Raw genomic sequence first — 72,089 nt, forward strand, 5'->3', positions numbered from 1 at the left:
ACAGACCATTTATTTTACATGTGCAACCGTCTTCCACCATCCATTCAACTGTCTTTCATAAATATTCCAGCTAACTCCTACTACAGTGTAAATGGCATTTAATGTGTATTTCTCTATAAATATAATAAACTGGCCTGTGATCTTCAGAGCCCATTTTTTGGGTTTCTCCATGGCTTCTCCTCTCAATGCTTTTTTCTCTTGTTTGCTTAATTCTAATTTTCTACATCTTTGAGTGCAAGATGAATTCAAGTTCAAGTTGTGAGAGATTGTTATATGCAAATGCCACTGTAAGTATTGGAGTCTGGACCCCTTTATCTTTCGGTGAACCTTTTCTATTCTATTCTTGTTCTAATTTTTGTAAGCCCTTCAAATCAAATTGATTAATGAAAGTGATAATCAAGATTGGTACGTTATTTCTTTCAGCTTGACATTGTATACACTGTGGCTAACTTATCTTAAAGATGATGTAAGTGACAGTTAGCTTTGTTGATATAAGGGGAACAATTTTAAGCACCAGAAATGCTATTTTTTTATATGTAGGTTTTCATATGCATATTTCAAAAAGGGACAGAGCCAACCACTGAGGGAAATACAATTCTTTTTGTGAGGTTGTGGGTAAAATTTACCATTTTCTTATCTTAGCAAGCGGTTATTAGCTCATTGTTGAAATTGTTTCATGTAAATTACTAGTACAGTTTTTCCAAGCACTTGCCAGTCAAAATGGTTAAGGGGATTGGTGTAAACATTCCCTACAAGAAATTTTTGTTTTCAACCTCATTGCTTTAGGTTCCTTCAGGAGAGCAATAGACTAAGAGAGATAACACACATGCTAAAGAGAATATCTAAAGCTGCAGAAGCATTACAACTGCATGTCAGCTATAATACATAGAGTTTTTAATTGTTAATGCCTTTCAGAAGATTGTCATAGATCCCTATGAATGAATTTCCAGAATTTAAATTTACCAGATTTGCAAAGCGGTAAATGAAGTACATATTGTAGAGTATTTGCAAGGGCTTACTTCTTATTCCATTTCATCTCAAAATTTTAATCTAAAACCTACTTTCTGGAAAAAGAGGGGTAAAAATTTATTATATGTTGTGGAACAGTGTTGTTTGCGGGGATGGTGCAAGATTATTTGTAACTCTTAACTCCCAAGTGGTGGTGAATTTGCTTTCCTCGTAGGAGCTTGAGGATGTTAGTGGGCAGATGGCCATTGTTGTTAATCAAACTCTTCTCTTTTGTACCTCTCTTGAGTTCATTAGGTTTACTTACATTCCTCGTGAATGGAATAGAGCTGCTGATTATTTGGCCAAATGGGCTTTTGGTCATGCTCCGAGCTGGAATATTATGGATAGGGGGCATCTTCCTTTTGAGCTGGTGCAAGAATTTGATGAACTTGTTGCTCAGGATAGAGCTCCTTGTTGAGCTCTCCTTGTTGTAATCCTTTATGTCTTAATTTGAAATTTGCTTTAATTAGCAAGTGACATGCTTGATATCTTACTTAAGCTTTTAGCCTCCAGCAAAGTTGCTCAGCCCAGGAGATTTCATGTCCTATCATTTTTCGTATTTACTATTTACAATGCAAGAAATGTTGTAGAGAAAGCAACACAAAACTATGGATTCCACCAGCCATGCTAGTATTCCCAAAAGCCATTAAGCTGGAGCAACAGGGAAAGCCTGAAAAGCAACAAGAATGGGAAGACACAAATATAGGGTACCTATTCGAGGTGTACACAGTTTAAAACCTAATAATCTTTGAGGGCAGTTTTCAACTGGTAGTTCGAGAGGAATTTATCATTTAACTGTTGTAGTTAAAACTAAAGGCCAAAAGTTAATGAGACATTAGTTAAACCTGTTACAAACATAAATGGCAGAATACTTGACTGATTAATCAAAGATCAAATGATCTATATATACAAAGAGGAGAGTATTAGAAACATTCTAATATTTATAGAGATACAATAAGATACAATAGTGAGCATTAAAAAGAAACATAAATATTATTCTAATACCCCCCCTTAATGCTTAATCTATTTACTACACCAATAGATCCATTGAATTTAACAAACTTGTTTGGACCAAGGGGTTTTGTGAAAATATCTACTAGTTGTTGTAAGGTAGGGACATAGAGTAACTGAATAGATCCATCTTCTACTAACTATCGAATGTAATAGCAATGAAGCTCTATGTGCTTGGTTCATTCATGAAACACTGGGTTCTTAGCAAGTTTGAGTACTCCTTGATTGTCTGAAAATAAAGAAGTCGAACCTACTTGAGGAATATGCATATCTACAAGCATCTGACAGAGCCAAACTGCTTCACAAGCTGCCTTGACAACTCCTCTATATTCTGCTTCTCTAGAGGAGAGTGCCCATGCCTATTGCTTCTTATTGTTCCAAGTAACTGCTGCAGATTTGATACCAAACACATAGCCAGAAGTAGATTTCCTATCATCAACTGAGCCAACCCAATCGAAATCGATGAATCCACTAAGCTGAGGAGTAGCACTCCTTATTGAAAGAAGACCATAATCTGAAGTACCATGTACATACTGCAACACACGTTTTGCTACAATCCAATGATCAATCTTGGGGTTCGTCATGAATCGTGAGATGTAGTTGACTGCAAAACTGAGATCAGGTCTAGTAGTAGTAAGGTAGATGAAACTACCTACTACTTGCTTGAAGAGTGTTTTATCTACAAGAGGAGAATTAGATTGTACAAACAATTTCAAACCAGTCTCCATAGGAGTGGAGGCAGGTTTGCAATCCTAAATTCAAAACCTATCAAGCAAATTTCTGGCATACTTGGACTAAGACAAAAAAATATTATTTTTAATCTGCCAAACCTCAATACCTAAACAATAATGAAGCAATCTGAGATCTGTCATATCAAAATTTCTGCGCATATCTTGTTTAATTTATGAAATCAAATGTTCTAAACTCCTAGTAATGATCAAATCATCCACATAGACAACAAGGAAAAGAATATGATTACCAAAGTGTTTAATATACAGGTTACTATCTGACGGGTTATGCTAAAATCCCTAAGCAACCAAGTACTAATCAATCTTTATGTACCAAGCCCGAGGGACCTGTTTAAGACCATAGAGGGCCTTCTGGAGTCTACATACTTTTGGTTTTGAGCTGGCAACCTTGAAACCTAGGGGTTGTGTTATGTAGACTTCTTTCTGTAATTCACTATTGAGAAAAGCACTCTTCACATCCATCTGATGAACTTTCCAACCATACTGAGCTGCAATGGCAAGAAGAAGGTGAATAGTGCTCATCTTGGCTATTGGGGCAAAGGTCTCCTCATAGTTAATGCCTTCACGTTGGGTGAATCCTCGAGCAACAAGTCCAGCTTTGTATTTGTCCAAGGTACCATCTGCATGGTACTTGACCTTATAAACCCATTTACCACTAATGGGTTTCTTCCCAGGAGGGAGATCTAAAAGAACCTAGGTGTGGTTCTTTTGAAGACTCTTAAGCTTAGCATCCGTTGCTTGTTCCCATTTTGGAATTCCTTTTGCCTTTACATATGATTGGGGCTCAGGGATATTGTGGATGCTGACTATAAGAGCAACATTAACTATGTTGTGTTGAATGCTCTTATTTCTAGAGGTTCTACCCTCAATGAGTTCATTAGGATGAAGATCACTAATCATTTGAGCCCACCATTTTGGCCAAAGAGTAGAGGAGCCAATATCAGATGTTGTCGAAATAGCTAGAGCAGGAGTAGGAGCTGTATTATCTAGAGGTGGTGTGTCAGTAGTATCAAATGAGTCATATAAAATAGAAGGACCCAAGTTAGAGATTATTGAAGACTAAACCTCAAAATGAGGCGGGGAGGCAGAGAGTTGAAATGGTTTGAGTTCCTCATCAAACACAACATTACGACTGAAGATTAAACAATTAGTGTTTACATCAATCAATTTGTAGGCCTCATGTGTGTGACTATATCCTATAAACATGAGTTTATAGCTTTTGGAATCCAACTTAGTGCGTTTGGCATTAGGAATCCATACATATGCTAGAGCCAAAAACTTTCAAATGGTCGATCCTAGGTTTGCGACTAGACTAGGCTTCCTCAGGAGTCTTATATTTAACTGCAAGGGTGGGTGATCGATTAAGAAGGTAGATAACAATGGATACTACTTCAGCCCAATATATTTTGGGAACATTTATATGTTCTAGCATAGCCTTAGCCATTTTTGTGATGGTACGATTTTGATGCTCTACAACACCGTTTGGCTAAGGGGTGTGAGGTGTGGTGAGCTAACGTCTAATGCAATGAGTAGTACAGAAGGTAGAGAAAGTAGAAAAACAAAATTCCCCCGCCCCCCATTAGTGCTCCTAAAAGTATAGATGGGGGAACTCGACTCTTTTTCTACTAGGGCTTTAAATTGCTGAAATACACGAAAAGCATCTGATTTTTGCTTAAGAAAATATACCCAAATTTTGCGACTAAAATCATCCACAAAGAGTAAAAAGTACCTGTTTCCAATAACATAAGGAGAATTCATAGGACCACATACATCAACGTGGACTAGCTAGAGTACTTTAGATGCTCACCATGATTCACCATCCTTAAATGGTGTCCTATGTTGCTTCCTTTCTTGGCAAGCTCTGCAAATGTGACGGTTCTGGGTCTGGATATCAGGTAGGCCATGGACTAAATCATCCTGAGCAAGTTGTGCTAGATATTGAATGTTCAAGTGACCATATCGCTGATGCTAGAGGTTGCTGAGAGCGGATGATTTGGCAATGAAGGCATGCTCAAGGGAATTGCCTGAATCTACAAGCCTATAAATACCATGATCCTCAAGACCGACAACAAGTGTAGTGCGAGAAGCATGATCAATAATTGAACACTTATTTCCACTAAAAATGACATCCAACTGAGGGGAGTGCTTTATAATTTGACTAATAGACAGAAGATTATCTTTCATGCTAGGAACATAACATACATTAAGGAACATGAGTCTTCTTCCCCCGGACTGAATCTAAACATTGCCCTTGCCGACAATATTGTATGCCTCACTGTCTCCAAAGATTACTAAGTCAGAATAGGGAGTGAATTCAACAAACTAATCATGCATGTGAGTGAAATGTTGGGAGGCATTGGAATCTATGTACTAGGCAGAAGATTTCACATGACCTACATGTATGCTAGCCATAAAGGCATGGTAGATAGATTCTTTCTGTTCTGAGTGTTGGGCAACATTGGCTTGCTTTTTAATTGAGTCTGACTTCTGATGCTGCCGGTATAGATGCTCATAATATGTGAATATCTCAAATGACATAAACTTCGAGGTGAGAAAATGAAAGACCTAGAAAAATCAGAGAAGTACACAGAAGAGAGCTCGAAAAACTTAGAAATAATATGTTGTCAGAATCTGGATCTATTGGCTCAAAAATTGAGGCACCTAGAAAAATTTGACGACAACCCATTTGAGATCTTAAAAAACCACCAAGAATTTGTAATCAGAAAAAAATTTGAGCCCAAAAATTAGGGTTTCAAAAAAAAAAACCCTGGCTGAAAAAAGCTTGAAAAGAGCTTAGATTTCTTGATAATAATGGCAGATTTTTTAAACAAAATGCTATTGGCTTCCACCAATGAAGTCATTTTTGGATTGTGAAGTAAAAAATGACATTGCTTGTGCAAGAAAGACAACATAAACTACACTTAGAAAAGACTATGCCCAGATTTTTAAATTTTTTTGAAAGAAAACAGACCCAAAGAATTTCAAAAAATTTAGTGACAAAATTATAAGGGTTTTCAAAAAATTCCTTATAATGGCTCTGATACCATCTTACAAACGTAAATGGCAGAATACTTGACTGATTAATCAGAGATCAAATGATCTATATATACAAAGAGGAGAGTCGAATAGAATAGAAACATTCTAATATTTACAGAGATACAATAAGATACAATAGTGAGCATTAAAAAGAAACATAAATATTATTCTAATAAAACCTACAGCCTTTTCCCTTTTATAAACTATCAGGAAAAAAATCCTTGGCCTGGGAGACAACTTGTTGAAAGCTCATCATTCACAAGTAATAATACAAGTTTGATCCAAAGAGTGCAGTTTCAAATTATGCTTCCAATTTGAAATACTTTAGTTGTCCTATGAGTTATAAATTGACTCTACTTAAATGTTTCAACCAACAAAGGCTATGAGTGTTCTTAGGGACTCTTGTTTAGCAACATTCTTCTTAGCATGTGTTTTCTTGGAATGCTTCACTTGAAAAATAATCACAAATAAACAGTTCTACTCATGCATTAAGAAAAGATTTATCATTTTTTTGTTGAAAATGAAAAGAATAATAAATATTTGAACATGTGTGTTGATTGCAAAGTGAGCATTTATGTACACATGTTCATGTTAGTTTTCTCCAACTTATAGGAGAAAAGAAAGGAAAAATATCATTTCCTAGCTGTAAGAATTTTGATTCAAATTTTATTTCTGACTCTATAGATAAAAATCATTTACTATTGAAGTTAAGAAGATTACACAATGAGAATAAGTTATCTCATGAAAACCTATTCTACTTGTAATGAGAATAAGTTATTCTCATGAAAACCTAACAAACTAACCATAATATTATTCCCATTGTAGACTCTTAAAGTATTTTAGTCATAATTATGGTTTGTAACTATTTCTAATTTGATTTAGATATTTGAAAGATGGGTAAGTGCACCAAGTTGTGGTGTCAAAAGGGGGGTATAAGTGGACACCTTCTTTCTGAAATTAGCAATTTCTAAACTTCAACAAGAATTTGAAAATAGTTACGCTCAAAATTTTAAGATATGACAAAAACAAAAGTAGTAGTCCTTTGAATCTAGTTTCTAAACTATTAAAAAAATTTCAAAATAGTTTAATTTTAGGTCCTCAAAAAGGAGGCCATAGAAAGTGGTACTGTTTATTCAAAAAAACATACCACAGTACAAAGTGTGCCCCCCCTAAAATTTTAACTTTTTTTTTGAAATTCTTTAATTGATCTAGTAAAAAGTTACCTAACACTGTGTAGTTTATCCCATATTTTTCGGGTAATTTTATAATGTGTATCTCTTTTATGAATTTTTTAATTGGACACATCCCAAAAATGTGAAATATCTGTGTGCTCCCCCTAGAAATGATTGAAAATTAATCTAAAATCAAAACTTCTTTTTTTCGAAGTGTTTAGAATGGAGTCTAGTTTCTAAAAAACTAAGTTGTTGCAAAATTCGATGAACGAGCTAAAATCTACAACCCAATTAGTACATGTTGGTTTTTTGACAAAAAATGGACATACATTCAAAAGAAATTATAGTTGAAAGGCTTGAAATAGTTCAAATAAAAAATAAATTATATGGTTATATAGCTAACATAGAGACCTACGATGTCATGTAACCTAATTTTATCGATGCTCAACCATGAGGAAACTTGAAGGGTAGCAAACAAGAAAAATCAATCATTTTTTGTATATTTGTAGCAAAACATGTCTTAGACCAGTTTAGAGACTCCAAACCTTTGGGTTGGATCTCCAAAGCAAAACCAAGCCTTAGGCTTGGTAGAATGCAAAGCTTTGAATAGTGTGTGCATGCTATTTAAAGGTTTTTTAAATTTTGGTCTTAATAGCATGTATGCGCTTTAGTGCATATGTGCTTTAGTGCACACGCACTACTAAGACCTAAATGGAGAGAGAGAGAGAGAGAGAGAGAGAGAGAGAGAGAGAGAGAGTAGGGGATGGGAGAGGGGAGAGAGAGAGTAGGAGATAGGAGAGAAAGGAAGTGTGGGAGAGAGAGTAGGAGGCGGCAAAGAGAGAGTAGGGGATGGGAGAGAGAGAGAGAGAAAAGGGGATGGTAGAGAGGGAGAGAGTGAGAGTGAGAGAGAAAATCAATGGAATATTTGTGTGCTCCTCAAAAACATGAAATTTCTATGTGCTCCCCCTAGAAATGATTGAAAACTAATCTCAAAACTTCTTTTTTTCAAAGTGTGTAGAATGGAGTCTAGTTTCTAAAAAACTAAGTTGTTGCAAAATTCGATGAATGAGCTAAAATCTACAACCCAATTAGTACATGTTGATTTTTGACAAAAAATGGACATACATTCAAAATAAATTATAGTTGAAAGGCTTGAAATAGTTCAAATAAAAAATAAATTATATGGTTATATAGCTAACACAAAGACCTACAATGTCATGTAACCTGATTTTATCAATGCTCAACCACGAGGAAACTTGAAGGGGAGAACACAAGAAAAATCAATCATTTTTTGTATGTTTGCAGCAAAACACGTCTTAGACCAATTTAGAGACTCCAAACCTTTGGGTTGAATCCCGAAGGCAAAACCAAGCCTTAGGCTTGGTAGAATGTAAAGCTTTGAATAGCACATGCACACTATTTAAAGGTTTTTAAAATTTTGGTATTAATAGCACATACGTGCTTTAGTGTGCATGCACTACTAAGACCTAAATGGCAGAGCAAGAGTGAGAGAGAGAGAGAGAGAGAGAGGAGAGGGGGGATGGGAGTGTGTTGTTTGTGTGTGTGTGTGTGTGTGTGTGTGTGTGTGTGTGTGTGAGAGAGAGAGAGAGAGAGAGAGAGGGAGAGTAGGGGATGGGAAAGGGGAGAGAGTAGGGGATAGGAGAGAGAAGAATTGTGAGAGAGAGAGATGGGGGTGGCAAAGAGAGAGAGAGAGTAGGGGATGGGAAAGAGAGAGTGAGAGTAGGGGATGGTAGAGAGGGAGAGAGAGAGAGAGAGAGTAGGCGGTGGGAGAGAGAGAGAGAGAGAGAGAGAGAGAGAGAGAGAGAGAGAGCACGGGGGGATGGAAGTGTGTGAGAGAGAGAGAGAGAGTAGGGGATGGAGAGAGAGAGAGAGAGAGAGAGAGAGAGAGAGAGAGAGAGAGAGAGAGAGAGAGAGAGAGAGAGAGAGAGAGAGAGCACCAGGGGATGGAAGTGTGTGCAAGAGAGAGAGAGAGAGGAGGGGATGGGAGAGGAGAGAGAGGGAGGATGGGAGTGAGTGTGTGAAAGAGAGAGAGAGAGTAGGGAAGAGAGAGAGAGAGAGTAGGGGATGGGAGAGAGAGTGAGAGAGAGAGAGATTAGGCAATGGAAGAGGGAGTGGGAAAGGGAGAGAGAGAGGGGGGGGATGGGAGTGCATGTAAAAGAGAGATTAGGGGATGGGAGAGAGTGGGAGAGTGTGTGTGTGAGAGAGAGTAAGGGGTGGCAGAGAGAGTACAGGATGGGAGAGAGAGATTGAGAGTAGGGGATGGGAGAGAGAGGAGGAGGATGGGAGTGAGAGAAAGAGAGGGGGCGGAGAGAGAGGGGGGGGATGCGAGTGTGTGTGTGTGTGTGTGAAAGAGAGAGTAGGGGATGGGAGAGGGGAGAGAGAGAGTATCCTGAGAGAGAGAGAGAGAGAGAGAGAGAGAGAGAGAGAGAGAGAGAGTAGGGGATGGGAGAGAGAGAGTAGGCAGTGAGAGAGAGAGGGAGAGGGAGAGAGAGAGAGAGGGGGGATGGGAGTGTGTGTAAGAGAGAGTAGGGAATGAGAGAGAGTGTGAGAGAGAGTAGGGGTGGTAGAGAGAGTATGGGATGGGAGAGAGAGTGAGAGTAGGGGATGGAAGAGAGAGTAGGTGGTGGGAGAGGGAGAGAGAGGGGGGATGGAGTGTGTGTGAGAGATCTAGAGAGTAGGGGATGGGAGAGGAGATAGAGGGGGATGGGAGTGTCTATTTGTGAAAGAGAGAGCAGGGGATGGGAGAGGGGGGAGAGAGAGAGTAGGTGGTGGGAGAGGGCATGGGAGGGGGAGAAAGACAGAGAGGGGGATGGGAGTGTGTGTGAGAGAGATCTAGAGAGTAGGGGATTGGAGAGGAGAGAGAGGGGGGATGGGAGTGTGTGTTTGTGAAAGAGAGAGTAGGGGATGGGAGAGGGGAGAGAGAGAGTAGCCCGAGAGAGAGAGAGAGAGATGAGGGGATGGGAGAGAGAGAGTAGGTGGTGGGAGAGGGAGTGGGAGAGTGAGAGAGAGAGGGGGATGGGAGTGTGTGTAAGAGAGAGAATAGGGGACGAGAGAGAGTGAGACTGTGAGAGAGAGTAGGGGGTGGCAGAGAGAGAGTGAGAGAGAGAGTAGGCAGTGGGAGAGGGAGTGGGAGAGGGAGAGTGACAAAGAGAGAGGAGGATGAGAGTGTGTGTGAGACAGAGAGATTAGGGGATGGGAAAGAGAGAGTGAGAGAGAGAGTAGGTGGTGGGAGAGGGAGAGAGGGGGGATGCGAGTGTGTGTAAGAGAGAGAATAGGGGATGGGAGAGAGTGTGAGACTATGTGAGAGAGAGAGAGAGTAGGGGGTGGTAGAGAGAGAGTACGAGATGAGAGAGAGAGAGTAGGCGGTGGGAGAGGGAGTGGGAGAGGGAGAGTGAGAGAAAGAGAGAGAAGGATGAGAGTGTGTGAGTGGGAGAGAGTAGAGGATGGGAGATATGAGAGAGGGGGGATGAGAGTGTATGTGTGTGTGAAAGAGAGAGAGTAGGCGGTGGGAGAGGGAGTGGGAGAGGGAGAGAGAGAGAGGGGGGATGGGAGTGTGTGTATGAGAGAGACTAGGGGATGGGAGAGAGTGTGAGAGTGTGAGAGAGAGTAGGGGGTGGCAGAGAGAGAGAGTACAAGATGGGAGAGAGAGAGAGAGTGAGAGTAGGTGATGGAAGAGAGAGAGTGAGAGTGATAGAGAGGGTGAGAGAGAGAGTAGGGGATGAGAGAGAGAGAGAGAGTAGGTAGTGGGAGAGGGAGAGAAAGTGAGAGAGAGTACGCAGTGAGAGAGGGATTGGGAGAGGGAGAGCGAGAGAGAGATTAGGGGATGGGAGAGAGAGTGAGAGAGAGTAGGGATGGGAGAGGGAGAGAAAGCTAGAGAGAGAGTAGGGGATGGGAGAGAGAGTGGAAGAGGGAGATAGATAGAGAGAGAGTAGTGGTGGGAGAGGGAGAGCAAGAGAGAGAGGAGGGGGATGGGAGTGTCTGTAAGAGAGAGAGAGAGTAGGAGATGGGAGAGAGAGATATTGAGAGAGAGTAGGCAATGGGAGAGGGAGTGGGAGAGGGAGAGCGAGAGAGAGAGGGGGGAATGGGAGTGTGTGTAAGAGAGAGAGAGAGAGTAGGGGATGGGAGAGAGAGAGTGAGAGAGAGTAGGGGATGGGAAAGAGAGTGAGAGAGTGAGTAGGCAATGGGAGAGGGAGTGGGAGAGGGAGGAAGAGAGAGAGTAGGTGATGGAAGAGGGAGTGGGATAGAGAGAGAGAGTAGCGACGGGAGAGGGAGTGTGAGAGGGAGATTGAGAGAGAGAGGGGGGCGATGGGAGTGTGTGTAAGAGAGAGAGTAGGGGATGGGAGAGAAAGAGAGCGAGAGTGAGAGAATAGGGGATGGGAGAGAGTAGGCGATGGGAGAGGGAGTGGGATAGAGAGAGAGAGAGAGTAGGCAGTGCGAGAGGGAGTGGGAGAAGGAGAGCAAGTGAGAAAGAGAGTAGGCAGTGAGAAAGGGTGTGGGAGAGGCAGAGAGAGAGAGAGTAGGGGATGGGAGAGAGAGAGAGAGTAGGCAGTGGGAGAGGGAGAGCAAGAGAGAGAGGGGGGATGGGAGTGTGTGTAAGAGAGAGAGAGTAGGGGATGGGAGAGAGAGAGAGAGTAGGTGGTGGGAAAGGGAGTGGGAGAGGGAGAGAGAGAGAGTAAGGGATGTGAGAGAGTAGGTGATGGGAGAGGGAGTGTGATAGAGAGAGAGACTAGCGTTGGGAGAGGGAGTGTGAGAGGGAGAGCGAGAGAGAGGGGGGATGGGAGTGTGGGTGTGTGTGTGTGTGAGAGAGAGAGTGTGTGTGAGAGAGAGAGAGTAGGGGATGGGAGAGGAGAGAGAGAGTGAGAGGGCATAGGGGATGGGAAAGAGAGAGTGAGAGAGAGAGAGTAGGTAGTGGGAGAGAGAGTGAGAGAGAGAGTAGGGGATTGGAGAGAGAGTAGGTGATGTGAGAGGGAGTAGGAGAGGGAGATAGATAGAGAGTAGCGGTGGGAGAGGGAGTGTGAGAGGGAGAGTGAGAGAGAGAGGGGAGATGGGAGTGTGTGTAAGAGAGAGAGAGAGAGAGAGAGAGAGAGAGAGAGAGTAGGGGATGGGAGAGAGCAAGAGAGAGAGTAGGGGATGGGGAGAGAGATTGAGAGAGAGAGAGTAGGTGGTGGGAGATGGAATGGGAGAAGGATATATATATATAGAGAGAGAGAGTAGGGGATGGGAGAGGAGAGAGAGCGAGAGATAGTAGGGGATGTGAGAGGAGAGAGAGTGAGAGAGAGAGAAGGCAGTGGGAGAGGGAGATAGATAGAGAGAGAGTAGGGGATGGGAGAGGAGAAAGAGAGCAAGAGAGTAGGGGATGGGAGAGGGGAGAGAGAGAGAGAGAGAGAGAGTAGGGGATGGGAGAGGAGACAGAGTGAGAGAGAGTAGGGGATGGGGGATGGTGGGATAGGGAGAGATTATTCTTCACATAGTGCGTATGCACTTTATAGGGCGTACATGCTATAGTGCATACACACTATATGAGAACACCAAAAAATGGTCATAACACAAGTTTGGGTCCCTTTTGATCTATATTCTACTTTTTGTCTATTGTGCATTCTGTAGTTCTGACATAAAACATGGGTTTCAAGTTGTTGGAAGTTAGAAAACACTATTTGAAGGCTTTTTGAATATTCTTTCTATAGAAAAGGTTAGTGCAGTCCTTTTTAAATATTCCTTGTTATATAGGGATAAATTTGATTATAATTTAACATGTTGTTTAATATATAGTGAATTCATTGAAATTTGTATGTTTGAATGAATTGTTATTTGGAAATGGTTAGAAATTTGACAAGTTGTTTATAATATATTGTGTATTCATTGAAATAATTGTAATTTGTATATGTATTTGGATGATTTGTAATTTACAAATTGTAAGTAATTCATATGTTTGAATAATTTGACATATAGAAATCATCATCATGCCAAGGAAGAAACCAAAAACTCAAACAATGGAAGAGAGGGAGAGAGATTTGGCAATTAAAAGAGATAAAAGAAACTACTAGGTGAACAAAGAAAATTGCAAAGCAATAATGAAGAATTGACTTTAAAAAAGGAACAAGAACCACTGATACAAAGAAACAAAGATGAAGAATTGGAAAGACAAAAAGAACGAATGAGAGTGTTATGCTCAAGAAGACAATTGAATTTTGAAGTTATACCATCTTCCAATGTTGGAGTCATATCATCATCTCATGTTGAAGAGACACTAATTTGTAGATCCGATGATGTACACACTCCATCATGTTATGTTGAAGGCACACCATCAACATATCAAGTAGGTGATATTCCATTTTTTGCATCTTATTGCCAAGGCACATCATCTTCGGTTCAAGGTATGCAAAGCACTCAACCTTATGTTGATATTCAAAATGTTGAGGGAATGGAAGAGATTATAACACCTTCTAGAATTTATTTTAGAACACCAAAATATTTGATTGATATTAATACTAACATTTTGAAATCAATGCCCGACAAGATTAGCAAGTGTACTTGTCAAAGAAAAGTTAATCGTATGTGAAGATTATTCTTTGAAGAATTAAATATTATAGGTCAATGCTAATTATTTGTTGAAATGATGAAGAATTTGAAATTTAGGCCTGTCATGAAGATTCTTGGGCTAAGAACGATGGATGATTCAAATGAAAAAAGCATTGTAAAAGATCTAATGAATGCTTATGACAAAGTGGGTTCTAAATCACATACCAAAGATAGTAATATCACAAGACGAGTACTTACATCAAAGATAGTAAGTACCCAAATGAAGAAAGCTTGACTCATGAGAAAGACAAGAAAAACATTGAAAATTGGTAGAGGTACTCTAAGGAGAGCCATGCAGAGGTGTGAGAGATTGGAAGATCCAATGAAAAAATGAGTTATGGACATTTAGCGGTAGACTACCGTGAAAGGATAAAGAAATTAGTGAAGCTTTGAAATCAGTGATCGAAGATTTTTGGACAAATAACACACATATTTCCCCTAATCAAAGAGATGTTGTAAGAAGGAGGATTGGTAGCCAAAATTGTGACCCACATGCGAAACATTTTTTAGACTCAACTCAAACACAATTTTTTACAAAATTTATTGGTATGTATCATCAAATTTAAATAAGTCAAAGATTTTTTGAGATGGGTAAACCTTTTTATGTGAAGATAAATAACACATGCACAACTTGTTGTTGTAGGATACACATTGAATTTTTAAACCATTTTTATATTTTTAGACATATATGTGTGTTTTTGCATTCTAAGTTTGTTTTGTAAGATTGTGACATGAATGAACCACCTAGATCTTCAAGGGAATTCATACCCAACATTTTATGTGAAATAGGGGATGACTAACAATTTTACAAGACATCATGCTTGGATGGTACATGCTTATTTTGTGCTTCTTTACAACTTTTATCAACTTTTGAACATATGTATAGTACACATGCAATTGGAAATGAAATAGTAGATTGTAGAAAATATAAGATAGTGACATATGCTCTAAAAGATGGAAAACATTGTAAAAGATGTAATTTAGTCATTGAAAAGATTCCAGTGTATGAGTTCATGAAGATTTTTCATGAAAAAATTATTTACAAGTATGCAAGGCATACACATAGAGCTTGATGGATGGATTTGCAATCGAAGTTGTGCAAGGATACGTTTCCACTGGATACTATTGTTTTGGTTGTAGACTTCGTAGAGAACTACAAAATACAACCACAAAATGAGGTGCAAAGAAAGTATTATACTTCTCAATAGGTTTCCATATTTTTTCACATAACATTCATGCATTCATCTACAAGTACAGAGGATGATAGGAAGATTTTGAGGGAGTACCATTTTTACATCAGCGATGATCAACCACATTCTATGGAGTTTTTACATGATTGTTTTCAACTATTTTATGGAGATTTGGCTAACAGGGGCATACCATATCTTCAACACATTATTTGATCAAACAATTGCACATCTCAATTCAAGAATGCACGGATGTTCTATTGGTTGAGCAGGATACACAGGTTGTCTAAAATTCAATATATGTGGAATTTCATAGAGGTTGGTCATGGAAAGGGAGATCATGATGGTGTAGGTGCATGCATCAAAAGAGCCTTAGCTCGTGAAGAACTAAAGTACAAAGGTGTAGCAATATTGACAGATGCAAAATCCATCGTCCAGTGGTGTAACACTACAATGGGTCTAGGTAAGGAAGGTGAGTCTATGGTTCATATATTTTTTAGGTTGATAGATAATACTAACATTGCACCATATGAGGATTGTTGCATGCTAACAAGATCAAGTGAGTTGCACTCTTTTAGAAGCTCTGATGTAGGTTCATGAAGTATCCACACACAAAAAATGGCATGCTATTGTCCATCATGTGTAGAGAAAAATTGGTATGATTATGAGTTGACTGAATGGGTGGACAAATGGTATATACGGGTTTTGGACCCAATTGACATCTATCGTCCCCCATAAGCACTAGAAATGGTAGAGATGGATTTGTCTATTGACTTTGACCGCTTGTCTGATTTAGTGCAACCTGGTAATATATATTTATATATCGTTGTAATTTCAATATGTACCTTTATAACTTTTACTTAAGTATTTTCTGAATTAATGACCGCATTTTGTACATTTATCACTATAGGCCATGTTTTTGTTGTTATTGCACCTAAAGAAAATGAAGAAGGGACGTATTATTATTTGATTCGTTGTGTCCAAGCCAAAATTTTTTTGGATCACTCGGTTATAGATGGTGAAGGTTTAGAGTACCATATCAGTGTGGTGGTTGTAACTGGCACATGGTTTAGATGATATTCTATGAAGAACCCTAACTTGTGGTTATTCGAGGATTGGCGAATAGAGAGGAAGATTCTTCATTATTCAAACCTTGTTGTCGCATCAAATGTCCACTTGATAAAATATGGTGGAAAACCACATAATAAGACTCTTTGGAAAGTTCACGAGTCAGACCACGAGGCAATACTTGAGACATTAAAATCTAGAGAAAATCTAGTTGGTTCATTAGATTGAATAGGCAGAGAGAGAAAGAGTGATGCAAGGTCAACTTGAATCATAGGGCCCTCACCTTTTCATTTTTGTTGTGTTATGCTCCAAGTAATCCTTGTAAGTAGAATAAGCATCATTGGACCTAGGTGTGGTAGTTAAGGTATTGGATGTCATTTAATGTTCTTAGAAGAGTCACAATTTTGGCCTAAAAATCAAGCCATACATTTCCATAGGGCAATGAGTAAACTAAGGGATGAGTCATTAGCTTAGGGAAGGGTGCCTAGCATGTAATTGCTAAGGGATAGCCTAAATAACAAGTTAGAAGTGTTAAGACTTGAGCAAGCAAGAAAATTCCAAATGTTGCTATATTGCAATTTTGCAAGAAATTGTGCAAACCATAAGGATGAAGGGGAAAGACCTAGGAGGAGATATAAAGATTTTCCAAACCCTAAAATGAGAGAAGTTAATATCATTGTGTATGGTCAGCATGCTGAACTAGTACTGGTTCTGGTACCCTATTTTTATGCATAAAAATTGACCTAGTAACAAAGGGCCTACATGATAGATTCCACTTGACACTTCCTACTCTTAAAAAATGTTTTCTTATACCATCAAATGGTTGATTCCAAAAGGAATTAGTGCCAAGAGTTCTGCAACTCCCGATCCCTAATTCTTGACTCCAAACCCTGTCACTAGGGCTTCCTTAAATGTTCACTCTCCATCTGATCATGCATCCAATTGGTGATGAAATCACCCTTACTTTATTCTATTGAAACATCCCCAAACACAAACTCCACTCCTTGCTCGATTAGATTACTCATTACTGCACACGACATTCAACTCCATGATACCTTCACACTGATACTTAAAACTTGTCTTAATCTATGTATGCTCGATTAACACTTAATAATACAAGTGGAAATGAAATAGTAGATTACAGAAAATATAAGATATTGACATATGCTTTTAGTACATCTTATATAAAAACTAGAAGATTTTAGTACATCTTATATAAAAACCAAGTACTATTGAAAGTCCTCTAGTTTTTATGATGGACTCATTATGAAGGAATAAGATCATTTTTTCTCCAAATTATTGCCCTCACTTGTCTCTTCTTTTAATGATCGCATTCAACCATGTTAAGTTCATAACTCATAATTCTGTTATATTCTTACTAATAAATGCATGAAGTTGCATGTTCTAAAATTGAAATCTGAGCATTATCGATGGCATGTGAATGTTGCATTCACAAATGTTTGTGCAGTCATTCATATTTAAGTTTGAATTTTGATGGAGATTCATTTTACAAGGTCATGGTAGGGACTTCTCTCATTTGGTGAGTTTAAATCTTTCATTTATGTTGTCTTCTTTATTGATGTCTCTTGTTCTTTTATGTAAGTGAAGGAACTACAATATATTGACCTATTGTTCTATGGAAGATCGAAAATGCTGAAGTCATTTGCCTTTTGGCTGAGTAATGGTGTAGGAGTTGATGAAATCCAACTCCATAGCTCATCAAGATCACCTGCATGCAAATAACCTATCGAAGGGAAACCAAGAAGGAAGAGGTGGAGCCTAGAAAAACCCTAAACATACATGAGAGAGAACATATTGTAAAACAATGAAAATGTATTTACAATGAAAATGAGTTGAGAAAATACAATGAGAGAGCTTGAATATAAAGGCCTCATGGAAGCTTGTAGAACAAATTGGAAAGTGGTAGAAGATAAGGTTGACAACTAAGCATCCACAAAAATGTGGAACATGCTAGAAGGGAACACACTCCCATGTTGTCAACAACTGATCACTACAACTATTAAATGAGTGTATTAACCTAAGTAAGCTTAAGTAATAGAATAAATAATTAATAAATAATTATTTACTCTAACACCCCCCCTTAAGTGCAAGTTAAGGAAATGTCTTAAGCTCACAAAAACTAAGATGTAATGCAGAATGGGTCCCAGCAACAAGGCCATGTTAGGTACTCATGTACAACGCAAAGAGATGCAACCTCTAAAAATAGGGAAAGAGAGAAAACCACGTGGGAAAAACCCTCCCCCAAAAAGAGGTAAACCTAGTGAAGAACTGAAGAAGCCTCCAACTAGGGGAATGTCCCCTAAAATAGGAACAAAGATTGATCATGAAGAGCATCACTGAAGCATGAAGAAGCAACAAAATCTGCCATCAAAAAGAAGGCACAAAATGAGCATGTCTATATGGTAGATGATCCATCTCACCGAAATGCATAGGTAGCCAACCACTACAATCGCCTCGTATATAGGATCAACCACTGAATACATAGCTCACACTATCGAACCATTGAACCAAGGATGCATTAGAACAATAGCATAACCCCCCCTTAATGCAGATGGGGTGAGATGACAGGAAATTGAGAAGGTGGGCCAAAATCCTTTGCAGGCAGATCCAAAAATGACGAGAGAGGGGAAGAGGTACAAAAACCTATAAAGACACGGTCACACCAACACTACATGGGAAAACAAAAGGAAGAAGGCCAAAAACAACAAACAACTATCCCCCCATGGTGCTTTATAAAAATAGTGTGTATATATAAAAGTGTTTACAAATGATGTCAACAATTATCAAAAAAAGAAAAAAAGTTGATGCTAAAGATAATACAACACAAAACAAAAGAAACCATGCCAAGAAAATGATCTTGGGACTTGAAACACCCAAGATATTCACCATAGAGAAAAAATGCCAAAAACATGATAGAAAGAGCATGGGCTAGAACCTAAGGAAAAAGACCACATTTCTGAAAAGGTGACAAAACTAGCTTTCCAAAAATATAACGTTTACAAAAAACTAACATGGGATGCAAAAGATATGCATTTCGGAGTCAAAAATAGAACTTCAGACTTCAAGTGAAAAAAGGGAAACTAAACTACATCAAAACTTGAAAATACCTACACCAATGTTTCCATCTCAGAACCAACTTTCTAGGGCTTCTTTTAGATTAGAAAAATACCTCCGTATGCTTAAGTTATGGCTAAAAAATTACAAGTAGGTCAAAATGACCCTAGAGAACCTAACAGGGGTGTTGATGTAGGATGACATCATGTTGACATCAGTAGTCACCTAGCTTAAATTTGATGACTTCATAGTCATTGTAGAAAAAAATAGGCCATGTGGCAGGTTAGTGACATGGTAGGTGACGTGGTAGGGGCCACGTAGCAAAGTGTCGCTGTGGCACCCATGCCACATGTCACTTGCTATGCGTGCCAACTATCACTGCAAACTACCACGTGGGAACTGACTGTACACTATCCACATGAGCTAGGTAGAAGAGGTCTAACAGGCAAAGCAGAGGGGATGGAGAGGCAGAGAGTAGTGCAGACGTTAGCAGAGGTGAAGAGTTCTAGGGGCACTGCCAAGCTATGGTGGCCAGTAGGTGGCCCACCAGCAGTGGCTAGGCTGCAATGCTACTGGCTATGGCTACTCATGGGTTATGCAGTGGTGGCCGCTTGGTAGTGCATTGGTGGAGCATCGCTCTTTAACATTAAAATTATTTTTTTTGCACTATTCGTCTGTACGACTGTACGATAGGCCCTTCGACTAATTTTTTTTTTTGCCTCTTGAAGCTTTGTCTCCAAAATCAGAAAGTTATATATGAATCCTATCTATAAATGGCCTTCTAGATCCAATCCTAATGTTCGTTTGGGCCCAAAGTGCTCCAAAAGAATGCTCTTCCCCTTGATTGAAGAAAAATGCATAAACAAACTAGAGTTTGTGTCTCCAAATTGTGGCTTCAAAAATTCTCTAAACAAGAAGCAGTAGGGAGGCTCTGGTACCATGTTGGAGTTGATGAAATCCAACCCCACAACTCACCAAAATCATCTGCATGCAAATAACCTATTGAAGGGAAACCAAGAAGGAAGAGGTGGAGCTTGGAAAAACCCTAAATGGACATGAGAGAGAATATATTATAAAACAATGAAAGTGTATTTACAATAAAAATGAGTTGAGAAAATACAATGAGAGAGCTCGAATATAAAGGCCTCATAGAAGCTTGTAGAACAAGTTGGAAAGTGGTAGAAGATAAGGTTGACAACTAAGCATCCACAAAAAGGTGGAACATGCTAGAAGGGAACAAACTCCCATGTTGTCAACAACTCATCACTGCAACTATTAAATGAATGCATTAACCTAAGTAAGCTTAAGTAATAGAATAAATAACTAATAAATAATTATTTACTCTAACAAATGGAAGTTTCTTCCATTGATTTGAGTGAAATTGAAACTGAAGGTTTGTAATTTTTATGAACAATTGCATACAAATTTGTTATAACCTGTGCAAAATTGGTAGAGATATGTAGTATTGTGGTGAACTTTGAAAAGTTCACATTTTTCATCTCTACTTTGAAAAAGATTTGCAGATATTGGTGAAATGTTATGAAATTTTTCTTGTTCAATGGAAGTATTAATAAATACTGTAAATGTCAATGAAATTTGCCATTACTTACAATAATTGTTATAATTCTGTAGAAATAATTTAAGATCTCTATTTTTTGAAAAACTTTTGTGAATTAATAAAATAATTGATCAATATTCACATTTTTCCTCTCTATTTTGATGAAGAGTTGCAGATATTAGTGAAATGTTATCAAAATATTTTTGTTTGATGGAAGTATTTGTAAATACTGTAAATGTCAATGAAATTTTCCATCACTTGCAATGATTTTTATACAATGAAATTGGTCATTACTTACAATTATTGTTATAATTCTGTTAAAACAATTTAAGTTTTTAATTTTTTGGAAAATATTTATAAATAAATACAATAATTTTCTTTCCAATCTTTGATACTTAACATTGATTTCCATTTTTCATGAACTGATTGAAAATATACGAACATGATTGAAATTTTTTTTTTGCAAAAGAATAAATGATATTTGTTATTTTCATTTTTGTGCAAAAAAAAACAAAATCCTAAATTTTGTTCTGTTTAGGACTGAACTAGATTTCACATCACTAAATGTAGGAAATCCCCACTGAATTCACAAGAAAAATGAATTTTAGGGATTTTAAAGATGCAATTCTCATTAGGCCAAATGGTCATTTATGGCATGTAAAATTCTTCGGTACCGGTGTTTCTGCGTCTTTTAGAGATGGATGGCAAGATTTTCTTTCTAACAATCATATAAAAGTAAAAGACATTCTTGTTGTCAAACATGTTGGAAATATATATTTTGTTGTACAAGTTTTCAGTGCAATTCAAGATGCACGAAACAATAGATTGTATGATCCCAAAGAAGAGATTCTCTCAAAAATTTGCAAACGCAAGAAAATTGCCTGAACAAATTCTTACAATCCTACAAGAGGCACATTTTCAAATGTGACATCTTGCTCATTTATGAGGGATAATTCAAGTAAGAAAAGGGGATCTCAAATGAAGACCATATTAGAAATACTTTTATATTGTTTTGTTAATATGAATATTGTATCTTCATGCAGTTCTCAACCCTATGAAAAGTAAAAAGCCAATGTTTTCACTAATCTTACCTAAGCGTGAAACATCGAGATATTTTTATCTTGTAAGTTCTTTTTTTTTTGGTCTCTATCCAAAATATAGAAGGTAATCTGATGATCATTTCAATTGAGCGATAAAATCAGCTCATTTTTTTATGTTGTGGAATTGTTATAGACCATTCCAAAAGATTTTGGAAAGCACTGGTTATCGAGTGAGAAGATAAAATTAACATTTGTTCATTGCAAGAATCCCGAAGAATGGTAGTATATGCTTGAAATAGGAAAGCGTGGAATAGAATATAAAGTGCATTGGAAAAGAGTTGTCATTGACAATAAGCTACAAAAAGGGGACAACTATATTTTTGAATTGATAAATAGGATCAAGCACATTTTCATGATCTATGTAAACACATATTTGGAGAGTGGATTTGTAATAATTCATATTTTACTATCATCTGATCAACAACCATACTTCAACCTTTTATTATTGCACAAGGAACAATCCTTGGAAGCCATTAAAAGATGCTTCTAATATTAATAGATGCATATAGATACTATCCCTCTTTAGATGTTTTTGTAGCCAAAATTAGTTTGACCAACACTTTCTTCCTCTTTTTTTTTGGTGGGAAAAACCATTAAAAATTTTAGGGATAGGAAATGTAAATAAACATACCTAAAAACTACACCCACATGAACCAATTAGTTGTTTATTTGTACAAAGATACCAACTGTCAAATCTCCCTCACTATTCATCATGGGATCAAACTATCTATTTTGTTAGCTCTGGGTGGCTAGGTAAACCCTTGCCCCAAGCTTGTCCCATCCTATTGAGCACTCGAACATTCTTAGGCACACTGAGTTGAAACGTCCCTAAGAGGCACTAAATGCATAGGGCAATGATATTTGATGAGGCATATCTCAGAGCTCGTGTGAGGTATGAATGTGATTCTAAGTGCTATAGGACTATGTTGTAGAGACCTACAATAACCTCTCTCACTTTTTGGAGATCACACTCCATTTTGATTTTGTGACGCTATCTTAGGTGGTGCTGAAACTTGTAGTATTGGCCAGTACAAAGTTGCCAACTACCAAATCTCCCTCATTATTTATTGTGGGATTGAACTGTCTATTTCGTTAGCTCTAGGTGGTTGGGTAAACTCTAGCCCCAAGCTTGTCCAATCTCATTGAGCACTCAAACGTTCTCGAGCATGCCAAACTAAAATGTCCCTAAGAGTTACTAAATGCCATAGGGCAACAATCTTTGATGGGGCATATCTCGGAGCTCATGTGAGGTATAAGAGTCATTAAATGCCATAGGGCAAGAATCTTTGATGGGGCATATCTCAGAGCTCATGTGAGGTATGGATATGATTTAAGGTGCTATAGGACCATGTTGTGCAGACCTACAATAACCTCTCTCTCTTTTTGGAGATCTTACTCTATTTTGATTTTGTGATGCCATCTCAGGTGATGCTGAAACTTGTAGTGTTGGCCAATACAAAGTTGTCAACTACCAAATCTCCCTCACCATTCATTGTGAGCTCAAACTATCTATTCTATTAGCTCTAGGTGGCCAAGTAAACCCTAGTCCCAAGCTCATCTCATCTCATTGAGTGCTCGAACATTCTCGAGCACGCCGAACCGAAACATCCCTAAGAGTCATTAAATGCATAGGGTAGCGATCTTTGATGGGGCATATCTTAGAGCTCGTGCGAGGTATGGATGCTATTTTGGGTTCTATAGAACCATGTTGTAGAGACCTATAATAACCTCTCTCTTTTTAGAGATCTTACTCTATTTTGATTTTGCAACACCATCTCAAGTGATGCTAAAACTTGTAGTGTTGGCCAATACAAAGTTGCCAACTGCCAAATCTCCCTCACCATTCATCGTGGGATCAAATTATCTATTCTATTAGCTTTGAATGGCCAAGTAAACCCTAGCCCCAAGCTTTTCCCATCTCGTTGAGTGCTCGAACGTTCTTGGGCACGTCAAACTAAAATGTCCCTAAGAGTCACTAAATGCCATAGGGCAGTGATCTTTGATGGGGCATATCTCGGAGATCATGCAAGATATGGATGTGATTTCATGTGATATAGGACCATGTTGCAGAGACCTACAATAACCTTTCTCTCTTTTTGGAGATCTTACTCTATTTTGATTTTGTGATGCCATCTCGGGTGATGTTGAAACTTGTAGTGTTGGCCAGTACAAAGTTGCCAACTGCCAAATCTGCCTCACCATTCATTGTTGGATCAAACTATCTATTTTGTTAGCTCTGAGTGGCCAGATAAACCTTAGCCCCAAGCTTGTCCTATCCTGTTGAGTGCTCAAATATTCTCGACCACACTGAACCCAAATGTCCCTAAGAGTCACTAAATACATAAGCAAGTGATCTTTGACGGGGCATATCTTAGAGCTCATACAATGTATGGCTGCAATTCTAGGTGCTATAAAACTATGTTATAGAGACCTACAATAACCTCTCTCACTTTTTGGAGATATTACTCCATTTTGGTTTTGTGACACCATCTCAGGTGTTGTTGAAACTTGTAGTGTTGGCTGATACAAAGTTGCCAATTGCCAAATCTCCCTCACTGTTTGTCATGGGATCAAACTATTTATTCCATTAGCTTCGAGTGGACAGGTAAACCTTAGCCCCAAGCTCATCCTATCTCGTTGAGCACTCGAACATTCTCAAGCACGTCAAACCAAAACATCCCTAAGAGCCATTAAATGCCATAGGGCAATGATATTTGATTGGGTATATCTTGGAGCTCGTGTGAGGTATGGATGTGATATTAAGTGATATAGGACCATGTTGTGGAGACCTACAATAACCTCTCTCACTTTTTGGAGATCTTACTCCATTTTGGTTTTGCGACGCCATCTCGGGTGATGCTCAAACTTGTAGTGTTGGCCAATACAAAGTTGCCAACTACCAAATCTCCCTCACCATTCATCATGGGATCAAACTGTATATTCTATTAGCTCCAAGTGGCTAGGTAAACCCTAACCCCAAGCTCATTCTGTTCCATTGAGCTCTCAAACATTCTCAGGTATGCCAAACCGAAATGTCCCTAAGAGTCACTAAATGCCATAGGGCAACGATCTTTGATGGGACATATCTTAGAGCTCATGCAAGGTATGGATGCAATTCTAGGTGTTATAGGATTGTGATGCAAAGATTTACAATAACCTCTCTCACTTTTGGAGATTTTACTATATTTTGATTTTGCGATGCCATCTCAGGTGATGTTGAAACTCGTAGTGTTGGCCAGTACAAAGTTGCCAACTACCAAATCTCCCTCACCGTTCATCGTGGGATCAAATTGTCTATTCTATTAGCTTCGAGTGGCCAAGTAAACCCTATCCCCAAGCTCATCTTGTCCCGTTGAGTGCTTGAACATTCTCGAGCATGCCGAACCCAAACATCCCTAAGAGTCACTAAATGCCATAGGGCAGCGATCTTTGATGGGATATATCTTGGAGCTCGTGCGATGTATGGATGTGATTCTGGGTGCTATAAGACCATGTTGTAGAGACCTACAATAACCTTCCTCACTTTTTGGAGATCTTAATCCATTTTGATTTTGCGATGCCATCTTGGGTGATGCTGAAACTTGTAGTGTTGGCTAGTACAAAGTTGCCAACTGCCAAATCTCCCCCACCGTTCATCGTGGGATTGAAATGTCTATTCCATTAGCTCTGAGTGGCTAGGTAAACACTAGTCCCAAGCTCCTCCCATCCCATTGAGCACTTGAACATTCTCAAGCATGCTGAACTGAATCATCCCTAAGAGTCACTAAATGCCATAGGGCAACAATCTTTGATGGGGCATATCTCGGAGCTTGTGCGAGGTATGGATGCAATTCCTAGTGCTATAGGACCATGTTGTGGAGACCTACAATAACCTCTCTCAATTTTTGGTGATATTACTCCATTTTGATTTTGTGATACCATCTCAGGTGATGCTAAAACTTGTAGTGTTGGCCAGTACAAAGTTGCCAATTACCAAATCTCTCTCACCTTTCGTTGTGGGATTGAACTGTCTATTTTGTTAGCTCCAAGTCGCTAGGTAATCACTAGCCCCAAGTTCCTTCCATCCTGTTGAGTGCTTGAACATTCTCAAGAATTATGAATTGAATCATCCCTAATAGTCACTAAGTGCCATAGGGTAGCGATCTTTGACTATGGCAACTAGATATGTTATCTCATCCAATGATGAAGAGTCATGATAGAAGGTAAAGGGGTGATCATACACATCATTTTGAACATGTTTTTTTTTTATGGTATTAAGGTAATCCTTGTTTGTAAAGTCAAGGAACTTGATGTCACCTATAGCCCCAAATTGCCTTAGTCCTAATGATTTTCCTTTTTTTTTTGTTTTTGTTAATAAGTTGACTCAATTAGTGTTTTGAGAGTCATTACACCTTATTTAGCTGCATGTTATCAATGAATGGAGTTAGTGGAAGATGTTAATGATCTTCTTGGTTGTCTTAATAGTCATTTCATGGGTTTGAAACATAACCACTTTCCTTTGTGAAGAGTTGTCCAAAAATCAGCAAATTACATGTTGTTGCAAAGAAAATACAGTCATAGGATATTGGAAGATTGTTTTCACTCATAGGATGTTGAATAATCTCTTGGAAGGATGGAATAGATGAAAAACTAAATTTTGTGAGATAGTTATTAGGTGTTCCTTGAAGTGTCTAAGATGTTAGTTTGAAGCAAGAAGTTGATTATGACCCATTTCTCAAATTTTCTCATTTTTTTTTCTTATTGCTTCCCAAGTCTTGAATAGGGAAAGTGATCAAGTAGTTTTGTGATGTTGGGTAGAAGTTTGTTCAATATTGTAACCAAGTTGGAAAGAGTATTTGAAGACACTTACAAAGGTGGGAAAGGTAGTTTACCTTAAAAGTGTTCTTGCCGGGAATCCACTAGCTTTTGGTGTGAGTACTATGCATTATTTTGGACACAATTTACATTAAGATGAAATACATGAAATGTACTTAAAAGGTAAATAATAAAAACATAATATATATTATGATAACCAATAATGTCATACACGAAAAAACATATAATACACTATGATAATCAATAATGTCATACATGAACGAACATATAATATATTATGATAACCAATAATCTCATACATGAAAAAACATATAATATATTATGATAACAAATAATGTAATACATGAAAAAACATATAATATAAAATGATAACCAATAATATCATACATGAACAAATATATCATATATTAACCAATAATGTCATAAGTCTAATAATGTCATGCATCAAATATTTTTCATACATCAAATATAAAATGTCATATATACATCAAATGTATATCAAATATGTCCACTCACATAAAATCTAACATATATGTTCACTAATGCCTATACTTGTGTGTTTATCAACTATATCTTCTCATTCCCATGAAGGGAAGGAAACAAATCCCTAGAGGTCTTCGATCGTCGTGTGGAGGTAGATGATGGGGATGATGGGGTCTTCCTCACGCTCACTCATCCTCTATTTTAGGCTCTTCTCTAACTCGAGCTGATAAAAACAAAGTAGATATGAATCAATAATTATTATACATTGAAATTAAATATATATACACACAAAATTAATTATTTTCTTACCACCATCAAATAATCACTCTGTACATCCACCTCAAAGGCTCGTAGATGATTGGGTGTAACAAGGCTCTACAACAATTTAATCAATATAATCACTTATAAATAACATTAGAAATTTTGATACTAATTATTATAAACAACAACTAAAACCAAGAAAATTCTTTCATACCTCAGTCAATGGCTCTGAACTAGCCATCACTATAGCAACTCCACAATTGATGGACTGGTGAAGATGAGGATGAGTCTCAGATGTCAAGAGCTGCATGTCATACAATACAAGTTACATGTAACATGAAAAATGAAAGAAATATAATCAAATGAATTAAATTAACATGAAAAAAATGTACTTCTACAAAGCTTGTATCACGCCTACGCTCGAAATCCCAAGTGAATGTTGATGGTCCTATAGAGAGCTGATGCACATGCATAAATTTTTTTGTCAATCCTTCATATGATTACTTAATAAATATATGTATTAACTTAAATGATTAAATCGATACATACCTCTGCACTCATCAACGAGACAAAAAATGGGGCCAGGGGAATCTCTACTAGGGCTAGCAACACTCTTACCCTAAATTTTGAACAATGTCAATACATGTTAATTAATTAGTCATTCACTATACATATGAAATGTGATCAAATTATTTTATTATAATTGTAATTTACTTGTGGGTCAATGCCAAATGTCTAATTTAGGAACTGATTAGTGACTAGCCCATCATCCATACTATCTCCAGCATGACTGCTAAATGTGCATAAGGATCCACATGATGTGTACATGTGACCACGACACACAGAAGGCTCCTCCTCAACTAATGGAATTGTGCAATCAATGAAGGTCTACGTCAAAGCATTAATAGTCCCTAGAGTGTTGGTCTCTACATGTTCCTTCACAATTGAAGGAATAATGACATGCTCACCTTGTGGCTTGACAACATGCACCCTAACTACATTAAGGTCACGACGTGCCCTTGGCCTCTCAAATGATGAACCCCTACCCTACCCTGAGATTCTAATATATCAAAATAATTGGGGATTTCCCCAAGGACAAATTCACAATACAATTTCTTTAAGAAATACATTGGAACCTCATGATTATTACAGGGAAGGGCATCAAAGACCATCCACCATCTATCCCAAAAGTTATTTCTAATACCATCATGTATGCACCAATGGACGGGGAATCTTTTAGTTGTAATTCTAATTGTATTTTGTTCACCGAAATTTTTAAACAATACACAAATGCTAACGTTTTCTATTTCTTTATTTATTTTTTACATCTTGATATGATAATTTGTTTGCATAATATCTTCTTTTTTCATCCCTCTTAACTTGCCAAATATCCAACTGACCACTAATAGAAGCTACATGGGTCATAATGGAATCGAGGGAGGATGCTAATTGTTCTCTCATTGGATTGGTTTGTCCACAAGCTTTCAACCTACCAATGATTGCTTCAAATTATTTTTTCTCTCTTTCTATGTCATTTATTATGTTGTCTTGTGTGCCAGGAGGAGGTCTTCCAATCAGTGTAGGTTGTGGTCTTGCTCTTGTTGTGGAGGGTTTTGATTCTCATCTTGTAGAGGGTTTTGATTTGAATCTTGTGGAGGGTTTTCATTTTGATCTTGTTGATCTGGCTAGGAATTTGGCAGTTCATTATTCACATTTCCTGATAAGAAACCAATTGCAATCTAAATAAATAAAAAAATTTAAAGAAAAATTGAAAAAAACCTATAAAACAATGCAAAAACATATAAAAGAATGCAAAAACAAGAGTAGAAAACATATTACGTGATCTCGATCTTGAACTTCGGCAATGAGGAGGCATTTTGAGGAGGCGGGTGACAAAAGCCTTCAATTTCTTCAACTTGCGTACACGTTGTGAGGAGGAAATACAAGAAAAATGAAATGGTTTGTGGGTTTGCAGCTCATTTATAAAATTTCTTAGTTTTTAAAAGTGCGTACATACTATAGCACGCATGCACTATGGCTTGGGGAGCCCAAGCCAAAGCGCGTGCATGCAATAGTGCGTATGCATTTTTAAAAATTAAAAAAAAAGGGGTGTCATGTTTTTGTCACCACAACTTGGTGCACACACCCAAATATCTATTGACAATGTCATTGATGGCATGCTCTCGTGGCTCTAATACTATAGCGTCTTAATAATTGAGCTTAAAAGGATAGACTAGTATGCATTTTGTACACATAGTTGACATTAGTATGGACAACGTTTACCACCGATCCTATGCCAATAATAGATAATTTGTTTTTCTAGGTTACAAAGACAAATATGGATGTAGTAAATTTTTAGAGAACTCTTGACACAATTGAAGTTGATACATTTGTGTCTGCACATGCATGTACAAATACATCTACTCAGTTCAGATGTTAAAAAACATTGTATTGGAAAAAAATGAAACAAAGTTAGATGTTATTTATGAAGAGTTGAAACTTGATTTACAATACCTGTCGGTAGGTAACACTGACATATTTATGGTTAATGGTTCATTAGTGTCTACCAATTTTTACCATGATGATTGCATATTTTCAGTCTTAGGTTTCAATTTTTAGATAGCCTAGAGAGTGAAGGGGCTTGAGACTATGAGTTAATCAATGCATTAGGAGAAAATCAAATACACTCTTCATACTTGTAGTATATCCTAGAGAGTGAAGGGGGTTGAGACTGTGAGTTAATCAATGCATTAGGAGAAAATCAAATACACTCTTCATACTTGTAGGCATCCATTCAAAGGCCATCAGAGCTTGAGATGATAACACTTCTTGAGTCAGCAAGATCATATAGTTTTTCTGCAAATCATAGATAAAATAAATGGAGAAAAAGAAACATTCTAGTAATTGTGAATGTTTATCCAAGATTCAATACAATTTTGTATTTTGTCTTAGAAAATTTAGAAGTATTCTACTAGAGTGATCTCCTATTGTACAAGAATTTTTGGGATATAGAAATGGACGTTGGCCTAACCAAAGAATCAGCGATTTCAAATTGGACCCAAATGGACTCAAATGGGTATTAGGTATGGCATGCCAATAGCAAGGAAGAACAGGAAGACGTTTCAGAAGAGGAAGAGGATGATACCAATGATGATGCAAACATGCATGAAATATTAGTCAAAATGAATGGAAAATATTGTTGCAAATGGGTCCCTCACAAAGCATTACAATCAATGAAGTTGACATGCTTGGAAGACGTGACTTTGATAACAACAACAACTGGGCAGAAAATAACATTCCCTAGCATCTATATGCAATAGCAACATAGTTTATAAATAGCAGTAAAAGAAATACAGAAGTTAGGAATATTCTATTAAAGGAGCATGTACCAAACTATCCACTATCAACACAACAATAGGCAACACTTGCAATAATCCAAAAACATAAAAATTATGCATCAAATAAACTGCTATACATGATAATTCAAGGTACAACTGGTACAATAAAATCATACTTGATTAATAAAATTAGAAATGAACTAAATAGTAATGAAAACCAACAGAAGAACATGCTACTAATAGTAGCTCCTATAGGTGTTGCAACATTCAACATACATGCATCAACAATTTATATAGTTCTAAAGTTACCTATGAAACAAATGCAACCACTACAGGGACATGCATTGATCATATGTCAAGAGGACTTAAAGGAAATAAAATACATGCTTATCGATGAACTAAGTTTCATCGTCCCAACAAGCATTTCCTCAAAATCAATAACTCTAGTTTGGTGGTATTTCTGTAATCTTAGTTGGTGCCCTTGCTCAATTACCACCTATGATGGACAAACCTCTATACACATCACACTCTAATGCTAGAACATTATGGCATCAATTCAAAATAGTTATCACATTGGAGGATGTTTTTCAAAAACAAGGTGGTGATCAACAACAAGCACAGTTTCGGGAACTCCTAAAGAACACACGAAATGAAAAAACAACAAAGAAAGATTGGGAGATCCTAATAACATGCACAAATCAACACATTCTACTTAATGAAAATGAATAATTTGATATGTCAACACAACTATTTGCTACAAATGATCTTGTCAAACAACACAACAAAAAAGTGTTTAAACTATTAAATGTTCCAATTGCAATGAGTATAGCAACAAGCACTACAAACAACATACAATATGTAATTGTAGATGAATGATTGGAAAATGAAATTCTAATATGCAAAGGGCAACACATCATGTTGACAACAAATATAGTGTTATAGATTGATGATGTGCATTTGTTACAAATTGTTCAAATCAGTTGCAGATAGAACAAGACATCATCCAAACAATTAGTGAAGCAAATAATAACAACAACAAAAAATTGTCCTTTTGTCACATTGAAGAAACTATACAACATATGCTACTATCGGCATACACATTGCACCTTCTGGTGCAAGTGCTAGTTTTAGTTTTAAGGTCAATGGTTAATGATAAACTCTTATCTTAATCGTGTGATTTTTTTAGTAATATATTATAACTTAAGTATTTTAGAGTAGGGATGATACCGATTAAGGTTTTGATTCTAATTAGTACGTATCTGAATGATTTCTTTTTAGACTACCACAAATGCAATATACATGACACTCATGATAATAGTATGAAAAAACATGACTAGAAAGAACCAAAATTTGGTTTAAATTCCTAAAATTATATTTCATAGAAATATATTTTTAAAAATAATTTAGAACTAAGATATTAATACATAAAATAAAAGTCCCAGAAACCCATCAAAGCCTCATTGTTATAAAATAAAGCTTAAATCATGTTTACATTTGAAAATATTCCTCATGAGCTTATTTTAGATTAAAAAAATTAAGCCATTTGAATATTTATCCCTTTCAGAAATGGTTTGTTGGGCTCTTAATACTACTCAATTATTAATTAATATTCTTATATTTTATTTTCTAGCTACATTTTGGAAGATAGGAAAGATAACAATGTTTATTGATCCTTATTTTGATCTAATGTATTACATATTTGTAGTCATTATAAAAGCACAATAATATCCCTTGAGAGTGAAATAATCCTCTAATATTCACTTGATCACATAGTCTATGCAGATCTTATGAAATCCAATGAAATTACTCAAGGTACTCATGCACCATAGGATGATTACAACTTTCATTTTCTTAGCTATGTATATTTGCTAGTAAATGATTTCAACGTACCATATTAAATACTCTTGCAACACAGATTGTTCGTATTTTCTCCTCTAATTGATGCACCAAATACTTTAATAAAAACATGAACTAATTTATGAACTTCTATAAGGATCCATAAAGAATGTCAAAATATCTAAGTTTTGTTGGTTTATTAAGCTAACACATTAGGTACAATGGGCTCTCTATCCTATGCCTTGTTGTCATGCCTTGTGGATTATGACATTGAAATTTGAAACATTATAACTTCTTGTACTATATAATTGTGTCAAACCTTCTAAGTTTCTACTCTATAGTTTTTCGACTAAGTAATGAGCCAATATTGACATAGGACTTGAGTAGACTCAAACTCAAGACCTCAAGAAGCTAAGAGGCTCACAACTTGCCATTACACTGTAGGGTGTTGCCCTTTCTTTAATAATCTCAACAATTTGAAAACTTTTAATATTCAAATGACATGGAAAATTACAATTTTACAATTTTATAAAAGTTGAATAAGCCATTTAAGTGAGAAACAATAAGATATTAAACAAGAAACAAAAGGAAAACTTTAATAAACTAAATTATATTTTAAAAATGTGTGTAGGTTGGGGGAGAATGAACCTTGTGACCTCATGTTTCATACCACAAAACTCTTTCCAATCCAACTAGGCCCCAACCCTTTTGAGTAACTATTTATCTAATAAACATATACACATCATATTATTATTGATTTAAATGAGATATTTCTTAATATGCATTTTAGTAATATGACCAACAACGAAGACTCGATGTAGCCCTTTTAAGTGACCATTTACCTAATAAATATGTACCCATCATATTATTACGTATTTAAAAGAAACATATTTTATGTGCATCTCACTATATACCCTCTCATTAAGTACAAAATGCACGCCTATTAATGTGTATGCCTATCTTGTTATGCATAACAATCAAGTACCAATCTCAATGATATGAGAGTCAGCCGACATCATAATCAAGACCATAATGTTCATATTGTCATGCCACTCAATTCATGTCACAATCAAATGATATGAGGCTATTGTAGACTAGTGTCCCTTTAGAAGATAACTTGTAGTATCAATCATTGTAAATATATAGTAATATAACATAATTTTAACTAAAATTATATATGGAAAAAACTCAATATTAACTAAAATTATATATGCAAAAAAACTCTAAAAAAATTGAAGTTTTATTTAGAATAAATTCCCTTAAAAACTAATTCCTAAAAAGAAAAAAAGAAAAAAAAGACAACCTTTGATATTCACTAAACTAATTATAATCTACCAAATAGTCCACCCACTCAAGCCTACTTCTATAAAATTATCTTTTTCTTATACAAATTGAACAATACTTCTCCTTTCATTACTCCTTTTCCTTTCTACTTTTTTGAAACTATAAATTATAAATAAATTCTCACTAATACATTTACTTAACCTACTCTTTCTATTTTAGTGTGCCCTTACAACAAAGCTTCAATAATTATATAAAATTTAAAATTATAAAATAAAAGTAGTTGTATCGTTTGTTAAAAATTATGATATTAATTTTAATATTTTAAATATGATATAAGTGGTATGAACTAAAATCTCTGTAATGATATCTATTTTATGCTTTAATAGAATATAAAAATATTATAAATATGATAAGACTACAGAGAAGCTAAGTAAATGTTGACTGAAGATTGCTCTGCTTAAGCACTCGGTGACTTGTAGGTCAAATCCACTACAAAAATGGGGTAAAAAAGATGGCCACAAATGCACATTGCGGTAGGAGAAAAAAGAGATCAAATGTGTTCCCATTCACATTCAAATCTAGCTCTTTATATTCCAATTCCTCATATCCTATACCCAACTCATCCAAAGTCATTTTCTATTTTACCAAAATTTGCAACTAAGGTGAGGTTAATCTACTCCAAATACCCAAAATCCAATTTCACACAAATACTACCACTACCACCAATTGATAGGACTACTCATTCTATTTGGTAATTGTGAATGAATTAAAATTGGGCCTAGTTGATAGGACTTTCACTCTATTTGGCAATTGTGACTGGTAGAGTGGTAGAAAGTGTGGGGGAAGGAGTAACCTATCTTAAGGAGGGCGACCATGTGCTGCCTGTATGTACTGCAAATCAGAAGAGAGCAAAACAAACAAAGGAGTTATTCTCAATTAGACGACAACCCATCTATCACTTTGCAGGAACATCCACATTCAGTGAATGAACATGAAAAAGGAGGCTTCTAGTTTTACCACAAGGACTTTAGCCTTTTTGAACTTAGTCTTGGGTTGACCTGACATGAGAGATTTCTAAGAGATTTTGATCGCAACTATGGGGTTTAATAAGTAGTGACTACACTAAGTATACCTTTTGGACCTTGGGTTGGGAACATAAATTAATTGAGAAATAGCTAAGGTTCTAAAACAATGGAAAAGTTTGAGTGCAGTAGGACAAACTAGACGTTAGGATTTGTTGCAAATGAACTTGCTAACAATCTTTTAGTCAAGAGTAAAAAGTTTTGTTTTTGGTCAAGTAGGGTAGGTAACAAGGATACTTTGGAAAGAGAAACTTCTTTGTATTTGAGAAAAAGGATTGTTTGCAACTAGAGTATGTCGGGTTTTTTGTGGGTTTTTAGATAATAAGTATAGGTAAGGATAAACCAAGAAGGAAAAACGTTGTTGTGAATGGACTTGCTAACAATTGTTTGTATATGGAGAGATGAGGTTTTTTAATGGCAAAATGTGATATTTTAGGTCAAGTAGGATAGGTAACAAGGATATTTGAAAAAGGACAAAACTTTGGACCAAAGAGAAAAGATTTGTAACTAGGACCTGCTTAGTGATTTTGTTGTTTTTGAGGGAATAAGTATAACTTTTAGACAAAGGGAAAATTGGACTAACAAGACAAAAGTTGTTGAGAATGGACTTGCTAACAACTATCTTTTGGGATAACAAAGGTGGAATTTCTTTGATATGAGGGTTTTTATGAACAAACAGTTTCTCAAAGGAAAAAGCAACTTTGAGAAAGACAAACAGATGATCTCTTTAGCAAAAGGATTTTGATGATAACCACAAAATTGTGTATGTTTTACAAATGTTTTTCATGGGTCTTGAGCACAAATAAGACAATTCAAACACACACTTTATCCCTAAGGTCAAATTTTGATTGCAATATGCTATTCAATGGCCCACAACTTGGTGTCTCTTGATTTTAGTGCAATATGTCCCTCTAATTGAAGAGATGAGTCGATATAAGAGTCGATCGAAAAATGATACACATCAAAGAATCTTCAAGGCATGGCAAATAGAAGTTCCCCTTTGCAAGAACAATGACCCTTGGAGATGAAACCCAAGTGGCCTTATGCCTCTACTACGGGAGCACAATGGTGAGTAATCTTGAGGGATGTTGTTTCCCTTGCATCATGAATGAACATACCATGGAAAAAAGTGAGATACTTTTGACTAAAAGGGTTATAAATGAGTCTGTGGCATCTCACCAAATGGTTGTTATGTATGTGATCCACTTAAGAATCTATTCTGAACATGCTGAAATCATGGGAAAGTTTTCCCACCTCAAGCTACCCCCAAAAACACACCACACGAACTTGGGTGATAGAGCGAGAAATTTTACATTTCCCCTTATTTATATACTAGCCAAAAATTTTACCGGTTTGAGCTTCTCACCAAAGGGGAAGCGCTTCCTAGAGGTGGATGAACTCGCTAAAAGCACTCCTAGGTTGTTGCAGATGATTTTGCTAACAAATTTTAGTACATGCATCACATATTTTAAGGTCTTAATATGCAAAAAATAGAGAAGTCAAAGATGTGCTAAAAGGCACAATCTCAATACATGCAAGACACTTGATTCATTGCTATTTGGATACTTTAGTGCACTATTTTACAACTTAAAAACACATGTGATTAGCATACAAAGGCTCTTTCCAACTTTTACAGTGATCGCCAACAAAGGGAAATCGAGTCAACAAAAGTAAATCGATCGAGAAAGTGTTTGAAAAGAGGGAATAAGGGAAAGTTTAACTTTAAGGCATTCAAGATTTGGTGAATTTATTTTAAGCCCCAAAATTGAAGTGTTTGCACATAATGTTCATTTGCACCTTAAATAAAGTGTTCATTGCATTGGTTGAATTTTAAGCATTTGTCATTCAAGAGTGGGTTTTTTACTTAAGCTATTTCAAACATTCCAATTGAAGCAAGATGCCCTAAAAGATTTAATCATTCATTCATTCCAAGAAAATAAGGGATTTGTTCAATTTTAAGCCTTAAAAGATAGTTATGATGGTAAAAACTAGCAATAAAACAGTTAGTGTTCTGCTCTTGAGAATACTTGCAATAGAAAAATGTTAGTTTTTTCTGCAACATAGTCAAATCTGCAAACCCGCGGGGCTAGGTGAGATTGAGGTACAGGGACTAGTGAAAAAAAAGGAAAATAACAGGTTGTGGCCTAGAAAATACTTAGTGTTCTCGCAAAGAAGCGATCTCGTGGATGGTTTTAGCGAGTTTTTTCTGCAACATAGTCAAATTTGCAAACCCGCGGGGCTAGGTGAGATTGAGGTACAGGGACTAGTGAAAAAAAAGGAAAATAACAGGTCATGGCCTAGAAAATACTTAGTTTTCTCACAAAGAAGCGATCTCGCAGATGGTTTTAGCGACGTTCCTATGGACAGGTTCTTTATCGGGTTTGACTGACAACAGATAAAGTGCATTTTGAAGGTTTGATTGAATGTAGGATGCGTTCTCGTAGGTGTAATAAAGTGATCTCGCAGGCTAACTCTGGTGTTGCCATAGGAACAAGAATAGTGGGGATGTGGGGGTTACTTTAGGGCACATACAGAGGATGGTTAGTGATAAACAACAAACTCACTTTTATGGGTTTGTGTTCTCGCTGGTGTGTAGTTGTAATCTCATGGTCACGGGTTCATGTTCTTGGGGTTGTGAGATAGTGAACAAAAAGGTTTTTGAAGTGGTGGAAAGTAAAAAATGATCAGATGGCTGGGAGCACATTTTCCAAAGAGTAACTTGTGTTCTTGCAAAAATGTTAGCAAACCACCTGCAAAAACCCACACGCATAAAACATTATTTTGGTTAGTTTATCACAAAAAATTAAAAAACATGATTATAGTGACCCAAATGCAAGGTCCCACCAGGCGTGCCAAAATTTATCACCTAATATCTAGTAGTGCAAATTGAATACTAATCTATTAAAGCATTCTTAATACTAAAAATAGTAAACACTCGTGATAGGATAGAGGTTATCACCAAGAAAGGAGGCAAACCAAGAATGGTAGGCTCCTTATGGCATAACCCTTGATGAAGTGGATTTGTCCCTGATAAGTAGAGATGCGTGCTCATGATTATGCTCAAGATTCAAATGGATGGATGGTGTGCATGGAGGATGGTTTGAACAATGGAGTTATAGAGGGATTTCAACATCATAATGGTATTTTGGTAGTTTTCAAGCTCTCAAAATAGCATTATAACATTGCATGAAAGGTGGATGATGTTTGTGAAGGGAGAGGGTTTCATTTATAGGCCAAGGGATAGGAAAATGGATGTTCAAGATGCAAGGATAGAAAGATGGTGAGGGAGGGTCAAGATGCATTCAGAGAAGAGCACATGGATTGTGCTTCTTTGGGGCCACTAGGAGAGTGACACTTTTCACAAGGAGGATGAGGTGAGAGGATAGGATAAGGGTTGGTCAAAGGAGTAATGAGGGAGGTTGAGTATGTAAGAGGGATGTAAGAGCCATAAAGGGGAATGTATGAGTTATAAATATTGGAGGGTGAGGGGAGGAGATATTTGTTGACTTTAGCTTGGGTTAGCAAGTCTTAACCCTTGCTTAAGATTGTGCACATTTTTAGGAGGGGGATTAGGATTAGCTTAGAAAGGGAATTAGGGGGTAAGTGGTTTAGCTTTGATGGGATGGGTTAGTTAGGAGGCTAAGTGAGGTTAGTATGGGTGGATGGGTTGGATTAGGGGTTAGGATAGTGTTTTAGGGATGTTTTAGGAGTTTGGATAATTTATTAAATGATTTATTTAATACAATGAGGGAATGGCATTAAATTAAATAGATTTAAGGATTTATTTAATTCAATAGAGGAATAGAGATTTAATTGATAAATAGATTTTGGGTTATCATTTGATTTTATCAATTAGACTATAGTTAATTAATTAACAAGGGGATGATGATTAATTAATTAAATAGTAAATATTTAATCAATAATGTCCTAGGAGATGACTAAATATGATTACCTATTGATGTAATCAGATTTAGGTGTCTACACATTGTAACAAAAGAAGGCTTAGTTTCTCTAAATATAACACTTCTGGAATAAAATACTTTTTGTGCAATAAGATCCCAAAGCTTGTATCCTTTCACACCATAACTATATCCAATGAAGATACATTTGAAAGATTTGTTGTCCAATTTTGTCCACTTCTCCTTTGGCACATGAGCATATGCCTCACAACCAAAAACTCTTAGATGTCTAAGTGAAGGCTTGTGGCCCGACCATGCTTCCATTGGTGTCTTATCAACAAGAGTTGACGTAGGAGACCTATTTATCAGGTAGCAGGTAGTGGCTACAACTTCAACCCAAATTTTTTTTCTAGTCCAACACCACTCAACATACTCCTAGCCTTCTCCATCAGGGTACTGTTCATTCTTTTTGCAACTTCATTCTACTGTGAAGAATACATAGTTTTCTTCTCTCTTTTAATACCACAATCTTTACAAAATATGTCAAAATCATTAGAGCAAAATTCACCACCATTATTAGTTCTCAAACATTTTATCTTCTTTCTAGTCTGTAACTCAACCATTGCTTTAAATTCTTTGAAACGACTGAAAACTTCAGTTTTACTCCTAATGAAATAAACCCATGCTCTTCTATTGAAATCATCAATGAAAGAAACATGATAAACTAATCTACCAATAGATGAAACATCAACTGGGCCAAATACATTTGAATAAATTAGATCCAAAATACATGAGGAATTATGAGAACTTGAGTAAAATTGAATGCAATTTTGTTTACCATAGATACAATGTTCACAAAAATCAAATTCAAGATTGTAGACATTCAACCCATCAACAAGGTTTCTTATTTTTCAAGGTCCATAGACCCGTCTCACCTATGTGGCCAAGTCTCTGGTGCCATAACATGGTCTTCTCTATAGGAAACTTTGATTTGGTAGATAGATCACCATTGGGTACCCATAAACTAGGAACACCTATTGAAAGAGAAACTCTCCTTTTCCAACTGAGTAGTCTTTTTCACAATCTTATTAGAAGTACTATTGCACTCAATTGTGCATGCATCAAGCTAGTATGATGCACCCAATCTACTTCCTCTTGCTATCACCATAGCATCTGTCACCATTTTTAAACCCGCTTTATAAAATTGTACATGCACACCTGCATCTATTAGCTTACTAACAGATAAAAAATTCCTTGCTAGTCTAGGGATATGAAAGACACCATCAAGTCTTCTAATTCTACCATCAAAAATTTCACATAACTAGTTCCACAACCAACAATATCAAGAACTAAGTTATCACCCAAATACACATTACCACAATCAAAATTTGCATGCTTACTAAACCAATTTCTATTAGGAGTCATGTGGAAAGATGCACCTAAGTCTATTAACCATGCATTTTCATGTGTATAAGTGGCCAAGACTACGATGAAAGCATCCCCATCTTCCTTTTTGAACTCAGAATCAAAATCTTGCTTCTTCTTCTCCTCTTTGCAGTCCTTTAAGAAGTGTCCAGGTTTGCCACAATTCCAACAAATTGCCTTGGACTTACCAGGAGATTTTGATCTCCCCTTATTCTTGGACTTAGAATGGCCATGTTGCTTTTCCTTCTTGCCTCTTTCTTTTGGTCTTCCTTGAACACTCAAAGCCTCTGTGGCATTTAGAGAGACCTTCTTTCTCATCTCCTCAGAAAGTAGAGAACCAACAACATCCTCCATCTTTAAGACACCTGAAGTGCTCCCTATGGCCATAACAAGGCTGTCCTATGAGTCTACCAATGAATATAGGAAGATTTAGCACCTTTCTTCTTCATCCATTGGCAACTCAATAGAAGTCAACTGAGCCACCAACATATTAAAGCTTTCTAGATGCTCAAAAAATTTTCCACCTTCTTCCATTCTCAAGGAATACAACTTCTTCCTCAAGAAAATCTTGTTCACAAGTGATTTCACTTGATAGATCTCACTTAGCTTCTTCCAAAGCTTCTTTGCAGTAGGCTCTTCATGGACATTAATTAGAATTGAGTCTGCAAGACACAATTTGATGAGACCTTTAGCTTTTCTATTTGTCACATCATATTGTGCAGCTAAAGTCAGATCTGGGGGCCTCATCTTCTTCTCATCAATCGCATCCCATAGATCCCCGATCATTCAGTAGATATTCCATCTTCAGCTTCCACATCTCAAAGTTTGTGTCCCAAAATTTTTTAACATCAATTCTCCTTGATATGCTTGCCATGTTTTCAATCCTGCAACACATAAATGAAATACTCTGCACAAGCTCCCACTCAAACCTTGATTAGCTCAAAAAACCCTGTACCCAACAAATAGAACCAAAAATGGCCAGGCTCTGATACCATTTGTAAGGAAGCAAAGGTGCATGGAATCACTTCCTACACTAATCTTTGAGAGGACAATTATGCAAATTCAACTAACTATTGCACAGATCTCAAGAAATGCATAATGATATAATCAAAATAACAATGAACGCATAGCACAATGATTACCATGGGGAAACCCTTCCGGGAGAAAAACCCCACCCTCCAAAATCTGCACAATGTATTATCAGACCAATATGATTACAATACATTTGCAATGCAAGTTCAAATACCCAAACACCTCCCCAAGCCCTCATTTTATAGTGATTTTACAACCTCGAAACCACTTGTGGTTTTACAAAACCATGGGCAAAACTACCATACCAAATGTTACCCATTTTTGACATTTACATTTCCAAGATGAAAAAACAACTAGGTTAAAATAGTAATCCCGTCCAAAATTTTGTCTCTTAGTTTAGACCCCCATAAAAGTCATAAAACAAGCTAACTATGCTCTAAAAATTGCCCTCCTATATTCTACTATGGACAGGGCACCTTTTGGTATTTTATACACTCTTTTCCAAAATATAAACAAGTGGAAAACTTCCACAAACAAATTCTGGAATTTTCCAGAAAAAGATTGCAAGGTTGAGACACATGTTTTCAACATAAAAAACATGAAATAAACAAGTTCTAACACTTCTAAAAAAAGATATTAAATTTTTAGGACACCTTTTCAAAAATTCAAAAGATCTATTTTCTTTTTAAGATAAGGAACATTAGGTATATTCTTTATTATAAAATCAAACATAGAATTCATTAATTATTACAAATACACACGAAACAAAAGAATCAAGGAAAAAAATAGAAGGGATAATAATATTTGAGAAAATGAAGTCGTCTTCCTTGCCTCTAATACTTCTTTAGTACAAAAAAAAACTCATAACTCTTGTCCTCTTCTAATAAAGATATATGAACATATTTTATTCTTCATATGCACCAAAGCAATCATGATTTCTTCTTTATGTTCCAAAGATCAATAAGAAAGTAAATTTCAATAGTTCTATTGTCACCTCTTTTAAAGGTGCTACTTTCATATGGGTTCCAGAGAGAAATAAAAAAACCCCAAAGAACAAGGGACTCTAACTCCCAAATAATAATAATAATTTAATAATACAAAGAGTCTTTCGTATATTGTACATATGTCAAGCACATACAAACTATCACTAGTTGGCTACACACTTTTTGTATGGTCACCCATATGTAGACTACATGGTGTCTTCTATGTATCTAGATTGTAAAACTATCTTCCTAACCTAAATAATATGATTAACCAATGTTTTTCTTACATATGGATGTAGATACACTATTTTTTGTAGAACCAACCCAAACATTAGAATAGAATAGTTTGGTTGTGAAAATATAACATTACTCAAGTTAGGGTGCAATGAAACTATGATACAAGTAATTTGGAAACATGTGAAGAAATAAAAGAAATACAATTGTTAAGATTTCGTTGTTATGTTTAATTTCAATGTTAAGATAGAACTCCCTAAGAGGGGCACAAATGTAATTCACCAACATTTCCTTTATTTTTATAAAGACATAAATCTTAAAGCCTTGTAAATTATAATCCTGAATCACATAAACTAAACTAATTTTAGTTTTAAGGATGGTTTATGATAAATTCTTATATGAATCGTGTGACCTTTTTTAGCAATATATTATAACTTAAGTATCATAATAATATGAAAAACATGACTAGAAAGAACCACAATTTGATTTAAGTTCCTAAATTAGATTGCATAGAAATAAAAAAAATTGTTTAAGAGTTATGTCATCCCTGGGGGGATTGAAATCCTCCTTTATTATTTTACTAAGATTTTATAATGCTTGTTGCATATTAGTGAAGATAATCCATATCAATAGTGTCTTAAGACTCTAATATAATGTAACTACATTCATGTATGTGTAGTTTGTGACGTCACATAGTCAAATAATTGACATAGATCCTTTATATTGTTTTATAATTTAGAACTAAGGTATTAATATATAAATTAGAAGTGCAAGAAACTCATTAAAGCCTCATTGTTATAAAATAAAGCTTAAATCATGTTTAGATTGGAAAATATTCTTCATGAGCTTATTTTAGATATAAAAATTCCAGCCATTTGAATATTTATCCCTTTCAAAAATGGTTTGTTGGGCCCTTAATGCTACTCAACTAGGACTAATTAATACTCATATATTTTCTTGTCTAGCTTCATTTTGGAAGATAGGAAAGATAACAATGTTCATTGCTCCTTATTTTTAGTCATTGTAAAAGCACAATAGTAGCCCTTGATTGAAATAATCCTCTAATATTCACTTGATCACATAGTTTATGCAAGTCTTATGCAACCCAATGAAAGGGGACTGCAGGTGTTCCCCTTTCTCTTTAATGCTCTCAACAAAGGAAAACTTTAATAAACTAAGTTACATTTCAAAAATGTGTGTAGGTTGGGGGAGAATGGACCTTGCGACCTCATGCTTCATTACATGAAACTCTTGCCAATCCAATTAGACATTGATCCTTTTGAGTAACTATTTATGTAATAAATATATACACATCATATTATTATTAATCTAAAAGAGATATTTTAAAAAATGCATTTCAATAATATGACCAAAAAATGGAGACTTGATGTAGTAACCCCATCCAATTGAGTTAGGTTCAAGCCCTCTTAAGTAACCATTTACCTAATAAATATGTACCCATCATATTATTATGTATTTAAAGAAACATATTTTATATGCATCTCACAATATAGCCTCTCATTAAGTATAAAATGAATGACTATTAATATGTATGCCTATCTTGTTATGCATCACAATCAAGTACTAATTTCAATGAGATGACATTGGCATCATAATCAAGACCATTGCCACTCAATTCATGTCACAATCAAATGATATGATAAGATTGTGGACTAAAATGATGTGATGCTATTATAGACTATTGTTCCTTTAAAAGATAACTTGTAGTATCAATTGCCATAATAATAAAGTGATATAACATAATTTTAATTAAAATTATATATGAAAAAACTTTAAACAAATTGAAGTTTTATTTAGAATAAATTTCCTTAAAAACTAATTCAAAGAAAGAAGAAGAATAAAAAGACAATCTTTGATATTCACTTAACTAATTATAATCTATAAAATAGTCCACCCACTCAAACCTACTTATATAAATTAACCTTTTTCTTATACAAATCGAACAATACTTCTCCTCTTTTCATTACTCTCCTTCCTTTCTACTCTTTCTAAACTATAAATTATAAATAAATTCGCACTAATACATTTAAAAAACTCTTTCTATTTTACAGCAAAGCTTTAATAATTATATAAAATTTAAAATTATAAAATAAAATTAGTTGCATCATTTGTTAAAAATTATGACATTAATTGTAATAATATTATAAATATGATATAACTGGTATGAACTAAAATCTCTGTAATGATATCTATTTTATGCTTTAATAGAATATAGAAATATTATAAATATGATGGACTCCCGAGAAACTAAGTAAATGTTAACTGAAGACTGCTCTGCTTGAGCAGTCAGTGACTCGTAGGTCAAATCCACTAGGAAAACGGGGTCAATAAAGACGGCCACAAATGCGCACTGCTGCAGGAGAAAAAGAAGATAAAATGTGTTCACATTCACATTCAAATCCAGCTCTTTATATTCCAATTCCTCGTATTGCCCCATTCGAATCCAGTACGAACTGCAGCGCCGTATCTATGGCAGGAGGTGATGAAGAAGATATAATTGTGCCTCACACCATAGGTACGCCTTTAATTTAAACTTTTTCTGGCTTCCCCATTTTCTTTTCGTAAATATTTAGGCAGGTTACAAGTTTTCTCAAAAGACCCGATTAATTGGGCTGGCCACTAGTTTTGCTCAATCGAATTTTGAGTATAAACACAGCTATGTCAGTTTCTTTCAATGTTTTAACAGTGATTTTATAGATGGGTATTAAACTGAGGGATTGAAGCATGGAAGGGTAATTGAACTATAGAATAAAAGGTTCATGCATGATTTTTAACGTCTTTCTGACCTCGGGAAAAATTATATTGCAGGGAATGGGGCAAGAATTAGGAATCGAATTTTTGAGAAAAGTAAAAGCTATTGGGTGCTTGTGATATCAAGCATCCTTGCTCTTATTGTGGGTCAGGCGGCTGCTACCCTTCTTAGCAGATATTATTTTGACAATGGTGGTAACAGTAGATGGCTCTCAACTCTCCTGCAATGTGTGGGATGGCCTATTCTTCTCATTCCATTGCTTTTCTATCTTCGAAAGAAGAAAGGATCCTCTCGACTTACAACCCTCACACCTAAATTGTGCATCATCTATTTAGCCCTGGGCTTACTTATAGCAGGAGACAATTTACTTTACTCATGGGGTGTTTCTTTTATGCCGGCTTCAACATATTCTCTTCTTTGTTCCAGTCAATTGGCCTTCAATGCAGTGTTTGCCTTCTCATTGAACAAGCAAAAAATCACTCCATCTGTCCTGAATTCTCTCGTTATACTTATTTTCAGTGCCGTTCTGCTTGGAGTTGATTCAGATAGTGACAGGCCCGAAGGAGTGAGCACTACTGAGTACATAATAGGATTTTTCTGCACCGTTGCGGCGTCTGCAATGTATGGACTCATCCTTCCGTTGATGCAGCTTGTGTTCCAAAGGGTTATAAAGAAGGAGACTTTTGCAGTAGTCCTTGAGATGCAAATTTATACATCTATTGTTGCAACGGTTGTGTGCATAATGGGGTTATTTATCAGTAGAGAGTCCGAAGATATGAAAAAGGAGGCTTCTAGTTTTACCACAGGGAAACTAGCATACTACATGACCTTGATATGGTCTGCAATAGGATGGCAGGTTTGTTCTGTAGGTGTGGTTGGTCTGATCTTTCAAGTATCTTCCTTGTTTTCTAATGTCATTAGCACCCTGGCTCTCCCTGTTGTGCCCATATTGTCAGTTTGGCTCTTTCATGACAGCATGAATGCAATAAAGATTATTTCTATGTTGTTAAGCATATGGGGATTTGTTTCATATGTATATGGAGGGTACGTGGATTCAAAGTCTGCCACTGCCCCAAAGAACACAACTGAAGAAAATTCACACGGCTCTTTGAGTGCAAGATGAATTCAAGTTCAAGTTGTGAGAGATTGTTATATGCAAATGCCACTGTAAGTATTGGAGTCTGGACCCCTTTATCTTTCGGTGAACCTTTTCTATTCTATTCTTGTTCTAATTTTTGTAAGCCCTTCAAATCAAATTGATTAATGAAAGTGATAATCACGATTGGTACGTTATTTCTTTCAGCTTTACATTGTATACACTGTGGCTAACTTATCTTAAAGATGATGTAAGTGACAGTCAGCTTTGCAGATATAAGGGGAACAATTTTAAGCACCAGAAATGCTGTTTTTTTTGTATGTAGGTTTTCATATGCATATTTCAAAAGGGACAGAGCCAACCACTGAAGGAAATACAATTCTTTTTGTGAGGTTGTGGGTAAAATTTACCATTTTCTTATCTTAGCAAGCGGGTATTAGCTCATTGTTGAAATTGTTTCGTGTAAATTACCAGTACAGTTTTTCCAAGCACTTGCCAGTCAAAATGGTTAAGGGGATTGGTGTAAACATTCCCTGCAAGTAATTTCAGTTTTCAACCTCATTGCTTTAGGTTCCTTCAGGAGAGCAATAGACTAAGAGAGGTAACACACATGCTAAAGAGATAATATCTAAAGCTGCACAAGCATTACAGCTGCATGTCAGCTATAATACATAGAGTTTTTAATTGTTAATGCCTTTGGGAAGATTGTCATGGATCCCTATGAATGAATTTCTAGAATTTAAATTTACCACATTTGCAAAGCGGTAAATGAAGTACATATTGTAGAGTATTTGCAAAGACTTACTTCTTATTCCATTTCATCTCAAATTTTTAATCTGAAGTCTGCTTTAATTAGCAAGTGACCTGCTTGATATCTTACTTAAGCTTTTAGCCTCCAGCAAAGTTGCTCAGCCTAAGAGATTTCACGTCCTATCATTTTTAGTATTTACTATTTACAATGCAAGAAATGTTGTAGAGAAAGCAGAACAAAACTATGGATTCCACCAGCCATGCTAGGATTCCCAAAAGCCATTAAGCTGGAGCAACAGGGAAAGCCTGAAAAGCAACAAGACTGGGAAGACACAAATACAGGGTACCTATTCGAGGTGTACACATTTTGAAACTTAATCATCTTTGAGGGCAGTTTCCAGCTGGTTGTTCGAGAGGAATTTACCATTTAACTGTTATAGTTAAAACTAAAGGCCAAAAGTTAATGAGACATTAGTTAAACCTACAGCCTTTTCCCTTCTATAAACTATCAGGAAAAAAATCCTTGGCCTAGGAGACAACTTGCTGAAAGCTCATGATTCACAAGTAATAACACAAGTTTGATCCAAAGAGTGCAATTTCAAATTATGTTTCCAATTTGCAGTATTTCAGTTGTCCTATGAGTTATAAATTGACTCTACGTAAATGTTTCAACCAACAAAGGCCATGAGTGTTCTCAGGGACTCCTGTTTAGCAACATTCTTCTAAGCATGCGTTTTCTTGGAATGCTTCACCTGAAAAATAATCACAAATAAACAGTTCTACTCATGCATTAAGAAAAGATTTATCATTTTTTTGTTGAAAATGAAAAGAATAATAAATATTTGAACATGTGTCTTGATTGCAAAGTGAGGATTTATGTACACATTATCATGTCAGTTTTCTCCAACTTATAGGAGAAAAGAAAGGAAAAATGTCATTTCCCAGCTGTAAGAATTTTGATTCAAATTGTATTTCTGACTCTATAGATAAATAATCATTTACTATTGAAGTTCAGAAGATTATAAGGAAATTTTGCTTGAAATGAGAACAAGTTATTCTCATGAAAACCTATTCTACTTGTGATATTGATATCAGGATTTAACTGTGTGATTTTGAGTCAAACTCATTGACCCATGTTTTATGAGTAGTGATTCAACACGAATCCATCTCTCATGGGAATAAATGGAACACTTGGCACTCATTGGATCTAGGTGATGCTCACAGGGGTGAAAAATAATTAATTCTCATTAACACAAACTAACCATAATATTATTCCCATTGTAGACTCTTAAAGTATTTCAGTCATAATTATAGTTTGTAACTACTGCTGATTTGATTTAGATATTTGAAAGATATCTGTTGACAAATTCATTGATGGTGTGCTCTCGTGGCTTTGCTGCTATAGCGTTTTAATAATCGGAGCTTAAAAGGACAGATTAGTATGCATTTTGTACATATTGTTGACATTAGTATGGACAACATTTACCACCGATTCCACGCCCATAATAGATAATCTGTTTTTCTGGGTTACAAGACAAATATGGATGTAATAATTTTTTAGAGAACTCTTGACACAATTTGAAGTTGATACACCTGTGTCTGCACAAGCATGTACAAATACATCTACTCAGTTCAGATTTTAAAAAGCATGGTATTGAAAAAAAATGAAACAAAGTTAGATGTTATGTATGAACAGTTGAAACTTGATTTACAATGCCTGTCGATAGGTAACACTGACATATTTATGGTTAATTATTGTTGACCACCCATTTTTTTCTGTTTTTTGTTGACTATCTTGTAATATTTTTGAAGCAGTACATTACTTTATAGACATATATGTTTGTGTTCATTAGTGTCTACCATGACGATTGCATATTTTCCAGTCTTAGGGTTCAATTTTCAAATAGCCTAGAGAGTGAAGGGGGTTGAGACTATGAGTTAAAATCATGGAATGCAAAATGCAGTGTGGAGAAATGCTTACAGCACACAAATAGCTAATCTCAACTATGTGCAGAAAATCCATGCTAAATGTTCTTATAAGCTCGGGTTATTAAGATGCTATAGTAGAAGACCTGTGAGAGCATGCCATCAATAAGACTGTTTGGTTGAGATTATGAATTAAAATCATGGAATACAAAATGCAGTGTCTAAAAATGCTTACAGTCCATATATAGCTAATCTCATCTATGTGCACAAAAAACATGCTAATCTGTCCTTATAATCTTGGATAATTAAGATGCTACAGCAGCAGAGCCACGAGAGCATGCCATCAACAAGATTGTTAATACTTAGCCATGTCTATATGCATCACAAAATATTCAGACAATCTGATATGCATCTTTGTTGTGTTTATTACCAAATACATGTCAAATATGTCATACAGGGATATAACAGACCCTGGAGCATCTACAAATCATGCTATTTCCATCCAAGGACTTTACCTGCATTGCTTCACGAGCCCTTGAATAAATCTTCACAAGCTGCAGAGGTGACTGCATTGAAGAAGTTGTGAGCTTACTTTTACCTGAATATAGTTGCTTCGACTTACAAAGGCATTTGAAAAATCAAGTTATGATGGTTATAGATTCGTCTTCGTAATTGTGATGTTTGCCCCAGGGGAAAATCTTCAGGTTCTTTATATTCCCTTCAAAGAAGCTTCAATTTCATGTGGGCACTCCCATTGATATACAAAATTATTATAAGGAAGAGTCTTCACAGACTAAAAGCTACTTTATAGAGGATAAATATCAATCAAGAGCATGTGATAACAGGAACATTGAAGGCAAACCAATGGCAAGGCTACCATATGCTACTATGGCTAGAAGCAAATTACCATACCTTGTTAGTCGGGATAGGTTTAATAGGAGAATAAAATGGTAACAATCACTTTAGGTGATGCAGTGCAAGGCAGGAGAATCCCTAAAGGAGATGTCCTAGCCTTTAGCAATAAAACCACACAACAGAAAATACAACAAGAAATAATAATGCAAGATCTACTATCAAATCACAAGTTTCTAATCATAGATATAACTGATTACATGTAATATGCCCGGCTGTAAGGCCTTCTGGGTTAGGGCCAAATACAAATAGCAATTACAAAATCAGTTCTGTAAGATCCAACAAGATCCAACTTACAAAACCACTCTCAGTTAGTCCAGATACACAACTAGATAAGAACATCAAGAAGAATCCACACTTGTACCCTCAGGTCCACCAAGAGATCCTCTAGTTCCTAAGCTGCAGCTCTAGCTCTTCAAATTCACATCTCCACTTCCCCAAAACTGAACTGCCAAAAGACTCAACAAGACCCTTATTTGTACTTGCCAAATTAGCTTACAGAACGTTCTAAAACAAACAAAATAGGAAGGCCAACCCAACAATGGTGAGTACACATCCCAAGGCAAGATCTCATCATAAACGTTGTAGTCAAAATAAATCTTGCAAGTCGGCTCGCACCAAAAAATGCAAAAATCATGTCCAAAATGCTGACACTCGACATGAACAAGAAAATTCGGCACCGACTAAGTGCTATAGTAACTCGGCACCAACTAAGTGCTACAGTAACTTAGCACCCACTAAGTGCCACAGTAACTTGGCACCAAGTGTTACAGTAACTTGACACCAAGTGCTATAGTAACTCGGCACCCACTAGATAGCTCGACAGCAACATAAGATCCAAAACCACTGGCATTCGACTTCAACATGTAAGATTGCAAGAAAGCCTAGGATGCTCCTGCATCAAACACCCCAAGTTCAAAAAGATATTCTAATAGTTGGAAGAACATCTTCTGGGATTCAACACATAAATCCCAAACTGGTTCTTCACATAAATATCCTCCAAATCTTCAACTTGTACACTCTTCCCCTTGTTCTTCTTCTGCTTCTTCACATCCATTTGAGGTGTGCTATAGGTCTACTTTCCCTACTGATCTCCAACCTTCTTAGGATCTTCCAATTCAACTTAGCTACCAATACTCAAGTTCCTCCTACCGAGCTCTTCATTTTGCAAAGGAATCAGAGAAAATTTCCTGCCACCTTTCTCAACAGTAAACACATTCTTGACACAATCATGCACAACCCTACAATCATACTACCAAGGTCTACCAAGCAACACATGAGAATTGTTCATGTCCATAATATCACACAACACTTGAATCTTATACTGTCCAATCTGAAAATCAACAAGGCATTGCTCCCTCACTTCCAAAGCATGTTCACCTTGCAACCAACCAATCCTATAAGGATAAGGATGTCTCACTTTCTTCAAACCAAGTTTTTGAACCATCTCCTTAGCAACAAGGTTATCAGTACTACCACCATCCACAATCACCTTGCAGACTTTACCACTAGACTTACAGCAAGTCCTGAACAAACTAGTCCTCTGACAAGGATCCAATGCCCTCTCACCAACTAGTACTCGTTGAGCCAACAAACTTTCTCCTTGCTCAGGCTAACTGTCCTGGACTTCAACCTCATTTACAACAGTAGTTGTCCTACCAATCAAACATTCAAAAGATCTATGCCCTTCTTGACCACACTTGAAACAATTACCTCTGAACCCACCTCCACCTGTCCTTCTTTTCTGTTCAATAGGTTTTGGTTCACCTTCTACTTTTAGTTTAGCTTGTGCTAAACTATCCTACTTCTCCTTCCCTCGAGAACTACCTTGATTCTTCCTCTTTAGCTTCTCCTCTACTCTCAAAGCATATTGATAAGCATCCTCAACTGAAGAAATATTCAGCATACCAACTTTATCCTAAATATTGAATCTCAAATCATTAATATATCATGATACCTTTTCCTTTGACAATTCTCTATGACCAAATCGAATAGTCAGCTTGTAGAACTCCTCTGTATAATCTTTCACAATCATATCCTTTTGTTTTAGATTCTGCAACCTCTTAAACAACTCAAGTTCATAATCATTCATAATCAACAAGAATGAACTTAGCCTTCAACTTAGTCACCATCAATTTCCATCTAGTGATCTTCATTTCACCTTCCTCTTCTTTGTCTCTTTGCAGTTCCTTCCACCAAAGAGCAGCATCTCCCTTCAACTTTGTTTGTGCCAACCTCACTCTGAGTGGATCCTCAATATCCTCAAGCTCAAAGTAGTCTTCCAATTCACCAATCTAATCAATCAGGCATTTAGGATTCAAAGTGCCCGAGAAATTAGAAACCTCCATCTTATGCTTTAGCTTCATCTGATATCCAGGTCTAGAAAACTGACTAGCCCTAGCTTCCATAGGTCTCTTCACACAATTAGTTTTGTCCTCACCACTAGATCCAGTAACTTCAAAGTCTTCAACAACTTCCTCATAACTTCCTTTAGTACCCACATGCCTAGGTACACCACCTAAAGCACTTACAATTTCAGCAATCATGTCACTCTTCATCAATGTAATCTTAGATTTGAACTCTGCTCTCATCTTCTCTGAAATCAGTTCTTCTACAACATCACTAAGATCAGCAATTGCCCTAGGTTCCAATCTTCTTGGAGGCATCTTCCAAAATTTTAGCAAACCCTAAGCAACAAATCCACCAATCCAGAAGATCAATCAGCCACAAGATCAACCTTCTTTGCAAATCCTAGTGTAAACTACCTCAGCTTTGGTGATCTATCAACACACTCAGGAACAACCTTCGCTTTGATACCACCTGATGCAATGCAAGGTAGGAGAATCCCTAAAGGAGATGTCCTAGCCCCCAACAATAAAACCACACAACGAAAAATACAACAACAAGCACAACAAAAAATACAACAACAAGAAACAATAATGCAAATCTGGTATCAAATCACAAGTTTCTAATTATAGATATAACTGATTACATGCAATATGCCCGGCTGTAAGGCCTTCTAGGTTAGGGCCAAATACAAATAGCAATTACAAAATCAATTCTGCAAGATCCAACAAGATCCAACTTACAAAACCACTCTTAGCTAGTCCAGATACAACTAGATAAGAACATCAAGAAGAATCCACAATTGTACCCTCTGGTCCACCAAGAGATCCTCTAGTTCCTAAGCCGTAGCTCTAGCTCTTCAAACTTGCATCTCCACTTCCCCAAAACTAAACTACCAAAAGACTCAACAAGACCCTTATTTATACTTGCCAAAACAACTTATAGAGCATTCTAGAACATACAAAATAGGAAGGCTGACCCAACAATGGTCAAAACACATCCCAAGGCAATATCTCATCATAAACGTTGCGATCAAAATAAACCCGCAAGTTGGCTCACACCAAAAATGTAGAAATCATGTCCAAAATGCTGACACTCAACATAAACAGGAAAACTTGGCACCCACTAAGTGCTACAGTAACTCAACACCAACTAAGTGCTACAGTAACTCAGCACCCACTAAGTGCTACAGTAACTCAACACACACTAAGCACTATAGTAACTCGGCACCAACTAAGTGCTACAATAGCTTGGCAGCAACTAAGTGCTAAAGTAACTCGACACCAACTAAGTGCTATAGTAACTCGACACCCACTAGGCAGGTCGACAACAACATAAGATCCAAAGCCACTGGCACTCGGTTCCAACATGTAGGATTGCAAGAAAGCCTAGGATGCTCTTGCATCATTAGGATACCTTAAAAAAATGATAATGAAAATTTGAAAATGTGTTGGAAACTTGGATGTATTATCTGTGAAGATTCTGCATGTTACAACAAATTAATGTTGATTTATGACATTTTCAATGGTTGAAACGATATTGATATATATAAGTTCTCTTTACCACCCCATCACATCATTGAGTTAGTGTGTTATTAGTCCCTGCCTTATATAAGGCAGGGAACTAATGTTCCCATTGGACCCTCAACATTAGTTGATATGAAAAGCATACATTCTAAAGCTAAAGTTTTAGCACAAGTATTTTAAAATTGAATAATATGAAACAAATTTTTTATCTTTGATTGGTCGGAGACCAATTTCCTAGGCTTATATTGTTTTTTTCTAGTAAAATCTGAAAAAAAGAAGGAAGCGATAAGAACAAATTTATTATTTGTTAGACAACGTGCCCCATGCTAATTGAATGGGATTCAGGGAAGGTGGAAGTTTCAGGTTGCAATATTTTGTGGTACCAACTTTGAAAAGCCATTGCCATGTATTCTGATCTTAGCAAGATTAGTATGGAAATTGTTTTTGCTGTATCAATTGTATGATCAAATCAGCAGTTAATTGCATATGTAGTCTACCTAGTTGCTAATAAAAGCTATCCTTTGTGGAAGGAAAGGTTTAGGAAATTTGTAGAATTGAATTTGCAGCACGAATATGGCTGCAGAATGTACAAAAGATAATTCATTTGTAAAAGCAATCAATTTTATAAATTTTGCTCAACATTGACACTAGCTATAGCCCCTCTCAAATAATAGCTTACAATTTTTTTGGTGTAATTTTCATTTACCTTTATTCGGCAATATCACCCCTTGCATGAAACCATAATTGCTTTCTTTATAACAAAGTAAATGCCATATTTAATACCCAGAAAATTCTTCGATAACTTTTTCAATGTTGAAAAAGTCAATTTAGCTATCTTTATTAGAAGTAGCTGGATTCATCTATTAAATTTATATTTGTTAAAAAATTATAATTTTATAAAAGGTTTTATATTTTGTTATAAGTATGATTTAATATATTACCATCTTTGTATGATATATTGTATTAAAACTTGATTAATTTGATGAAATAGCTTTAAAATTAATTATTAGTAAATAAGTTCTCGAATTCAAATTTTTTTTTCATATATAACTTTAAAGATATAGTCATTTTCAAAATTAATTATTAAAAATTCAATAAAACGTAACATTCTTTTTTCATTTTTCTAATAAGTTTGTAGAATAATTAGAGCATTTTAAAAATAAATTGTTCATTTTAATTGTTTACTCTAATTTTTAAATTCATTTCTATATAGTTTGAACATATATTGAAAAAATCATAATTAATTGGTGAAACCTAATATACTTGTGCTCAGACTTTTTGTGCATGCTTGGTTCAAAAATATTATTATTTACTTACTTTTAAAAACTTCTAGCCATTTTGTCTACTTCATGACCCCACACAAGGTAGGGACTCTAGCTCAACCAAAGCTCTTGTTCCAAGGATGCTATTCATCTCATTGATGTCTACTATGATGATTGCATTTTTTTCAAGATCCTAGTGTCTAACATGGCCCGATTATATTAAGCGGTTTTCTTTGTACCATGTTTTAACATTGATTATGTTACTGGATGAAAAGTACCTAGAGTTACTCGAAGGTGAGAGGATGAATTAAAATCGAGAAACACAAATACAACAAATACATTCTAGATACGACCTGAATATAATCAAGCTTATGCTATATTTTGATATATCATGAAATCTTTTTATCTTGCATGCATCAATGTTGCATTCATCATGAAATATGTATCTAATAGTAATATGATTCATGCAGAAATATGTATTAAATCTTTTTATCTCGTTTGTTGTTGGACTCAAGGTGGAATATCTAGTATGTCTAAGGACTAGAAATATGTATCAAACCTTTTTATCTTGTTTGTTGTTGGACTCATGGTGGAATATCTAGTATGTCTAAGGATTGGACTAGCATCAACATGAGTCCAACAATAAACAAGATCTTGTTGATGCTTGAAATTATAGAGGTACTTGGAAAATCAATCGATGATCGCCATAGATTCTGAAAAGTAGGATTTAACACCATGGGAAAATAACTTGTCCTTTTAAAGTGAGAACCCTTTGATGATTTAATAAATAAATAAATAATTTATAAATTTCAAATTGGCAGAAAGATATCTCTTGAAGCTATATCTCTAGCACTCCCTCTTAAGTAGGAAGATATCTTTCCATATATCCATGTCATGGAATCTCTGAAGATAACACCTATTTGTGGAAATATTTTTATTATAGAATCTATCAATGCAATAATTCCATGGAATCACTCAAGGTGATGTCCACCATGGCTACACCTTTGCATGGAGAGAAACATATATGCAAGCTAACATCAGATAATCACTCAACGTGTCATCATCATTGAATCTCTTGCCCTGATGTCCACCATGGCTACTCCCATGCATGGAAAGAAGCATATGCACGAGCACTTGTCACAAAATCACTCAATGTGATGTTGTCATGGAATTTCTTGACATGACATCTGCCATGGCTACTTTCATGTGTAATAAAGCAACATCTCTCAAGGATTGTTTCCTCATATTTCTCCATCTAAGAGAGACATGCATTATAAGGGCTTTCACCTCATATTTCTCTCTCAAAGAGAAATATACACTTCAAGGGCTTTGACCTCATATTTCTCTCATAGAGAAATATACACTTCAAGGGCTTTGACCTCATATTTCTTTGTCTTAGAGAAATATGCATTTTGGTACATATTAAGAGAAATTGATGTAGAGACTCCCTCTCAACAAGGTCATATTTTAGGATATTACAATGTTTATCATAATTTCTGACATTGTTGGAATGCCGTAACCAAGACCAAAAGATGAAAATAAAAACATTTCACTACAATCAATGAAACAAAAAAGCATCACATGTTGTGGCCAAGACACCAAGACAAAGATCAATGATCTACACAAGTTTCCATTAATGAAAAAGATATCTGAATAATAATATTGTAGTTGCAACAATCACTAGGAACAAATCCATTAAAATCAAGTGTACTGGTAAGTAGAATTGGGTATACAGACTTAGTAATTTTAGGAAGTGTAAGATATCTACATTTTGGAATATTCTTGTATATACTCCAAAAGTTTTGAAAGGTTGTCATCACCAATAGACCACAAAATATACCAACTGTTAAAAAACATATCACTAAACAACCAATATCATCATAGCATTGGTATGGATGTTTTGATATCAATGAGAGTCAATGCTAGCACTATTATGCCCAGTCTACTAGTCTCCCACTTTGACATTGACGAAAAAACAAAAAAAAAAAAATGATATGAAATAATAAATGTTCATAGTAAAACAAAAATTTTGACTACAAAAATCTATTATGCCTGTCCTTAGAAAATGGAAGCTCATTTTTCCACTTAGCAACAATTCCCTCCATCTGGCTATACAAGCTATTACATTGCACAAGCTTTCCAAATGTGCCAATCCAATTAGAACTAGGCAATTCTTGAACAAATTTTTTAACATCAGAAATCATGCCAACAACATGATCCATTCTAACTTCAATCACGTCCTTCACAAACTAGAAGACCTTGATTAGGTCTTCTCTTTGCCTTTGTTGAGATGGAAGCTCATACTAGAGCTCTCCCATTCTTATCCTCTTTATTCTTACTTCATCATTGAATACATCATATGACTTCCCAAGTTCATAGAGCTCATCCTTAATCTTTTCACACTAACCCTTGAAGTTGTCCACTATAGCGGGCCACCAAAGACAATATCGTATAAACTAGATATACGATTTCTCTTGGGAAAGTTCTCGTCTAATTGATAATCAAGGACAAATTTTGCAAATAGAATTACACTTCTTTTCAAGCTTCTTCTCCACCACAACAAATTAACACCGAATTGCAACAAGTTCTTTTCAACTTCCACAACTAAGTCATAGGGTAGCATACTAGATATACAAGATACTATAATTACTTTTCCAAATAGATGATCAATCAATAACCTCAATACATGGTTTCTATTGGCCAAGGAACTTTTAGCCCACAGATCATCGAGATTGACAAACCCGTTACCATCCAACATGTCCATAAGATCAATGATCAAATTCATTTGATCATACTGGTGAGTCACCAAACTCTTTGGTACAACATCTTCAAATATTGAAATAGTTTCCTCATTTTTACTCAACTTCATCCGCTTAGATTTTGGTGGTGAATATTTAATAATCTATCTCCAAAATATGTCTTGATGACATCAGTTTTGTCTTCTAGTCTTTCCATATACCCATATATATCTACGTATCGACTGAAATGTCAATTATCCATACAAAATTTTAATTTATGGGAAAAAAACCCATGAAATAGAACCAATAACCAAAACTAAAACTATAACATTCTTCCTTTGACATTTTCATAGTTAACACCAAGTTGTCTAACTACATCTTACACACATCCATTTTTGCATCCTCATACAACATTTTACATGCCATATGTATTGCTATAACTGAAGGAGAACCCTCAAGATTATGAAATTGGACTTGTAAGACATGCCATAAGTAACATACCTTACAATTGGATCCTTAATTGAGTAGATTGTGAATGCATGTTGGTCCCTTCTGATTTATGTTAGCAATTCTACTTCTTTGTAAGTTATAGACTTCTTTGGTGCATATACTTCACTACATAAAGTTGTAATTTTCTTGATCACATCCTTTGTTATGATGCATGATCTACCCAATAACAAAGTCTCTTGTTGAAACCTCTTCAACATGAATAGGATATATTCTACGTCACCACACCATGAGAGTTCACTCCAATAGTTAGGGCCCTAGTGTTGAAAACAATTATTCAATTGTATATTGTCATTGATGTTACACAACTGTTACACTCTAACCAAGCATTGCCAGTAGTAACCAAGCTCATAAGAGTCTAGTATTAGCTGAGCCAAAGTTTAGAAGAAGCCAAGTTCAGTGATCAAGTGCAAACTGAGCTAGGTCAATCATGAAAGGATTCCTGTGTAAACCAAGGCAGGTCAGTTACCAAAAGGGTTCAATGTAAGCTTATTCAGGTCAATTATTATTATTTATTATTATTATTTTATGCAAGCTGACTTAGTGGATGTTAATTGTTTATTTGTAAAGGTATTCAAGATGACTTGGCATTGGGTTTCATATATATGAAAGGTCAAGTTGTGGATCGAAATATGGAAGTTGTGGAAGAAGATAAGATGCAAATAAAGAAGGATATCTAATTAAGAGCAGAACATCACAAGAGTTGCAAATATTATTCTGATCGAGGAGGATCCAGAGGGTAAGCTAGAAGAGCAATCTGAATCTGCAAATTAGTTGATTCAATTAATCAAGTCAATCATTGTTACTCTTTAACCGTTGTAGTACTGAAGAAATCTCTTAATAGAGTTGACTTAACAATCATTTTGTAAATCCTCTAACAAAGTGACATTTCTAGATTGAAGTGTCTTAAGACCTGTAACAAGGCCACTCCTAACAGGGTGATTCAAATCCTTTAATAGGGGCACACCTAATAGTGTGTTTTGTAACCTTTAACAAGGTTGGCTTCTAATAGGGCTCACTTCAGAAGAGTGAAAAGTTGTAACTAGTTGCATTGGTGGTTTTCCCAAATTGGGTTTTTCACATTAAATCTTGGTGTCTCATGTGTTCATGTTATTTTCTTATTGATTTATCTTTTTGCAACTAAGTTACTAAAGGTTAATACACATTAATATCTCAAGATTGCTTTGTTGACCAAGTTACAACGAATATCTAGTTCCAACTGAGTTGTGCAAGGATTTGAGTTAATAAGAAGTTTGTATTGACATCTAAGGGACTTGGAATTGTTTTAGTGGTAACTGATTCACCCCTCCCCTCTTAGTTATTCCTCTCATATTTCCAACACCTAGTCCCTTCACTTTCTTTATACCATCATCTAGTAAGAAAAATTCAAAATCCTTTATCTGCTATTGATTGAACTCATTCATAATTCTTTTCATTCCCTTCTTCAAAGCTACATGAGTTAGAAATCTAAGAGTCGCAGAAACTCTATAAAGTCCTATTCACCAAATTCTTTGCTAAACATAACACTAGACTATAGTGCTAAATGATTTGAAATGTTCTCCTTTTCAAAATTATAATTACTCGTGATTACAAATCCTGCTCAAATTGATTCCCATTGACATAATTCACAAAACCATGTTTTCATCATTAGTGCATTAATCTTTTATGTCGATAAAAAAATGATTACAATTAGTACAACTTTGGGCAAGGAAATTATATGAATTTGAAATGATTTATGCTCCCCCTCAAGTTAAAGTACCAACCTCAGTTGTCAGTTGAGCTAGTGCTAGGATCTGACATAACTAGGTTCTCCTCACTATCATCTTTCTTTCTCCATTCCTCCTTTGTTTGTGGTTCATTGATTTCAACATTATGAACTTATTTTTTATTACTAACCAATATATTCTTAGATCTGAAAAATTTAATAGTGTTTGATTTGTGCACACTTGAAGCATTTTACATTTTGTTTATCAATGAATGCCATGATCTACATTGATTGGCCTTGCATTGAAAATTGTTGCATATATAATTGTTGGCAATTAAACTAAGAAGATTTGTTAGGATTTCCATTTATGGAAACATATACCTTTTTATGAAGAGGGAAAAACATATGATGAAGTTTTGTAAACTAAAACTTAGAAAATTGCGAAGTGTCACGAAGGGAAACTATGAACAATCATCTTATTTTGTTCAACGTAGATCACTAGAGGAATTCAAGCATGTGCACTCTTAGATGAAGATAGAACATATACTAAAGAACACATGGGTAACAACACTTAAGTTTTGGATATGTAAGAATAGAGTTATAAGCATTTTACCAGGTATATGACTGAACATACAAAACATAGGAAAAGGCCAGTAAATGCGCTTTGGTTAAGAAATTGTTTTGGGTTAACAAAATAATGACTTAACAATGTTGGGATGAAATCCTAGATATTAACTCACTTGTGAAAAAAGACAATTCAAAAGATTTAGCAAGGTATCAAGCAACAAGGCCCACATGATGAAACATTTTGGTATAAAGGAAGAACCTTTTTGTATAGCAATATGTGACATTGTAATGTAATGTTATAATGTTTGAATGCACACTACCTATGATTAGTATTGATGAAATTTTTTTTCTAGTACAAAAAAAATATAGTTGTATGACCAGTGTTGAAGACAGAGCTACATGGACATCAAATATTGAAGATATCGACACTATGCAAAAGGTTTTTGTATCTATCTTTTTGATAGCATTGTAAAGATATTATTGCTTTTTTGAGTAGTGGGCTATTCTTGCATACTTTTGCATTGTAATACCAATTCCTAGCATGGTTGAGGCTTATAAGAATGCCTAGTCCTCTAACAAGGAAATATATGTTATACGGATGTAATAGACCCCTGACAGACAATAACTTTTACAAGATACTTTTGATTAGTGGATCATTTTGTGGGTACCATCCCCACCAGGGTTTTTGTTGGCCAGGTTTTCCCTAGTTAACAAATAATGGTATTATGAGTTACATTATGTTATGGTTATGTTTACTTTTCAGTTTGATCATATATGCAAGTTTAAAGTTTGTTAATGACATTCATAGTTGGGCAAAAGTTTGCGGAATATTGTCCCCCCCAAGTTTTCCATATTTCTAAGAATTGGTATCACAACATAGTTACAAAGAGGATGCCCTACAACTTGAATTAGATCACTATGGATATGGATCAATTGCAAAAGAATCTTGAGGAGAACTTGATGTTAGAAATAGGGAATACTAGGGGGGGGGGGGGGGGCGAGGGGTGTGAATCATTGTTCCAAAAACTTTTGCCCAACTATGGATATCATTAACAAAGTTTAAACTTGCATATAAGAGAAAACTGAAAATTAAACATAACCATAACACAATGCAACTCATAACACCATTATTTATTATCTAGGAAATCCTTGACCAAGGGAAAACCCTGGTGGTAATGGCACCCACAAAATGATGCACTAATCAAAAGTATCTTCTGAAAGATATTGACCATGTTAGGAGTCTATTATATTTGTATAGTATATATCTCCTTGTTAGAGGACTAGGCCTTGTTAGACATGTCAACCCCGTTAGGAGTTTGTATTAGAATACAAAGGTATGCTAGAAGAGCTCGCTACTCAAACATGCAATAATATCTTTACAATGCTATCAAGAAGACAGATAAAAAAACCTTTTACATGGTGTTGATATCTTCAATGTTTGATATGTCCTTGTAGCTTTGTCTTCAAAACTAATCATACATCCATACTACTTTGTATTAGCATCAATATTGATCAAAGATAGTGCACATTCAAACATTATAACATTACATTACAATGCCATGCTTTGCTAAACAAAAGTTCTTCCTTTATACCAAAATGTTTCATCCTATTGGCATTTCTATTTGATACTTTGCTAAATCTATTGAATGATCTTTTTCCACGTGTGGGTTAACATCTAGGATGTTGTTCCGACATTGTTAAGTCATTGTTTTTGTAAACCAAAATAACCCCTTAACCAAAATTCCTTTACCTCCATTTTGTCTATTTAGTCCTGTACCTGGTAAACTGACTATAACTTTGTCTATATACATCAAAAAATTAAGAATTTTTAGCCATGTCTTCTTCATTATCCATACTATCTGCATCTAAGAGTACACATGCTCAAGTGCCTCCAGTGATCTGTGTTGAACAAAATGAGATGATTGTGCACTATTTTGCTGATATGTACTTAGACAATTTTCTTAGTATGCAAAACTTCACAATATGGTTTTCCCTTTCACACTAGGTATATATTTCCATAAATAAAAATCCTAACAAACCTCCTTAGCTAGATTGCCAACAATCTCCCCCTTTGGCATTGATGGAAAGATGTTGAAAATTTGGCTAAGTTACAAAATTGCAAAATTTAAAATTGTGAAATAATTCATATAAAGATTCAAAAGTGCGGATCATCTTTATTCATTACCATATTGTAAATATATTACTCCCCTTATTATATATTCTAACTTATAACTCCCTTTACATCAATACATTACAACTTTCCATTCAACTTCTCTCTCTCTCTCCCCCCCTTTGACATCAATGAAAAAGGTGAGTAAAAAAGGGATATATACATGTCAAAATATTTTTTCTTAGGTCCAAGCCCACTAGCCACTTTTAAAATTCTCTTTGACCTTTTAGGGGTTACCTCTTCTTTTTCTTGCTTGACTATAACTTCAAGTGATGTGATTGTTGTAGATGAAGTCCTTGAATATTTTTGAGTAGAATGTGTAGGCTTGTCAATAGTTCTTACTTCCCCTTCTTCTTTTGGTGTAGGTTATCCTTATGTTGTGAGTGGTATAGCACTAGAAGGTGAAGGTGTTGTTGGGGTAGGTGCTAATGGTGGAGTAACTGCTGGTGTTGGTGAGCTTGTGGTAGGTGCTATTGTTAGGAACCTGTGTGTTCCTTCTGTTTATTTTGTTAGAGTAGAGTTGTTGGACGCATATGCTTTGTAAGTCGTCCCGTGAGTTTATTTTATTATCCCACATGCATAGGTAGTATTACTTTTCTAGATCGTACCCAGTATATAAGAATAGGTTGAGGCCCTTGATGGGCACGGACGAATTTATTGTATTGAGCTTGCTCAAAGGAGGTTACCCCCTCGAAGTGGCCTGCGATCAGTAGATTTATTCTGAGTTCTGCTATCACTTTGTATTCTGTTATTTCGAGCATTCTCACGATATTTCTATAAGGAGGTTCTTCTCATCTGGTATCAGAGCACTCTCTTGGGCTCGCTGGGTGGAAATTACATCAAATTTTTTTTCTGTCGTGGCCTTCAGGTTCCTCTCACTTCTAATATCTCTTGTTATTGCAATAACTCTTTTCAGTTGTTCTGTCTGCAATATCATTTCGCATACTTCCTTCCTTGGCGACCCAACCCCAAATTTTACATATCAAAGCCCTAAATCCCTCATTTATCTAATTTTAGGGTTTGCCCTATCTTTTTCACCTCTCATCCAATCGCCACCAAACTGAGCCACAAGATTCAATTCCTCATTTTGCTCCCTTATCCCTCTTGGACTGTTCGCCTCATTTCGCCTCCCTACCCTTGAAACCCTCATTTTTCTTTTTCCCTTGTCCCCAGATAGTCTCCCACCACCCGTCGAACACCCATTTCCTATATGAGTTTTACCCAAATCCAAGTTTGCCGTAGCTAAAAAAGTTTTTGTTTCTCATCTTCTACCCATTTCAAAAAAAAAAAAAAAAAAAAAAAAAAAAAAAAAAAAACCTTGTTTTATGGTTGTTACGCGTACAGGAGCAAAAATCATGGAAGAGGAAATTGCATCCCTCAAAACCAGACTTCAAGATCTGGATGACAAAATTCTGGGTCTTAACTTTCAGCAGTCAGCCATGAGCTGAAACCATTCAGGCGATACTGGGTCCTCTTCTGGCAATTTCCGTGGACCAAAGCTTGATTTTCCACGCTTCGATGGTTCTGATCCGACTGGATGGATCTATAGGGCAGAGCAGTATTTCAGCTTGCATAATACTTTGGATAACCACAAAGTCTCCCTTGCATCTTTTCATTTGGAACATGAAGCTCTTCAATGGTTCCGTTGGTACATCAAGGCTAATGTAGGCCCAACGTGGAGCGAATTGTGCACCCTCATTTTGGAGCGCTTTGGCCCTAGTTCCTTTGATGATTTCACAGGAGCACTCACTAAACTGCGTCAAACAGGCACTGTAAGAGAATACCAGACAGAGTTTGAAAAATTAGCTAATCACACAGAGGGCTTGTCTGATGAATTCTTTCGTAGTTGTTTTGTCAGTGGTCTGAAGGATGCACTTCGCTCAGAAGTCAAAATGTTTCGACCTACTACAATGATGGAAGCCCTTGGGTTGGCTAAGTTAGCGGAAGACAAGATTAGTGCTCTACAACGCTCCAGATCTAATTTTGTTCCATTCAGAAATACAGGTTCTCACAACCCTCCAGTCATACCAGCTCCCAGAACTACTCCGATCAAGCACTTGTCTGAAACAGAGATGCGAGTTAGGCGAGACAAAGGGCTTTGTTATAATTGTGATGAGAAATGGTCTCGGGGCCATAGATGTGTTCAGCAAAAGCTCTATCTCTTGGATGTGGATTCTCCACCGGAACTGGAAGAATATGTAGATGCTCAGGAAACAGTGGATGCTGAGGTTGAGCCTCACCAGCCTGCACCTCCTTCCCCAGAAGCTCCACCAGAGATATCTGTCCATGCTTTGGCAGGAGTCACTACTCCACAAACCATGCGGGTCCAGGGTTTCTTCAAGAAGATCCCTCTTACTATACTCATTGATTCTGGTAGCACTCATAACTTCATTGATCCACGAATAGCCAAACAGGCTGATTGCTTTATCCATCCCTGCTCTAGCTTTGAAGTCATGATTGCCAATGGGGGCACTTTACCTTGTAAAGGGAAATGTCGCAATGTGCATCTCTCTATTGGAGATTATAACATGCGCTCTGACATGTTTGCCTTACCCTTAGGTGGCTGTGATGTGGTTTTGGGTGCCCAATGGTTACGCACTCTTGGCCCCATTCTCTGGGATTTTGCTGAACTTTGGATGCAGTTTTCAGCCGAGGGGCACCAACACACTTTGAAAGGCTTACAACCAGGGTCTCTCAGCATCATCAGTTCACACCGTATGGAAAAACTTCTTAAGAAGAATTCACATGGTGTCATCGCTCAGCTCCATTCCATTCAGATGCAGCCATCAGCAGTCTCTAGCACTCCTGCCGATCTCCAACACATTTTGGACAAGTATTCTGGTATATTTGCTGAACCTGTGGGATTACCTCCTTCTCGTCCAGAGGACCACCGTATTCAGCTCCTTCCTGGCAGTGTTCCGCCCAACATCAGGCCCTACCGCTACCCATTTCATCAGAAGACCGAAATCGAGATACTTGTCCGTGACTTACTGAAGCAAGGTATTATTCGCCCTAGTACCAGTTCCTTTTCTTCTCCAGTTCTGCTTGTTCGCAAAAAAGATGGGTCATGGCGACTCTGCATTGATTTCCGAGCACTTAATCATCTCACTATAAAGGACAAGTTTCCCATTCCAGTTGTTGATGAACTTCTTGATGAACTTCATGGGGCTCATTTTTTCTCCAAGTTAGATCTTCGTTCTGGGTATCATCAAATTCGGGTTAATGAGGAGGATATACCTAAAACTGCCTTCCGTACACATGATGGTCACTATGAATTTTTAGTCATGCCCTTTGGCCTCACGAATGCTCCTTCAACATTTCAGGCAGTGATGAATAACATATTTCGACCATACCTCCGGAAATTCATTCTAGTCTTCTTTGATGATATCCTCATATATAGCAAAACTTGCGCTGAGCATCTCCATCATCTGGAGGTTGTCTTGCAACTTCTCTCTGATCATCAACTCTGTGCAAAACTATCTAAATGTGTGTTTGGCCAGGAGGAAGTGGAGTATCTCGGGCATATTGTTGCACACCATGGAGTGCGGGTGGATCCTACAAAAATAGATGCCATGAAAACTTGGCCGCATCCTAAAACTCTCAAGAGCCTTCGGGGTTTTTTGGGGTTGACTGGCTACTACCGCAAGTTTGTCAAAGATTACGGGAAAATTGCAGCACCATTGACAGCTCTGTTAAAAAAGGATGCCTTCTCCTGGACCCCTGTTGCTGAGACTGCATTTGAACAACTGAAACAAGCTATGTGCAGTACACCTGTTCTCGCGATGCAAGATTTTTCCAAACCCTTCACTATTGAGAGTGATGCTTGCGGCAATGGATTGGGTGCTGTTCTCCTGCAAGATGACCATCCTATTGCGTTCACTAGCAAAGCCCTCTCTGGTAAGAATCTAGCCCTCTCTACTTATGAAAAAGAAATGATGGCTATTTTGCATGCTGTACAGAAGTGGCGGCCATACCTCTTAGGGAGTCATTTTTGCATCAGAACCGATCACCAAAGTCTGAAATACTTCCTGGAACAACGGGTATCCTCTCCTACACAACAGAAATGGGTCAGCAAACTCATGGGGTATGATTATGAGATCACCTACAAGAAGGGTAAGGAGAATATTGTGGCAGATGCTCTTTCTCGCACATTTGATAATCAAGCTTCCCTTTCCGCTATTTCTAAGCCCATTCCCAATTGGTTAGCGTCTGTTCAGCAGGGCTATGACAGTGACTCTTCTTTATCTCAAATCATTCACCAGCTAGCCAATAATCCTTCTGCTATACCACATTACTCTTGGGATGGTGCTTCTCTTCGATACAAGGGTCGGCTAGTGCTTCCTCAGAACCCAGCTCTACATCAGGCTATTTTTTATGAACTCCATGCTTCTCCTTCAGCAGGGCACTCAGGCTTCCTCAAAACTTATGAGCGAGCAAGGAGAAACTTCTTTTGGAAAGGAATGAAACAGACGATTCAACAGATGGTGGCTGAATGTGATACTTGCCAACGCCACAAGGGTGAAACGACCCTCCTTCCTGGCTTGCTCGAACCATTGCCCATCCCTACACGGATTTGGACTGATATTTCTATGGATTTCATTGAAGGGCTTCCTAAATCCGGTGGCAAGACAGTGATCTTGGTTGTGGTTGATCGTCTCTCGAAATATAGTCATTTTTGTGCCCTCAGCCACCCCTATACTGCCTCCTCTGTTGCACAAATCTTCATGGACCAGATATTTCGTCTTCATGGACTCCCTTCTTCCATTGTCTCTGATCGTGATGCAACTTTTACCAGTCATTTTTGGACTGAACTGTTTCAGAAAACTGGCACCAAACTGAAGATGAGTTCGGGCTATCACCCACAAACTGATGGTCAAACGGAAATTGTCAATAAATGCTTGGAAACTTATCTTCGTTGCTTCACTTCCGAACAGCAACATCAGTGGGCCAAGTGGCTCCCTTTAGCTGAATGGTGGTACAATACCTCTTACCACACTGCCTCTAAAATGACTCCATATGAAGCAGTCTATGGTCAAGCACCTCCAGTGCTCCTTCCCTACACTCCCAACAGCTCACCAGTCCAGGCAGTTGACATAGTTCTCCGCAGCAGGGATCAGATTCTTCGTACCTTACAGGATAATCTTCACATGGCTCGTAATCAGATGAAACAACAAGCAGATCAACACCGTTCTGAGCGCTCATTTCAAGTTGGGGATATGGTTTTTCTTCGTCTACAGCCATACAAACAATCCTCCCTAAAGCTGAAAGGGCGTCATAAGCTGGCCCCAAAATTTTATGGGCCTTATCAGGTTCTGCAGAAGATTGGTTCAGTTGCTTATAAACTGGAACTTCCTCCTTCTTCCCGCATTCATCCAGTCTTTCATGTTTCTTGTCTAAAGAAAGTTCTGGGTACCACTGTCAGAGCACAAACTACTCTCCCTGAAATGGATACGGAAGGATCCATTATCTTGGAGCCGGTGGCAATCATTGACCAGCGCACTCGCCAGCTTCGCTCTCGCTCCATCTCTGAGGTCTTGATTCAGTGGCATGGCATGCAACCAGAGGATGCTACCTGGGAACCCCTTCTTCAGATTCAACAACAATTTCCACACCTTAAGCTTTGAGGACAAAGCTTTTTTCTAAGGGAGAGGGGATGTTAGGAACCTGTGTGTTCCTTCTGTTTATTTTGTTAGAGTAGAGTTGTTGGACGCATATGCTTTGTAAGTCGTCCCGTGAGTTTATTTTATTATCCCACATGCATAGGTAGTATTACTTTTCTAGATCGTACCCAGTATATAAGAATAGGTTGAGGCCCTTGATGGGCACAGACGAATTTATTGTATTGAGCTTGCTCAAAGGAGGTTACCCCCTCGAAGTGGCCTACGATCAGTAGATTTATTCTGAGTTCTGCTATCACTTTGTATTCTGTTATTTCGAGCATTCTCACGATATTGCTATAAGGAGGTTCTTCTCAGCTATTGACAATGGTTGTGCTAAGAGAATGTTTCTTTAACCACTTTCTTTCATTTTAGCCACTATTTTCTTGGCTTCAACATACTCTTCCTTGGTCATGTTAGTGTTAAAAAACATTTTCTTAACTACACTTTCAATTTTCTTCTTTGCTTCCTTTGCTATCTACAATTGTTGTGTTTCTTCCAATCTCTCTTTTTTTTGTTCCCCACCTTTCACTATTGTCATCCATACCATATTTCAATAATTCTTTTTCATATTCATCAATTATATCATGTGTTACTTGATAGCCCAAATGATTCGCCAACATTACTCTTGGTTCAACTGCTTCCATGCAAGTTTTGTCAGTTTCCATCATGAAGCACATCTCTTGTATTTTTGTACCATTATCTTGGATATCCTAATGGTTTTTCCTCATTTATGACTAAAATATTTTCATTAGGCTGATTATGTTGTTGGTCATATAATCCTCAAAATTTCTTATATAATAATTGCTCACTAGTTCCATTGTACATTTGTCATATTTTCATTTAGATTGAGGCATGTTAGGGAATCTTTTTAAAATTTGAAAGAATATATAGGTAATTAGTGACTCAAATATTAATGTAGCATATTTTTTCTTCTTAATCCTTTCCAATTTGTCAACTAATTAATTGGTGTCTTAGAGTCTCATACATATTAACCTCCTTTCTTACACACATCTTATATGTTGCATTGATAAATCTAACTGACACTACATCTTCCATATAACTAGAGTTCATTTTGTATGCACAATCTTACTAATAAATCTCACATCATCTTGTTTGATTTTTCTTAGCATCATTCTTCTTCCATTCCACTCAATTTTTGTGTTTTCCTGTACAATCTTCTTTACATTCTTCTCATTGATGACAATTATGACATTGTTTCTCAAACCATTAACTTCATGGATTAGGTAACTTGAATTTTCAATGGGTTCACTAAAAATCTACAATTTTTATCACAATTATGCTTAGAATAATCCTTTTCCACTCTTCATTATCAAAATCATGATGAAATGTAAGTTGTGCAACATTGAGTTGCCCTAGGTGCTCAAAACCTTCTTTGAAAGACATCTTGTTCATATACTTTTTCAAACTCACTCATAATGTTGGAATCTCCTATTGTTTCAAACTTGCAATGTATGTATGCCCTATAATCTTCCATTACTAATACTCCATCTAGAATTTACGAAATATGCCTTGACAGGGTCATCTTCCACATTTTCAATAGGGGTTCTCTTGAATTTATACGTAGGTTTCTCTATAATATCATGCAATAGTGAAGGTTCCATTCTCAACTTCAAATTTACTCCAAATATTAACCTTGATGATAGATTAAATATCCTGTTATCTTAAAATTAGGGCTAACAAAATTTTTCTTGTATCACCTTCAATTTTCTCTCACAAGTTCCTCTTAGCTTCAAATGATCAAATGGTGTGGAATTGATTGATCTTAACACTTACATCCTTACAAAAACTTACTCACATCAATTGTTCATGTACACAAGACTCAAAAAGTTGATAATGTATCTAGTAAGTCAAATTTCTTTCTCATGCCCACATATGATATCAGTTTTGTTTGTACTCTTAGCAATAGCTTCTAGACACTATTTTCAAGATTCTCCCAAGTGCATACAACTTTTTGTTACCATTTTAGGTGTCTGATAAATTTCTAGTATGTTATCCCCTATTTCCCTCAAAAAGATGATTGATTAAGTTGACAAGGGGTTTTTAGCTACTAAAATTGATTTCAACATTTTCTTAGATGTGTCATTTGTCTTCTCAACCCATATTTTAGTGCTTGTAGGTGTTCTTGCTTTAACAAATGTTTTTTCAAGACTTTCAACTTGCTTTCCTTTAACATTCTCATTCCTTCTTACATTGTTGTTCACATTCCTTCTAAAGTTCATATATTCTAATCTCGTATTAGGTGTTCTCATGTTGTTCATTCTACAAAACCTTGTTGTATGTTTCATGTTGTTGCAAATCTGACATGCTTTAACATTGTTTCCATGTCTAGGTCCAAGTTGATTAGTTTGTAATCTGCAACCCCTAATAATATGTCCAAACTTGTTGCATTTGTAATATATAATTGCATTTCATATGATATTTTTTGTTCCCAAAGGTCTACTAGCTGGAGGGTTAGTACTTCCATACGTTCTATTATCATTATTATTGTTATATTTAGCTTTTCTATGTATTCATTTAATTTATGTCCATAAGAAAATAAATTATAACAATACCTAGAAAAGGGCTTAGTATACCTACGTGTACAATCCTCTTCATTTGTCCAAATTGATCACATTTTAAGCATCTTCCATTAAAATATTTCTTTACTTCTTTAGATTGCTCAAGATGGTTAGACACTTCTTTGTTCAAATCTTCATGTTGACTAGGCTGTTGGTTCACTAGATCTTGTTTCTCAGTAACTTTAGAGCCTTTAGATGATTCTTCTTTAGCATATCCAATTCTTGTTTTGTCTCCAACAAGTCTTTGTGCCCTAATTTGCTTATCAAGCTTCTCAATTCATGAATATAACTTCTCAATATTTTTCTTTGTTTGTGTAAGTTCTCCTTTCACAATAGTGTTGTACTTTTCAAGTTTAGTATATTGTAACTTTGTAGTCTCAAGTTCAGATGTCACCTTGGTAAGTTTGGATTTTAGATCTACATTCTTAGATCTCAAATTTGATTGACTTTTCCTTTCATCTTCCATCAAGATTATCTTCAAATTTGTGATCTCAAGTTCATGCTTTAGAATTTCATTCTCCTTCTTAAGCTTAGAAATTGCTTTAGAGTCCTTGATATGATTATATTAGTCCTTTTTCTTGGATTTAGGTGATTTAACCCGCTCTTTTAGTTTTTGAATGAAGTCTTGTGCATCTCTAAGTTTGATCTTCAATTTATTTCTATCCTCTGTAACTGTATAAAGTTCCTCAAGAGCTCCCTCAAGATTCTTTTTCAACTAATCCATTTCCATAAAGATCTTACTCAAGATGTTAGGCCTCCTCTAACCGTGCTTCGATACCAATTGTTAAAAATAGGAAATACTGGGGGGTGGGGAATTAGTGTTCCACATTTTTTCCCAACTATGGATATTTTTAACAAACTTTAAACTTGCATATAGGATCAAATTGAAAAGTAAACATAACCATAACCTAATGCAACTCATAACACTATTATTTGTTAACTAGGGAAACCCTGACCAAGGGAAAACCCTTATGGGGATGGTACCCACAAAATGATCGACTAATCAAAAAAATCTTGTGAAAGATATTGACCATGTTAGGAGTCTATTACATAGATATAGTGTATCTACTCTTGTTAGAGGACTAGGCCTTGTTAGAAGCCTCAACCTTATTAGGACTTGGTATTACAATAAAAATGTATGCTAGAAGAGCCCACTTCTCAAACAAGTAATAATATCTTTACAATTCTATCAAGACGATAGATACAAAAACCTTTTACACAATACTGATATCTTTAATATCAGATATGTCCTTGTAGCTATATCTTCAAAATTGATCATACATATGTATTACTCTGTACTAGCTTCAAATTCAATTCAATATTGATTATAGATAGT

At 36.3% G+C, this 72,089-nt stretch overlaps 1 protein-coding gene across 2 annotated transcripts; it reads left to right on the plus strand.

The window, feature by feature from the left end:
* The first annotated feature begins 44,511 nt into the window (after positions 1–44,511).
* On the plus strand, positions 44,512–46,853 carry LOC149574960 (putative purine permease 11). 2 transcript variants are annotated; one of them, XM_089814808.1, is made up of 3 exons: positions 44,512–44,772; positions 45,066–46,176; positions 46,431–46,853. In XM_089814808.1, the coding sequence occupies exons 1-2, from the start codon at positions 44,601–44,603 to the stop codon at positions 46,130–46,132; spliced, it is 1,239 nt and encodes a 412-aa protein (XP_089670934.1). In that variant the 5' UTR covers positions 44,512–44,600; the 3' UTR covers positions 46,133–46,176; positions 46,431–46,853. The 2 variants fall into 2 exon arrangements, with proteins under 2 accessions (XP_089670934.1, XP_089670935.1); XM_089814809.1 differs by lacking the exon at positions 46,431–46,853 and having other exon boundaries at positions 44,516–44,772; positions 45,066–46,302.
* Positions 46,854–72,089: the final 25,236 nt, after the last annotated feature.

This window comes from Cupressus sempervirens, chromosome 2 (genome assembly GCF_028749045.1).
Source record: "Cupressus sempervirens isolate cs-2001-9-10 chromosome 2, ASM2874904v1, whole genome shotgun sequence".
Taxonomy (NCBI): domain Eukaryota; kingdom Viridiplantae; phylum Streptophyta; class Pinopsida; order Cupressales; family Cupressaceae; genus Cupressus; species Cupressus sempervirens.

Bases quoted from the DNA above. Each gene is read 5' to 3' on its own strand.
- LOC149574960 (XM_089814808.1), top strand. From the start codon at position 44,601: ATGCGCACTGCTGCAGGAGAAAAAGAAGATAAAATGTGTTCACATTCA. The intron at 44,773-45,065 runs GTACGCCTTTAA...ATTATATTGCAG, and splicing joins AATTGTGCCTCACACCATAG to GGAATGGGGCAAGAATTAGG.